The 72,089-nt window shown below is 41.8% G+C and overlaps 1 long non-coding RNA gene across 2 annotated transcripts; it reads right to left on the bottom strand.

Moving 5' to 3' along the window:
- Nucleotides 1-16,384: 16,384 nt before the first annotated feature.
- LOC104103497 (uncharacterized) lies at nt 16,385-20,889 on the bottom strand. Of its 2 annotated transcripts, none has more exons than XR_011410629.1 (2): nt 20,177-20,889; nt 16,385-18,352 (listed from the first exon to the last, which is right to left on the bottom strand). It is a non-coding gene; the product is annotated as an uncharacterized lncRNA (long non-coding RNA). The 2 variants fall into 2 exon arrangements; XR_011410630.1 differs by having other exon boundaries at nt 20,738-20,889.
- Nucleotides 20,890-72,089: the final 51,200 nt, after the last annotated feature.

The raw sequence follows: 72,089 nt of genomic DNA, 5'->3' as shown, positions 1-72,089 counted from the left end.
CAAGAATCTGAATTGTGCGCTCGGACTGCCCGTCAGTCTGAGAGTGAAAGGTTGTGCTCAACTCCACCCTAGTACCCAACTCCTGCAGTACGGCTCTTCAAAACCGTGATGTGAACTGTGTACCTCTGTCTGAAATGATGGATACTGGAATACCATGAAGGCGGAAAATCTCTCTGATATAAATCTCAGCTAACCTCTCCAAAAAGTATGTAGTCAGCACCGAAATAAAATGGGCTGACTTGGTCAGCCAATCCACGATCACCCAAATAGCATCGAACTTCCTCAAAGTCCGAGGAAGTCCAACCACAAAGTCCATGGTGATCCGCTCCCACTTCTACTCTGGGATCTCCAACCTCTGAAGTAATCCACCCAGTCTCTGATGCTCATATTTAACCTGCTGACAGTTGAGATACTTGGCCACAAACCCAACTATATTCTTTTCATTCATCTCCACCAATAGTGCTGCCTCAAGTCCTAGTACATTTTCGCGGCACCCGGATGAATGGAGTATCGCGAGCTATGGGCCTCCTCAAGAATCAACTCACGAAGCCCATCTACATTGGGCACACAGATCCGGCCATGCATCCTCATCACACCGTCATCACCAATAGTCACATCTCTGCATCACCTCGCCGAACCCTGTCCTGAAGAACTAGAAGATGAGGGTCATCATAATGGCGCTCCATGATACGGTCATAAATAGAAGACTGAACAACCACACAAGCTAATACCCGGCTAGGCTCTGAAATATCCAATCTCACGAACTGGTTGGCTAAGGCCTGAACATTCAAGGCTAAAGGTCTCTCAACTGCCAGAAGATATGCCAAACTCCCCAAACTCTATGTCCGGCGACTCAGGGCGTCGGCCACTACATTGGCCTTCCCCGGGTGGTATAATATAGTGATGCCATAGTCTTTAAGTAGCTCCAACCACCTCCGCTGACGCAAATTAAGATCCTTCTGCTAGGACAAGTACTGCAAACTCCGGTGATCAGTGTAAATCTCACAGGGAACACCATACAAATAATGATGCCAGATCTTCAGGGCGGGAACAATAGCTGCTAACTCGAGATCATGAACTGGATAGTTCTTCTCATGCACCTTCAACTATCTAGATGCGTAAGGAATCACCCTACCGTCCTACATCAATACCGCTCCAATGCCAATCCTCGAGGCATCACAATAGACAGTGTATGACCCTGAACCTGTAGGAAATACTAATACTGAGGCTGTAGTCAAAGCTGTTTTGAGCTTCTGAAAGCTCTGTTCACACTCCTCGGTCCATCTGAATGGAGCACCCTTCTGGGTCAGCCTGGTCATAGGTGCTACAATGGATGAAAATCCCTCCACAAAGCGACGGTAATACCCCGCCAAACCAAGGAAACTGCGGATCTCTGTAGCTGATGACGGTCTAGGCCAACTCTACACTGCCTCCACCTTCTTTGGATCTACCTTGATCACATCACAAGACACTCTGTGGCCCAAGAATGCCACTGAATCAAGCCAAAATTCACACTTAGGGAATTTTGCGTACAACCTCTTCTCCCTCAAAGTCTGAAGCACGATCCTCAGGTGCTGCTCATGATCTTCCCGAGACCGGGAATATACCAGGATGTCGTCAATAAACACAATGACGAAGGAATCAAGATAAGGCTAAAATACACTGTGCATCAAATGCATAAAGGCTGTTGGGGCATTGGTCAGCCCAAATGACATGACAAGAAACTCATAGTGACCATATCTGGTCTTGAAAGTAGTCTTCGGGATATCCGGCTCCCGAATCTTCAACTGATGATAGCCAGAACGCAAGTCAATCTTGAAAAACACCCTGGCACCCTGTAACTGATCAAATAAGTCATCAATGCGAGGCAAATGATACATGTTCTTCACTGTAACCTTGTTCAACTGCCGATAATCAATACACATACGCATAGAACCATCATTCTTCTTCACAAATAAGACCGGAGCACCCCCAAGGTGATACACTAGGCCTGATGAATCCCTTATCAAGCAACTCCTGCAACTGCTCCTTCAACTCCTTTAATTCAGGAGGAGTCATACGATATGGAGGAATAGAGATAGGCTGAGTGCCCGACAACAAATCAATGCCAAAATTAATATCTCTGTCGGGCAGCATGCCCGGAAGATCAGCTGGAAACACATCTGGGAAGTCCCTCACTACTGGAACTAACTCAACTATAGGGGTAACAATACTCACATCTCTCACATAGGCCAAATACGCATCACACCCCTTCTCAACCATTCGCTGAGCTTTAAGAAATGAAACGACCCTGCGAGGAGTATACTCTAAGGTACCTCTCCACTCTAATCTCGGCAAACCTGGCATAGCCAGTGTCACGGTCTTAGTGTGACAATCAAGAATAGCATAATAGAGCGACAACCAGTCCATGCCCAAGATAACATCAAAATCTACCATACTGAGAAATAACAAATTGACTTTGGTCTCAAAACCACTAAGAGCAATCAAACACGACCAATATACGCGGTCCACAATGAGAGAATCTCCCACGGGAGTAGATACAGAAACAGGGGAACTCAATGAATCCCGAGATATCCCCAAATGTGGGGCAAAATAAGAAGACACTTATGAATACGTAGAGCCTGGGTCAAATAATACTGATGCATCCCTATGATAGACGGGGACGATAACTGTGATAACTGAATCTGAAGCAACGGCCTCTGAACGGGCTGGAAGGGCATAGTACCTGGCCTGGCCTCCCCCTCTAGGGCGACCTCGACCTCCCCGACCTCCACCTCGAGCTGGCTGAGGAGGTGGGGTAGCAACTGGCTGAGGAGGTGGGGTAGCAGGTGGTTCTGAAAGAATGGCCAGAGGACCCGGTGGAGCACCCTCCTGGCTCTGGGGCAATCTCTAACCAGGTGACGAGTGTCACCACACTCAAAACAACCTCTCGGAGGACGCAGCGACTGAGACTGACTCGGACCTGGCCTGCTGGATTGGCCGGTAATAGCACCTCGAGTAGAAGGCATACTGGATACTGGCGGTGCATAATAGGGCTCATGAGGTCTAGGAGGAGCTGGGACACCGCTGGCTGCTGGAAGAGCTGAATGAACAGGGCGACTCACAAAACCCCTACCATAGCGTGCTGCTGGTTGCACGAGCTCTCGAGACCTCTTGGCCTCTCTCTTATCTCGGTCACGGGCGAACATGCCCTCCACTCTCCTAGCAATGCTCACCGCCTGCTGATAAGTGATGTCCATCTCCAACTCCCTGGCCATACTGGTCTGAATACTTGGGTGGAATCCCTCAATGAAGCGGCGAACCCTCTCTCTGACTATAGCAACCAGAGCCGGTGCATGGCGAGCTAATCCACTGAAACGGACTGCATACTCCGATACAGTCATAGAACCCTGACGCAACTGCTCGAACTCTGCGCGCCAAGCATCCCTGAGGCTCTGAGGAACATACTCACACAAGAATATCTCTGAAAAGTGAGTCCAAGTGAGTGAGGCTGCCTCGTCCGGACTACTCAGCTAATAGGCATGCCACCACTGATATGTTGCTCCCCTCAGCTGGAAAGCGGTGAAAGAAACCCCACTTGTCTCCACAATGCCCATAGTGCGGAGAATATGATGACACTCCTCAATAAAATCCAGAGCATCATCTGAAGCTAGTCCGCTGAAAGTAGGTGGGTGGTACTTCTTGTACCTCTCAAGTCTGAGTTGCTCTGCCTCAGAAGCAGCTACCCTGATCTCATGCTGAACCGGAGCCACTGGGGGCATAGGAATATACTCTAGGGCCTGATCAACTTGGACCCTCTTCTCAGGGGTGTGGGTTGCGGAAGTCTGTGCCCCTCTCCCGGCCTGAGATGTAGCGGGAGCTATTAGAAATAGTCCAGCCTGATCCAGAGGGCTGGAGTAGCAATAGGGATCTCTGGCGCTGGCCCTCCAGCTGGAGCTGTTGGGGGCTCCTCTGACGCAGCTCTCGCAGGTGCTCGGGCTGCACCGCGTGGTCGTCCTCTACCCCGACCCCGGCCTCTGGTGGCTCTGGCAGGGGGCTGGAGTGCCTGATCGTCGGTCCTCCCATTGCGGGTCCTCACCATCTGTGAGAAAGAATATAATAGAATCTTAGAATATTTGGTGTCAATAATTCGCACGACAAGGAAATCAAAGAAATATGATTGTTCCTAACAGTTACATAGCCTCCAGAAGATAAGTACTGACGTCTCCGCACCGATCCGCGAGACTCTAATAAATCGGCTTGTGACTCGCGACTCCTACGAACCTAGTTCTCTAATACCAACTTGTCACGACCCAAATTAACCCTCCGTAAGGTGTCGTATTGGCACCTAATCTTTACGACTAGGTAAGCCTAACATTTGCGAAAAATATAAAGGAAACACAACATTATTAAGATAAACAGTATATTTTAAATAGCCAAGGGTAGTACCACTCGGCATACACAAAATAATTTTCCAAGACCCGAAATATCACTAAGTCACAAGCTGCTATAATCTATGTAGCTCTATACAAAAATCTGAAGATAATAAGGAAACATCTCTAGACGAGGGAGTAGAAAGGGACTCCGAAGATCTGCGAACGCAAGCAGAGGTACCTTAAAGTCTCCTAGAATCAGCAACACGTACTAACCCCGAGGCTGATAGCTCGCACCTAGATCTGCACACGAAAACATGTGCAGGGAAGGGCATGAGTACACCACAATGGTACCCACTAAGTGCCAAGCCTAACCTCAGTCGAGTAGTGACGAGGTCAGGTCAATGCCCTACCAGAGTAAATATAATAAATTAAACAGTAAAAGATATAAGTAGAATTTACGGTAACACAGTTAAAGAAATTCTCGAAAATTTAATAGTTAAGGGAGCCCTTGGCTCAAAACAGGTAAACACAGTAGGAAATCTCTCGAGATACCATCCCGTAGTTTCAAATGAATATGCAGTACATGGGGATCTCCCGGAATACGTCTGTACTCCTAAAGTAAATATGCAGTGCTGAGGGATCTCCCGGAATACAACCGTAGTCCCAAAGTAAATATGTAGTACATGGGGATCTCCTGGAATACGTCTGTAGTCCCAAAAACAATATGCAGTACATGGGGATCTCCTGGAATACGTCCGTAGTCCCAAAGTAAATATGCAGTGCTGGGGGATCTCCCGGAATACATCCGTAGTCCCAACGTAAATATGCAGTACAAGGAGGATCTCCTGAAATACGTCTGTAGTCCCAAAGTAAATATGCAACGCAAGATGAAATGATAGGTATGACATCGAGTTATACATTTTATACTGGACACAGATAAGGCAAATAAGGACTTAACTGAACATGACGCACAGAATGTCAATTACGCAGTTAAAACACGTAAGCATGCTTTTCTAGTCTAAACTACACAATTAAACATATTAATACAATTAATAAGAGAAGCAATTTATGATTTAAAAAGGTTGAACATGATTTTTGCAATAATAGCCCGTGTACGTACACGGCGCCCACACACCAAATAATATCAAGATATCTTAAGGGGAAAGTCCCCAACACAAGGTTAGGCAAGTCACTTACCTCGAACCGCTCAAATCAATCTAATATCACGTTCTTGCCACGCGTATCCGACTCCAAATGGCCCGAATCTATTCAAAACAGCACAAAACCATCAATACGCGCTAATGGAATGAATCCCACAAGAAAAACTACAAAATTAGGCCAAAACCTGAAACTAGCTCAAACCCGGCCCCCAGGGCCCACGTCTCGAAACCCGACATATCAACGAAACTAGGAAGCTCATTCACTCATGAGTCTAACCATATCAAATTTACTAAAATCCGACACCAAATGGTCCTCCAATCCACAATTCAAACTCCTAAATCCCTAGTCTCCAACTTCAAATTTCCACCTTAAATACACATTAACTAGGTGAAAAAATACATGGCAAAGCAAGATTATTGACCAAAAATAAGCACAAGGAACTTACCTCAAGAAATGCCTCGAAAATACTCTAAAAAATCGCCCTAACCCGAATTTTGCAAAGCCAAAAATGATAAAAATCTCGAAGCCTTTCGGTTTTAATCACTGCATAGGTATTTGCGCACCTGCGGGTGCGTTTGTGCAGAAAACGTGCGCATCTGCACAACTCACTTACCCCCTCTGCCTTCGCACCTGCGACGAAAGGGCCGCATCTGCGCCCTCGCGCCTGCGGAGTCCCTTCCGCTTCTGCGCATGTGCGAACATCCTTGCGCATTTTCGGGCATCGCAGATGCAAAAACTTCCTCGCACCTGCGACCCCAGGCCAACTCTCGATTTATCACATCTGTGCTTCCATCTCCGCATGTGCGTCTCGCGCACCTGCGGTCTCTTTTCCGCAAGTGCGAAAACACCAGAACCAGCAAAGCTGAGAAATTCCTCTAAGTCCAAGTTTTCACCCGTTAAGCAACTGAAACACACTCGAGGGCCTCGGGACCTCGACCAAACATACCAACCAATCCTAAAACACCATACGAACTTAGTCGAGCTCTCAAATCTCATCAAACAATGCTAAAATCACGAATCACCCTCCAATTCAAACTTAAAGAACTTGAAACTTCATTATTCTACAACCGATGTCGAAACCTATCAAATCACGCCCGATTGACCTCAAATTGTGCGCACAAGTTATAATCAACGTTACGGACCTACTCCAATTTCCGGAATCAGAAAACGACCCCGATATCAAAAATTCCACTACCAGCCCAAAACTCCAAAAATTTGACTTTCGCCATTTCAAGCCTAAATGAGCTACGAACCTCCAAAACACAATCCGGACACACTCCTAAATCCAAAATCACCTAACGAAGCTAACGGAACCAACGAAATTCCATTCCGGAGTCGTCTTCACATAGTTCCGACTACGGTCCAAATTCTAGGGCTTAAGCTCTCATTTAGGGACTAAGTGTCCCAAAACACTCTGAAACTCAAAACCAATAATCCCGGCAAGTCACAATAATAGAAAATGATTTGGGCAAAGCAGTTAATAGGGGATCAGGGCTATTACTCTCAAAAGGACCGGCCGGGTCGTTACGCGGAGCCCGATACAGGTTCATTATGATTTTTAAGACATGTCTGTGAAATTTGGTGAGAAATGGAGTTGATTTGACGTGATTCGGACGTCCAGTTGAGAAATTAGAAGTTTTAAAGTGTTCTTGAGAATTTCATTTGAATTGGTGCTAAATTTAGAGTTCTAGGTGTTCTTTTGGCGATTCGATCGCGCAAGCAAGTTCGTATGATGTTTTTATACTTGTGTGCATGTTTGGTTTGGAGCTCCCAGGGCTCGGGTGAGTTTCGGCTAGGCCACGGGATATTTTGGACTTTGGAAATCTGGTTTTTTCTGCAGAGTCTGTGTTCTGGCATGTCCTTCTTCGCGTTCACGAAGGTACTCTCGCGAACGCGAAGAGTAAATTGGGCAGCTGAGGATTTCTTCTTCGCGAACGCGAAGGCTTGGTCGTGAACGCGAAGCGATGGGGGTGTTGCCCTTCGCGAATGCGACAAGCCCCTCACGAACCCGTAGTGTTAGGCACTCGGGAGGGGGAGTTAGCCTTTTCTCCATCGCGAACGCGAGCAATGTCTCGTGAACGGGAAGACCAAGGAAGGGTAGCCTACGCGAACGCGAGCACTGCCTCACGAACGCGAAGGCTTGGCAGCCCATACACTTCGCGAACGCGACAGTGTTCTCGCGAACGCGACAGTGTTCTCGCGAACGCGATGAACACTGTCGCCCCGCACTTAACAAAATCCAAAATGGGATTTTTGCCAAAAACTCATTTTTCTCTAAAACCAAACAGCGAGACGCGATTTGTCAAGAACCATTTCTTCCCCAAATTGTTGATAAGTGATTTTAAACAATTTTCTTTCAATTACCTATTACATTTCTTGAATTTTCAACTTAAAATCTAGAGTTTTCATTGTAGAATTAGGGGTTAGGGTAGAAACTGGGGATTTCGGGAATTTGGGGATTTAGACCTCAATTTGAGGTCGGATTCCAAAACCAATTATATATTCGGGCTCGAGGATGAATGCGTAAATGAATTTTGGTCCGAACCTCGGGTTTTGACCAAGCGCGCCCGAGGTCAATTTTTCGACTTTTTGGAGGATAATTTGGGGAATTTAATTTATGCAATATAATTGATTCCTTTAGTAATATTTGATATTATTGAGTCATTTTTTTAATAGATACGAGTGGTTTGGAGGTGAATTCCAAAGGAAAAGCTGTAATTGAGAATTAAGTGGCCTTTGGAGCGAGGTAAGTGTCGTGTCTAACCCTGACTTGAGGGAATTAGGAACTTTAGATTATTTGCTAAATAAAATTCATGTGAACGGCGTATATGTTAGGTGACGAGTACTTATGCGCCGCCAATTTACTCATTTTCCATGTTTCTCTGTTTTTCTTATATTGTCTTAGTCCTATGCCAAATTGCTACGTGTTATACTGGTGTTGTTCAGCCAATCGGGTTAGTTCAGTCGCTTATTGCGGCACAAGTCGGAGATGGGCCAGCTATGTCTTCTGATGCTTTATGGAGATTGGACAGGTTTACCAAGCTCTTTCCTGTTCACTTCAGTGGTGCTCCTTCAGAGGACCCCTAGGAGTATCTTGACAGCTGTCACGAGGTTCTACGGAACATGGGTATAGTGGAGACCAATGGGGTCGATTTTGCTGCATTTCAGATGACTGGTTCCGCCAAGAAATGATGGAGAGATTACTTGTTGACCAAACCAGCTGGGTCGCCTACTCTTACTTGGGTCCATTTCTCTCAGTTATTCATAGAGAAGTTTCTGCCTATCATATTGAGAGAGGAGTGTCGCTGTCAGTTTGAGCGTCTCCAGCAGGGCGGTATGACGGTTACTCAATATGAGACTCGTTTTGTGGATTTGGCCCGTCATGCTATTCTTTTTCTTCCCACCGAGAAAGAGAGGGTGAGGAGGTTTATCGATGGACTTGCTCAGCCTATCAGATTGCAGATGGCTAAGGAGACTGGGAGTGAGATTTCTTTTCAGGCGGCTGCTAATATCGCCAGACGAGTCGAGATGGTTCTTACTCAGGGAGGTCAGGGGTCTGACAAGAGGCCTCGTCATTCCGGTGAGTTCAGGTGTGCCTTATCTAGAGGCAGGAGTACTTTTGGTAAAGGCCATCCTCCCAGGCCGTTTCATTTAGCGCTCCAGGCATCCCATGGTGCCTCAGGTGGTCGTGGCCCTCAGATGCATTATTCCGACTAGCTAGCCTATAGTGCACCACCAGCTCCTATTAGTGCACCTCCACTCCAGAGTTATCAGGGTGGTTATTCAGGTCGACAGGGTCAGTTTCTGGGTCAGCAGTCACAGCAGCCGAGGTTGTGTTATACTTGTAGTGATCCGAGGCACATTGCCAGATTTTGCCCTCGGACAACGGGAAGCTCACATCATCAGAGTTCTCGTGCCATGGTTCCGGCACCAGTTGCTGCACCACTTGCTCAGCCAGCCAGAGGTAAGGGTCAGGCAGCTAGAGGTACGGACTAGACAGTTAGAGGTGGAGACCAGCCAGCTAGAGGTCGTCCCAGGGACGTAGTTCAGGGTGGTGGGCCCATCCCCGGTGTTATGCTTTCCCAACCAGGCCTGAGGCTGAGTCATCTAACGTTGTTATCACAAGTACTGTTTCAGTTTGCAGTAGAGATGCTTCAGTTCTATTTGATCTGGGATCTACTTACTCTTATGTGTCATCATATTTTGCTTCCTATTTGGTTGTGCCCCGTGATTCTTTGAGTGCTCTTGTGTATGTGTCCACACCAGTGGGAGATGCTATTGTTGTAGATCGTGTTTATTGTTTGTGTGTGGTCACCATTGAGAGTCTTGAGACTCGTGTAGATCTTCTATTTCTCGACATGGTTGATTTTGATGTCATACTGGGTAGGGATTGGCTGTCACCTTATCATGCTATATTAGATTGTCACGCCAAGACGGTGACCTTAGCCTTGCAGGGGTTGCCTCGATTAGAGTGGAGAGGGAATCTTGGCCATTCTGCCAGCAAGGTTATCTCTTATGTGAAGGCTCGGCATAAGGTCGAGAAGGGGTGTCTAGCTTATTTGGCTTATGTCCGCGATTCTAGTGCTGAGGTTCGTTCCATGGATTCAGTGCCGGTTGTTCGTGAGTTTCCAGAGGTGTTTCCTGTAGACCTGTAGGTGATTCCCCTCGATAGGGATATTGATTTCTGTATTGATTTGGCTCCGGGCACTCAGCCCATTTCCATTCTACCATATCGTATGGCCCCGCCAGAGTTGAAAGAATTGAAGGAGCTGTTGCAAGATTTGCTTGATAAGGGCTTCATTAGACCTAGTGTCTCGCCCTGGGGTGCACCTGTGTTGTTTGTGAAGAAGAAAGATGGATCGATGAGGATGTGTATAGATTATCGGCAATTGAACAAAGTCACCATCAAGAACAAGTATCCATTGCCGAGGATTGATGATTTATTTGATCAGCCTCAGGGTGTCGAGGTGTTTTCGAATATTGATTAGAGATCTGGCTACCACCAGTTGAGGATTAGGGCATCTGATGTTCCTAAGACAGCTTTTCGGACTCGGTATGGGCATTATGAGTTTCAAGTGATGTCATTTGGGCTGACAAATGCCCTAGCAACATTCATGGATTTGAAAAACCGGGTGTTCAAACCCTACCTAGATTCCTTTATGGTTGTGTTTATTGATGATATCTTGATCTACTCTCACAGTCGAGAGGAGCATGAGCATTATCTTCGGGTCGTTCTTCAGACTCTGAAAGACAGCCAGTTATATGCTAAGTTCTCAAAATGCGAGTTTTGGTTGAGTTTAGTTGCTTTCTTGGGTCACGTTGTATCAGCAGAGGGTATTCATGTAGACCCCAAGAAGATTGAGGCAGTCCAGAATTGGCCTAGACCACATCAACTACAGAGATCCGAAGTTTCCTGGGTTTGACGGGCTATTACCGTCGATTTGTGGAGGGGTTTTCATCCATAGCAGCCCCGTTGACCAGATTGACCCAGAAGGGTGCCCCGTTCAGGTGGTCAGACGAGTGTGAAGCGAGCTTTCAGAAGCTCAAGACAGCTTTGACTACGGCACCGGTATTGGTGTTACCCACAGGTTCAGAATCTTATACAGTATATTGTGACGCATCTTGTATTGGTTTGGGTACGGTATTGATGCAGGGTGGCAACGTTATTGCATATGCTTCGCGGGAACTGAAGGTTCACGAGAAGAATTACCTTGTTCATGATCTAGAGCTGGCAGCCATTGTTCACGCGCTGAAGATTTGGAGGCACTATCTTTACGGCGTGCCATGTGAGGTATTCACTGATCATCGGAGCTTGCAGTATTTGTTCAAGCAGAAGGAGCTCAATTTGAGGCAGAGGAGGTGGTTGGAGCTATTGAAAGACTATGATATCACCATATTGTATCATCCCGGGAAGGCTAACGTGGTGGCCGACGCTTTGAGTAGGAAGTCAGTCAGTATGGGTAGCCTTGCATATATTCCAGTTGGGGAGAGACCCCTTGCATTGGATGTTCAGGCCTTGGCCAACCAGTTCGTGAGGTTAGATGTTTCGGAGCCCAGCCGTGTTCTAACTTGTACAGTTGCTCGGTCTTCTTTATTTGAGCGCATATGAGATCGGCAGGATGACGATCCTCATTTACTTTTCCTTAGAGACATAGTGCGGCACGGTGGTGCCAAGCAAGTTACTGTTGGAGACGACGGAGTTGTGAGGATGCAGGGTCGTATCTGTGTGCCTAATGTGGATGGACTTCGTGAGTTGATCCTTGAGGAGTCCCACAGTTCCCGGTTTTCTATTCATCTGGGCGCCGCCAAGATGTACCAGGACTTGAGGCAGCATTATTGGTGGAGGCGAATGAAGAAGGACATAGTTGCCTATGTAGCTCGGTGCCTAAATTGCCAGTAGATAAAGTGTGAGCATCAGAGACCTGGTGGTTTACTTCAGAGGTTAGATGTTCCTAAGTGAAAGTGGGAGCGTATCACTATAGACTTTGTTGTTGGACTCCCACGGACTCAGAGAAAGTTCGATGCAGTTTGGGTCATTGTGGACAGGTTGATTAAGTCAACGCATTTCATTCCTGTAGCAGTTACCCATACCTTGGAGTGGTTGGCAGAGATTTATATTCGTGAGATCGTCCGTCTTCACGGTGTGCCCATGTCTATCATTTCTGATCAAGGTACGCAATTTACCTCACACTTTTGGAGGGCAGTTCAGTGTGAGTTGGGTACGCGAGTTGAGTTGAGCACAGCATTTCATCTTCAGACGGACGGGCAGTCCGAGCGTACTATTCAGATCTTGGAGGATATGCTTCACGCCTGTGTTATTGACTTTGGAGGTTCTTGGGATCAGTTTTTGCCGTTAGCGGAGTTTGCCTACAATAACAGCTACCAGTCGAGCATTCAGATGGCTCCCTATGAGGCATTATATGGTATACGGTGCAGGTCGCCAGTTGGGTGGTTTGAGCCGGGGGAGGCTCGGTTATTGGGTACAGATTTAGTTCAGGAGGCCTTGGACAAGGTCAAGATTATACAAGATCGACTTCGTGCAGCTCAGTCCAAGCAAAAGTGTTATGCTGACCGTAAAGTTCGTGATATTGCATTCATGGTTGGAGAAAGAATATTGCTTCGGGTATCGCCCATGAAGGGTGTTATGAGATTTGGGAAGAAGGGCAAGTTGAGCCCTAGGTATATCGGGTCATTTGAGATCCTCGAGAGAGTGGGGGAGGTAGCTTATCGACTTGCGTTGCCTCCAGGGTTATCCTCAGTTCATCCGGTATTCCATGTGTCTATGCTCCGAAAATATCATGGTGACCCGTCCCACGTGTTAGATTTCAGCTCTGTCCAGTTGGACAAGGATTTGACTTACGAGGAGAAGCCGGTAGCCATTCTAAACCGGCAGGTTTGTCAGTTGAGGTCAAAGAATTACCCTTCAGTTCGAGTGCAGTGGAGAGGTCAGCCTATTAGGGCAGCTACTTGGGAGTCCGAGTCCGATATGCGGAGTAAATATCCCTACTTTTTCACCAGCCCAGGTATTTTTCTATGTCCATACGAGGACGAACGGTTGTTTTAGAGATGGAGAATGTGATGACCCAAAAGGGTCATCTTATGTTTTAGAACTCGAATCTGCGCCCTTAAGCCTTACAAATCTCATTTTTACCCTCCTCGATTTGCGTGCACAATCTAGGCAGATTTTCGAAAAGCTTTTATGTTGAAAACTAATGAAAATAAGAATTTTTACCTTAAAAGTTGATTTTAGTTGACTTCGGTCAACATTTTTGGTAAACGGGACTGGATCCATGCTTTGACGGTCCCGTAGGTCCGTATCGCATTATGGGACCTGTGCGTATGCCCGAAATCAAATTTGGAGGTCCCTAGCTTGAGTTATGAATTTTTGATGAAAATTAAAAGTTTGGAAATTATTTATTTTTAAGAATTGATTGACATTTGGCATTGTTAGTATCGGGTCCATATTTTGGTTCCGGAGCTCGGTACAGGTTCATTATGATATTTAAGACATGTCTGTGATTTGACGTGATTCGAACGTCCAGTTGAGAAATTAGAAGTTTTTGTGAGAAATGGAGTTGATTTGACGTGATTCGAACGTCCAGTTGAGAAATTAGAAGTTTCAAAGTGTTCTTGAGAATTTCATTTGAATTGGTGCTAAATTTAGAGTTCTAGGTGTTATTTTGGCGATTTGATCGCGCGAGCAAGTTCGTATGATGTTTTTAGACTTGTGTGCATGTTTAGTTTGGAGCCCCGAGGGCTCGGGTGAGTTTCGAATAGGCCAGGGATATTTTGGACTTTGAAAATCTGGTTTTTTCTGCAGAGTCTGTGTTCTGGCATGTCCTTCTTCGCGTTCGCGAAGGTACTCTCGTGAACGTTAAGAGTAAATTGGGCAGCTGAGGATTTCTTCTTCGCGAACGCGAAGGCTTGGTCGCGAACGCGAATCAATGGGGGCGTTACCCTTCACGAACGCGACAAGCCCATCGCGAATGCGTAGTTTTAGGCACTGGGGAGAGGGAGTCAGCCTTTTCTCCATCGCGAACGCGAACGATGTCTCACGAATGCAAAAACTAGGGAAGGGTAGCCTACGCGAACGCGAGCACTGCCTCGCAAACGCGAAGGCTTGGCAGCCCATACACTTCGCGAATGCGACAGTCTTCTCGCGAACGGGATGAACACTGTCGCCCAGCACTTAACAGAATCCAAAACGGAATTTTTGCCAAAAACTCATTTTTCTCAAAAACCAAACTGTGAGAGGCGATTTTTCAAGAGCCATTTCTTCCCCAAATTGTTGGTAAGTAATTCTAAACTATTTTCTTTCAATTACCCATTACATTTCTAGAATTTTCAACCTAAAATCTAGAGTTTTCATGGTAGAATTAGGGGTTAGGGTAGAAACTAGGAATTTTGGTAATTTGGTGATTTAGACCTAAATTTGAGGTCGGATTCCAAAACCAATTATATATTCATGCTCGGGGATGAATGGGTAAATGGATTTTGGTCTGAACCTCAAATTTTGACCAAGTGGGCCCGGGGTCGATTTTTTGACTTTTTGGAGAAAAAATTGAGAAATTTAATTTATGCAATATAATTGATTCCTTTAGCAATATTTGATATTATTGAGTCATCTTTTTTAATAGATATGAGTGGTTTGGAGGTGAATTCCAAAGAAAAAGCTGTGATTGAGAATTAAGTGGCCTTCGGAGCGAGGTAAGTGTCGTGTCTAACCCTACCTTGAGGGAATTATGAATCTTAGATTATTTGCTAAGTGAAATTCATGTGGGCGGCATATATGTGAGGTGACGAGTACTTTTGAGCCGCAAATTTACTCGTTTTCCATGTTTCTCTATTTTTCTTATATTGTCTTAGTCCTATGCCAAATTGCTACGTGTTATACTGGTATTTTTCAAATTATCGTTCTTATCATGTTTACGAAATCTTCTGGTGATAATTGAGTTTTTATTTAAAAGTTGAGATTGATATTACGGAACCAAATGTTGAAGTAAGGTTTGTACTTTTTATTCTATCTCCCTGTTATTATTTATGCATTGCATTATGGTAAGGGAGAGTGTTAATGCACGAAGGGTGATGTCATGCCATATTGTGAGTGTTAATGCACGAAGGGTGATGTCGTGCTATGATATGAGAGTAAAAGCACGAAGGGTGATGCCATGCTGTTTCTATTAATTTTATGGTGAGATTGAGAGTAAAAGCACGAAGGATGATGTCGTGCATTTTTCTTTATTGTATTCACTATTCCTGTTGATTCATGGTATAGTGACTGCTCCGGTGATCATTTTGTTGTGGTTCTTTATCTATATTCCCCTCAGTATGTCTCCCCTCCCGATATTTCCTGTTTAGTTCTTCATTCCTGTTATTTGTGTATACACTGTTAAATTGTACAGGTTGATTGTAGGTGCCTTGCCTTAGCCTCGTCACTACTTCGTCGAGGTTAGGCTCGACACTTACCGGTATATGGGATCGGTTGTACTGATGCTGCACTCTGCACTTTCTGTGCAGATTTTGATACCGGCTCAGGTTGATCGAGATTTGCTATTGGTCCGATGTCCGGAGACTCAAGGTAGATCTGTCGGCGTTCACAAACCTTGAAGTCCATGTCTATCTTTTTATGTCCTACTGTTTTCTTTCATTCAGACAGTTGTATTTCTTTCAGACTATTACTTATAGTAAATTCTAGAACGCTCGTGAATTGTAACCCCAGATCCAGGTAGTAATAATTAATACAGTTTTATGATATTTCGCACTTATTATATTTCATTTTAGTTAATTATTGTTATTTACTGAATGGAAATAAGGAATTGGTTTAATGATTCTCTAACGTTGGTTTGCCTGGCAAGTGAAATGTTAGGCGTCATCACGGTCCCGTCGGTGGAAAATTTCGGGTCGTGACAGGAGACAAGGGAAAAGGCATCAACGCATCACCCACAGACACGTATTCTCAGACAATGTTAAGTAATCTTTTATTTAAACCACATGCATCAATAAAACAGACTAGTATAGATAAAAAATATTTTGGAAAACATAATTTAATATTTTTCACCTTTAAATGTCCCTTAGAATATTACCAGAATGTGTCATAGATAGACCACAAAGGTATTTAATAGATAATTTATGGATAGCTTATAATAAAAAAGACACTAATACTTTATAGCAGCTCTTAATGCTTTAGGACAATTTTTCACAGACAAAAACCAAGAAAAAAGATTTAACTATTATGTAATTATACATGACAAGAAAAATGGTATTTTTCAAACATGGTTAGAAGTATTAGATTTCATTAAAAATTTTAAAAAAACCCTTATTCAAATGTTTCAATGACTTTACTGAAGCATTAGACTAAGCAAGAGGAATATTAGAACCAAATTACTATATTTCCTCAGCACTTAGATAAAATCCAGAAAAAACACCCCAATATAATATCCAAAAAGAAACAGACAAAATATATTTTTTTTACCATTGTTCTTCAATGACTAAAGCTTTCAAAAGACTCAACCAAAAGAATGAATCCCTAGAACAAGAAAAATCAAGACTGATGGAACGGATAAAAGTATTAGAACAGAGACTCCAAGCAGTAAAGTTTGAGCTAGTGCAATCTCAAACTCAAGAAGTCCCTCAATTGAGTTCTCCATCTCAAAACAAAATGGATGAGAGGGGTGTGCTTTCCCTACTGAATGCAAAACAATTCATTGTATCGGATGAAGATACAGCTAGTCCGGTTCAAACGGTTGCTGGTAAAGACTTATCAAATCCGTTTATGGCTGTCACTTTGCCAAAAAATAAAAAAGAAGGATCATCAAGCCAATTAAGAAGAAGACTACCAAAAACATTGATACAAGGAGAAGTATTAAGAAAAAAGGGAATAGCTTCAAAAAGAAAAAAAAATGAAAAAATAGAAATTATTGTTAAACAAACATCAGATAAGTTTTTCAAGACAAAGATAAGCAAGACAAACATATTATTAAAAATCCTAGCCCAGAAAGAAACAGTCCAAGTCCTAGTCCAGAAATGTCCCAAAGATCAGGAGAAGATATAATTACGAAGACGAAAACTATTATCAAGATGCTCAAGATCCAAACGACGATTCAGAGATGAGCTTTGATTCAATAGCACTACACAATCTTGACACATAAAAACACAAGACAAAGGACAAGAAACAAATAATGAAGAATTGCTATCTGATACAAGAGGACAATAATACAACTAGCAAAAGGAGAAATGACATAAAGTAAGTAATACGGAGACATGTGAAAAAGAAGACTGGAAATAGCTGAAGAAGACTTGCAACAAAGCTGAAAAAGACTTGCAACAAACTTTGAAATAATCAGCGAGTGGAGAAAATAATTACAAAACGACAAATAAAAGAGAATCACTTCTGTTCAAGCCATGTGACGATGGGGCCCAAAGAAGTACCCGACAAGGTTGAAAAGAAAAAAGTTCTAAAAGAGTTTAGAGTCCATTTTTAAATCCACTCAAAGTTTCAGCTATAAAAAGGTGAGACTGAAGAAAGAAGATAAAATGAAAGAATCAATCAGAAGAAAAACAAAAACCTCTCTTCAACTATTCACCATCCACAACCTCTCTCAAACTCCTCTCTGTAAAATATTTTTGTATGTATGTTATATTAGTTCATATGTTAAATCTGTAAGATAAATAAATCTTATGTTTCGGTGTGCAAGTGTTTATTTTCAGGTCCAGTAAACTCATTCGGGTTCACCGAAAGAGAAATCTCTCTCCTATAAGTATGTAAGTTACTGTTTTATAAATCATGACTGTTTATTACCCTTATTAATCTACAGTTTTATATTATGTCTATATTTCATGTTAATATCTTGTAAATATTTATAAAATCGCTCTAAGTATATGGTTATCTTCCCAATTTCTTAATAGCTCTAATGGATTAACCTGTAAATTCCTAGGAGAAACTAGTTAAAAAGTCCATAAATCCAAATATTGCAACAAGGGCGTTAAACGGGCAAATGAATTTAACTATGGCCAGGGTGTGGTTAAAGAAAGGGATGTTAAGAAAAAGATTGATTCATATCTGATCTTTTAAACAATTGGGAAGAAGAGATGAATAGAGTGAATATTAAATCATAAAAAAAAGGGTAATATCAGTTCATAATTTTGAAAAAACATTAATAATATAATTTTATAGATTAAGAGAGAGAGTACCGAGTAGGATTTTAACAACATAATCTCAAACGCATTACAAATACATCTTACTTTTTCATTTGCTATGACGCAAACTATACACCCAGCTTTGTAGTCAACCTTTGCCTTTTTAACACAGCAGCATATTAGAAGTTTTATTACAGTACCTTCAAAAAGAACATAACAACCATACGGGAATGTGAGATTGTCTGAAAATTTTACTCATTCGATAGCTATATTGAAATGCATATATAAACCATGTTGTTGTAAACATACCAATGAGTACAAATTTAAAGACCATTGGAACTATAATATAAGGAAGTTAATACATATAGTGCTGTCTGCCTATGAGTACCAATTAGTCCCCAACATAAAATAACAGTGCATCCAGAGGTCCATACACCAGTCATCTACTGCAATGTTGCAACTAATAATATTTTTCCTTCTCTAAATTTTTATAAGAAAATTTTATATCATTCTCCAGGCAATTTGTCTAGAATAAACCTCTACTAACCATTTTATTTAACAATAAGATAAAAAATAAAAGTATTGACAGTTCAAGAACTCAATCCTTAGAAATGAATATAATGCAATGTTTAGGAAATTGGGTGCTACAAAAATTGCGTTTTAACTTCGTCATCCAGAAATGAGTGCAGGTCTTTAATGTGTTAAGAAAAGCAAGAGTCATATCATAACCTTAAGTCTATATGGTGAAGCCATTTTACTTTATTAAGTCTAGGCCACATGGCCAAATTTCCTTACAATGCCTGTAAATGACATCATATGCTTTATACTGTCAAACATCGAAAATACAGAAAAATTGGGATTGGTAGACACTCTTTTATCTCTTTTAATCCAAAAAACCAGTATCCTCACCAAAATCATATACCTAAAGCCCACAATTCAAAGTTCAAATGCTCCAGAAAAGAAAAAAAATGTCTTTGCTTCCATAAATAAATCACATGTCTATATGTAAAGACCAAAGGACCTAAGTCTCTTTGTATTAGTAAGTGTTTTAGTTGACATGTGTTATTAACCATGAAAATTTCTACACTGCCAAACCACCTCAAATTGTGACCTCTAGCAACAACAATATTAACAAAAATTACAATATAAGCTACCCAAATTACCTTTTGGAGTAAAAGCATGACTATTGTCTTCAAGGAAAAGTTTCTATTGCAAAAGTAAAACGTTAAAGGATTCTTCATCAATAAGAGTGCATTTGAAATTTTAGTGGCATTAACTTTAAGATCGACGATTCGTAAGAACTGTTCTTCTGTAAGATTACTCCATAGGAATAAGCTTTTTAAGCATAGTAAAGTTAACAAGATCAGAAAAGAAGTTCTAAAAAACTAATAAGGCATCTTTTTGTTAGAAGAAAAAGAAGTTAGAAGTTGTTTTAGATTTCATCAGTGCAACAAATATATAGACTTAAAATACCAATTTAAGGAAGTAAGTCTAGCCGTTCTAGAAATTGTTATAAGAAGCGAGTAATGGTACAAAAATTGATCAATCATAAGAAGATAAAATATGAAGTGGATACTTCCTTAGTTCGTTCTGCAGTGTGCCTCATCTTAAAAGGATACACTACGACAATTCAAAAATGATTCTTCAGCTTCATATCATAGAGAATTGGTTGAATCAAAATATTGTTAATTAGCTCCAGTTTCTAATAGATATAGGTGAGTTCATATCCTGATCGAACTTCTACATGATAGTAGCAAATTTGCAGCATATGCAGGACATAAATCAGGTAAACTTATCGTATTCATCGGTCATTTCCCCAATACTTCAAAAGTTTCTAAATAATCAAATGATAAATCTAGAACCAATTTCTGACCCAAAAGAAGCAAAGGAAACACAAAAGGCAAATTTTTTAGTAATTACATATAAAATACTAACCTTTCCTTCAGATTTAGTAGAGAACTTAAGATAACTACATTTTAGGAAAAAAATTCTAAATCGTCGTTGAGGTAAGAAAAGGCATTTACCTGTTTTTTCTTTAAAATTGGAATAACAAATAGGATGCTTATGATTTTCATACATGCGCGGACAGCAAAGATCTGAGCCGTACAAACTGCGTCCTGGAATAAATTAATTGACATAAACAGACCCAATACCATAACAATTTCATCTTCATCCTTTCCATTTTTTTGGCCGTATTGAAACCCTAATATGACGGAGAAGAAAATAGCACAAAATAACAGCTTATTCGGCAAAGAAGGGATGAGAGTTAACCTACCTCTCAGCCAACACAAAATCAATTGTAGCTTACTTACCAGTTGAAGGAGACAATAAATACAAAATCATCTAAATAATAGAAATCGGCATCTATTGAAGAGGGAAAAAGAATAAATTTTTACCCAAAAAATCGAATTTGGGCATCTATTTCCAAACCAAAGCTTTATAAAAATTGATACTATCATCAATATGCATGTAGAAATACAACAACAAACTATTCAAAAGAACATACAAATTTAACATATTTTCAGTAAGGTGCCATCATCAATAACCGGGTGTGTTAAACAAAGATAAGAAAGCAGAAAACTCACTGATTGAGAAGTAAGGAAATTAGCATAGACAACTTGGAACCGAGTGGAGAAATGTGAACGACAACGAATTCAAGGTCTCTGAGGAGTAACAGAAAGGAAGAAGATGATTAGTGATAATAGGAGGAGTTTCTGGATTGTACTATTAGAGTTAGCAGTAGAGAAATAATTATGAATTAATTAAAAGTGGAATATACGTGTTAGAAAGGAAGAAGATGAAAAAGTTCAATTACCAATTTATCCCTAAAGAAGTAATTACTACTGTACTAATTAACTGGGGTACGTCAAGGGTATAATAGACAAATAACCATATAAATGTCGTGTTCGACAAACACTGTTCTACCTAGGGGTGGGCATAAAATCCGAAAAACTGAATTTCGAACCGGACCGAATTAATTCGGTATTTCGATTTCAGTTTCGGTTTTTTCGGTATTTTGGTTCAATTCGGTACTAAATTTTCGGTATAACGGTACGGTCCTCGATATTAGGATCTTAAAAAATCGGTATACCGAATTTTTAAAGATCATATAGGACTTATACATTGCCCAGCTCAATTGCCCAACCCAATAAGACTATTAGGCCTTTTTCCCTTTTTCACTTTCTTACCCTCTTACCCTAGTTTCACTTGGAATTAGTAACTAGAAACCTAACGTCCTAACTTATACTGAAGAGATCGACTTTAAGAGAACTCAGAGAAGTAAGAACTGAGAAACCTAAGTACTGGAGTGCGATAGAGACGACGTCACTTTTCATTCTTCAATCTTCAACTCTTCAAGACTTCAACAGGTTCATAACTTTTTATTTTTCAATTTTCAATTTTTTTTATAATAATAGTTGTATTGTTCCAATCATATATTAGGAGCTGACATTTGAGAGGTTATTGAAATAATTTCTCTTTTCTCAAGGGCGGCGATTTAGTGAATTGCAGTAATAGGTTGAATGTTTAGGTGTCTTTTATTTAACTTTTTAAATTGTTGATCAGACTTTTTATTTTAGATTTTGTAATGCAATTTTTGTTGGTGTTGTTGTTGTTGTTGTTTCACGCTCAACAAGAACTCGTTCATGATCATATCTGTACTAGGTGCTTATGTACGTGTATATGCACTATGTAGAAAATCTATCCAAACAACATTTCATCTCAACTCGGATAAGCTAAGCATCTGGGTATATGTTGTTAGTCTAATAGTCTATTTATCAGATTAATATATTAGACTTAATATGAAAATTAAGCTACATACTGATGTAGGTATATTTACTCGTAATTGTGTCAAAATTCTTTTCAATATTATCATATAAAACACATAACATAATTAAACTCAATTTATTTAGCTTTAATGGTATCCTTCATTTTCTTTTCAAAGTGTACCTTCTTAGATTCTGTAATGCATTTCTAGTGAGTGAGTTCCTTAAACTCAATTGTGCATGTCGAGACAGTAGTGTGTAGTTGTCTTCTTGATGGGAATGAAAGTTCTTAATTTGTGTTTATATTTGTTTTAATTTTGTATAGATGGTAAATGAAAGTAGAGTAAGTGATGCCGGTTGAAGTGAAATTTTACCTATTACTGATGAGTGATAAACATTTTCATGTGAGATGCATGGCTCATATACTAAATCTAATTGTGCAAGATGGTTTGAAAGAAATTGATGCTTCTGTCACACGTGTTAGAAATATTGTGAGGTATGTGAGATCTTCGCTTGCAAGGACCTTAAAGTTTAAACAATGTTGTGCACATGTAAAGGTACAATGTACCAAAATATTGTGTTTGGATGTTCCTACTAGGTGGAATTTCACCTATTTGATGTTGGATACGGCATAAAACTTTGAAAAGGCCTTTGACAAGTTTCATCTTTCTGATGATGGATTTTCTAATTACCAATGTTCTTATCTTTGTGAAGGTGGTAGTAGTGCATGTCCTCTTGAATCTGATGATGTCATGACCCGAAATTTCTCACCGACGAGACCGTGATGGCGCCTAACATTTCACTTGCTAGGCAAGCCAACGTTAGAGAATCATTAACTGGTTCCTTATTTCTATTCAGTAATTAACAATAATTAATTAAGATAAAATATAATAAGTGGGGAATATTATAAAACTGTAATAATTACTACCACCCAGATCTGGAGTCACAATTCACGAGCATTCTAGAATTTTACTACAAGTAATAGTCTGAAAGAAATATAACTGTGTGAATGAAAGAAAACAGTAGGACATAAAAAGATAGACAGGGATTTCAAGGTCTGTGAACGCCGACAAATCTACCTTGAGTCTCCGGACAGAGGACCAATAACAAATCTCGATCAACCTGAGTCGGTATCAAAATATGCACAAGAAGTGCAGAGTGCAGCATCAGTACAACCGACCCCATGTACTGGTAAGTGTCGAGCCTAACCTCGACGAAATAGTGACGAGGCAAAGGCAAGGCACCTACAAATAAACATGTATAATTTAAAAGTGTATACGCAAATAACAGGAATGAGGAACTAAACAGGAAATGTCGGGAGGGAAAACATACTGAGGGAAATACAAGATAAAGAATTACAACAGAATGATCACCGGAGCAGTCAATATACCATAAATCAACACGAATAATGAATACAGTAAGGAAAAATACACGGTATCACCCTTCATGCTTTTACTCTCAATCTCACTATAAAATTAATAGAAATGGCACGGCATCACCCTTCGTGCTTTTACTCTCATATCATGGCACGACATCACCCTTCGTGCATTAACACTCACAATATGGCACGGCATCACCCTTCGTGCATTAAGACTCACAATATGGCACGGCATCACCCTTCGTGCATTAACACTCACAATATGGCATGGCATCACCCTTCGTGTATTAACACTCACAATACGGCACGACATCACCCTTCGTGCATTAACACTCTCCCTTACTATAATGCAATGCATAAATAACAACAGAGAGATAGAATAACAAGTACAAAACTTACTTCAACATTTGATTCCATAATATCAATCTCAACTTTGAAATAAAAACTCAGTTATCACCAGAAAAATCCGTAAACATAATAAGAACGACAATTTGGACAACACTAGTATAACACGTAGCAATTTGGCATAGGATTGAGACAATATTAGGGAAAAAAAACAGAGAAACATGGAAAAATAGGTAAATTGGCGGCGCATAGGTACTCGTCACCTCACATATATGCCGGTCACATGAATTTCACTTAGCAAATAATCTAATGTTCCTAATTTCCTCAAGTCAGGGTTAGACACAACACTTACCTCGCTCCGAATGCTACTTAATTCTCAATCACAGCTTTTCCTTTAGAATTCACCTCCAAACCACTTGTATCTATTCAAAAATGACTCAATAATATCAAATATTGCTAAAGAAATCAATTATATTGCATAAATTAAATTTCTCAAATTTTCCTCCAAAAAGTCAAAAATTCGACCCTGGGCCCGCTTGGTCAAAACCCGAGGTTCGGACCAAAATCCATTTACCCATTCACCCCCGTGCCCGAATATGTAATTAGTTTTGGAATCCGACCTCAAATTGAGGTCTAAATCCCAAAATTCCTGAAATTTCTATTTTCTACCCTAACCTCTAATTCTACCATGAAAACTCTAGATTTTAGGTTGAAAATTCAAGAAATTTAGAATCACTTACCAACAATTTGGGGAAGGAATGACTCTTGAAAAATCGCCCCTCACCGTTTGGTTTTTGAGAAAAATAAGTTTTTTTGGCAAAAATCCCGTTTTGGGTTCTGTTAAGTGCTGGGCGACAGTGTTCATCGCGTTCGCGAGAGCACTGTCGCGTTCGCAAAGTGTATGGCCTGCCAAGCCTTCGCATAAGCGAGGCAGTGCCCGCGTTCGCGTAGGCGACCCTTCCCTGGTCTTCGCATTCGCGAGACATTGCTCGCGTTCACGATGAAGAAAAGGCTGACTCCCCCTCTCCAGTGCTTAACGCTACGCGTTCACAAAGGGTAATGCCCCCATCATTTCGCGTTCGCGACCAAGCCTTCACGTTTGCGAAGAAGAAATCCTCAGTTGCCCAGTTTACTCTTCGCGTTCGCGAGAGTACCTTCGCGAATGTGAAGAAGGACATGCCAGAACACAGATTCTACAGAAAACCCAGATTTCCAAAGTCCAAAACATCCTGTGGCCTATCCGATACTCATCTGAGCCCTCGGGTCTCCAAACCAAACATGCACACAAGTCTAAAAATATCATACGAACTTGCTCACGCGATCAAAATGCCAAAATAACACCTAGAACTCTAAATTTAGCACCAAATCAAATGAAATTCTCAAGAACACTTTAAAACTTTTAATTTCTCAACTGGACGTCCGAATCACAGACATGTCTTAAATATCATAATGAACCTGTACCGGGCTCCGAAACTAAAATACGGACCCGATACTAACAATGCCAAATATCAATCAATTATTAAAAATAAATAATTTTCATAAAAAATTCATAACTTAAGCTAGGGACCTCCAAATTCAATTCCGGGCATACGTCCAGGTCCCATAATTCGATACAGACCTACCGGGACCGTCAACGTACGGATCCGGGCCCGTTTATCAAAAATGTTGACAGAAGTCAACTAAAATCAACTTTTACGGTAAAAATTCTTATTTTTATTAGTTTTCAACATAAAAGCTTTCCGGAAACCTACCCGGACTGCGCACGTAAATTGAGGAGGGTAAAAATGAGATTTTTAAGGCTTAAGAGCGCATATTCGAGTTCTAAAACATAAGATGACCTTTTGGGTCATCACATTCTCCACCTCTAAAACAACCGTTCGTCCTCGAATGGACATAGAAAAATACTTGGGCTGGTGAAAATGTGGGGATTTCTACTCCGCATATCAGACTCGGACTCCCAAGTAGCTGCCTCAATAGGCTGACCTCTCCACTGCACTCGAACTGAAGGGTAACTCTTTGACCTCAACTGATGAACCTGCCGGTCTAGAATGGCCACCGGCTCCTCCTCGTAAGTCAAATCCTTATCCAACTCGACAGAGCTGAAATCTGACACGTGGGATGGGTCACCATGATATTTTCGGAGCATAGACACATGGAATATTGGATGAACTGAGGATAACCCTGGAGGCAACACAAGTCGATAACCTACCTCCCCCACTCTCTCGAGGATCCCAAATGGCCCGATATACCTAGGGCTCAACTTGTCCTTCTTCCCAAATCTCATAACACCCTTTATGGGAGATACCCGAAGCAATATTCTTTCTCCAACCATGAATGCAATATCACGAACTTTATGGTCAGCATAACTCTTTTTCCTGGACTGAGCTGTACGGAGTCGATCCTGTATAATATTGACCTTGTCCAAGGCCTCCTAAACTAAATCTGTACCCAATAACCGGGCCTCCTCCGGCTCGAACCGCCCAACTGGCGACCTACACCGTCTACCATATAATGCCTCATAGGGAGCCATCTGAATGCTCGACTGTAGCTGTTATTGCAGGCAAACTCCGCTAACGGCAAAAACTGATCTCAAGAACCTCCAAAGTCAATAACACAAGCATGAAGCATATCCTCAAAGATCTGAATAGTATGCTCGGATTGCCCATCCGTCTGAGGATGAAATGTTGTGCTCAACTCAACCCACGTACCCAACTCACGCTGAACTGCCCTCCAAAAGTTTGAGGTAAACTACGTACGTCGATCAGAAATGATAGACATGGGCACACCGTGAAGACGGACGATCTCACGAATATAAATCTCTGCCAACCGCTCCGAGGAATAGGTAACTGCCACAGGAATGAAATACGCTGACTTAGTTAGCATGTCCACAATGACCCAAACTGCATCGAACTTCCTCTGAGCCTGTGGGAGTCCAACAACAAAGTCCATAGTGATACGCTCCCACTTCCACTCAGGAATATCTAACCTCTGAAGTAAACCACCAGGTCTCTGATGCTCACACTTTACCTGCTGGCAATTTAGGCACCGAGCTACATAGGCAACTATGTCCTTCTTCATTCGCCTCCACCAATAATGCAGCCTCAAGTCCTGAGATATCATGGCGGCGCCCGGATGAATAGAATACCGAGAAATATGGGACTCCTCAAGGATCAACTCACGAAGTCCATCCACATTAGGCACACAAATACGACCCTGCATCCTTAAAACTCCGTCATCTCCAACAGTAACCTGCTTGGCACCACCGTGTCGCACTATGTCTCTAAGGATAAGTAAATGAGGATCATCATCCTACCGATCTCTGATGCGCTCAAATAAAGAAAACCGAGCAACTATACAAGCTAGAACACGGCTGGGCTCAGAAACATCTAACCTCACGAACTGGTTGGCCAAGGCCTGAACATCCAATGCAAGCGGTCTCTCACCAACTGGAATTTATGCAAGGCTACCCATACTAGGTGACTTTCTACTCAAAGCATCGGCCACTACATTGTCCTTCCCGGGATGATACAATATGGTGATATCATAGTCTTTCAATAGCTTTAGCCACCTACTCTACCTCAAATTGAGTTCCTTCTACTTGAACAAATACTGCAAGCTCCGATGATCAGTGAATACCTCACATGGCGCGCCGTAAAGATAGTGCCTCCAAATCTTTAGCACGTGAACAATGGCTGCCAGCTCTAGATCATGAACAGGGTAATTCTTCTCGTGAACCTTTAGCTGCCGTGAAGTATATGCAATAACCTTGCCACCCTTCATCAATACCGCACCCAGACCAATGCGAGATGCATCATAATATACTGTATAAGATCCTGAACCTGTGGGTAACACCAATACCGGTGCCGTAGTCAAAGCTGTCTTGAGCTTCTGAAAGCTCGCTTCACACTCATCTGACCACCTGAATGGGGCACCCTTCTGGGTCAATCTAGTCAATGCGGCTTCTATGGATGAAAACCCCTCCACAAATCGACGGTAATAGCCCGCCAAACCCAGAAAACTACGGATCTCTGTAGATGATGTGGGTCTAGGCCAGTCCTGAACTGCCTCAATCTTCTTAGGATCCACCTGAATACCCTCTACTGATACAACGTGACCTAAGAAAGCAACTGAACTCAACCAAAACTCGCATTTTGAGAACTTAGTATATAACTAGCTGTCTTTCAGAGTCTAAAGAATGATCTGAATGTGCTTCTCATGCTCCTCTCGTCTATGGGAGTAGATCAAGATATCATCAATAAACACAACCACAAAGGAATCCAGGTAGGGTTTGAACACCCGGTTCATCAAATCCATGAATGCTGCTGGGGCATTTGTCAGCCCAAATGACATCACTAGAAACTCATAATGCCCATACCGAGTCCGAAAACTGTCTTAGGAACATCGGATGCCCTAATTCTCAACTGATGATAGCCAAATCTCAAATCAATCTTTGAAAACACCTTGGTACCCTGAAGCTGATCAAATAAATCATCAATCCTCGGCAATAGATATTTGTTCTTGATGGTGACTTTGTTCAACTACCGATAATCTATACACATCCTCATCGATCTATCTTTCTTATTCACAAACAACACAGGTGCACCCCAGGGCGAGACACTAGGTCTAATGAAGCCATTATCCAGCAAATCTTGCAACTGCTCCTTTAATTCTTTCAAATCTGGCGGGGCCATGCGATATGGCGGAATGGAAATAAGCTGATTGCCCGGAGCCAAATCAATGAAGAAATTAATATCCCTGTCTGGTGGCATCCCTGGTAGGTCTGCAGGAAATACCTCTGGAAACTCTCGAACAACCGGCACTGAATCTATTGAAGGAACCTCCGCACTAGAATCGCAGACATAAGCCAAATAAGCTAGACATCCCTTCTCGACCATATGTCGAGCCTTCACATAAGAGATAACCCTGTTGGTAGAATGGCCAAGATTCCCTCTCCACTCTAATCGAGGCAACCCCTGCAAGGATGAGGTCACCGTCTTGGCGTGACAATCTAATATAGCATGATAAGGTGACAGCCAATCCATACCCAGTATGACATCAAAATCAACCATGTCAAGAAGTAGAAGATTTACATGAGTCACAAGACTCACAATGGTGACCACACACGAACGATAAACACGATCTACAACAATAGCATCTCCCGCTGGTGTGGACATATACACAGGAGCACTCAAAGAATCACGGGGCACAACCAAATAGGAAGTAAAATAGGATGACACATAGGAGTAAGTAGATTCCGGATCAAATAGAACTGAAGCATCTCTACTGCAAACTGAAACAGTACCTATGATAACATCATTAGATGACTCTGCCTCAGGCTTGGCTGGGAAGGCATAACACCGGGGCTGGGCCCCACCACCCTGAACTACGTCCCTGGGATGGCCTCTAGCTTGCTGGTCTCCACCTCTAACGGCCTGACCTCCACCTATAACTATCTGGCCCCTACCTCTGGATGTCTGACCCCTGCCTCTGGCTGGATGAGTAGGTGGTGCAGCAACTGGTGCCAGAACCATTGCTCGAGAACTCTGATGCTGTGAGCTACCCGTTGCCTGAGAGCAAAATCTAGCAATGTGCCTCGGATCAGTATAATTATAACATAACCTCGGCTGCTATGACTGCTGACCCTGAAACTGACCCTGTCAACCTGAATAACCACCCTGATAACTCTGGAGTGGAGGTGCACTAATAGGAGCTGGTGGTGCACTGTAGGCTAGCTGGTCAGAATAATACATCTGAGGGCCACGACCACCTGAGGCACCGTGGGATGCCTGGAGCACTGAATGAAATGGCCTAGGAGGATGGCCTCTACGAAAAGTACTCCTGCCTCTAGATAAGGCACCGCTGAACTCACCGGAATGACGAGGCCTCTTGTCAGACCCCTGACCTCCCTGAGTAAGAACCATCTCGACTCATCTGGCGACATTAGCAGCCGCCTGAAAACAAATCTCACTCCCAGTCTCCTTAGCCATCTGCAATCTGATAGGCTCAGCAAGTCCATCAATAAACCTCCTTACCCTCTCTCTCTCTCGGTGGGAAGCAGAAGAATAGCATGACGGGCCAAATCCACAAAATGGGTCTCATACTGAGTAACCGTCATACTGCCCTGCTGGAGACGCTCAAACTGACGGCGATGCTCCTCTCTCAATGTAATAGGGAGAAACTTCTCTATAAAGAGCTCAGAGAACTGGTCCCAAGTAAGAGCAGGCGACCCAGCTGGTCTGGTCGACAAGTAATCTCTCCACCATTTCTTGGCGGAACCAGTCATCTGAAATGCAGAAAAATCGACCCCATTGGTCTCCACTATACCCATGTTCCGTAAAACCTCGTAACAGCTGTCAAGATACTCCTAGGGGTCCTCTGAAGGAGCACCACTGAAGTGAACATGAAAGAGCTTGGTAAACCTGTCCAAGCTCCATAAAGACTCAGAAGACATAGTTGGCCCATCTCCGACCTCTGCCGCAATAACCGGCTGAACTAACCCGATTGGCTGAGCTGCTGGAGCCTGATACTGGGGAGCTATCTGCTCCGGAGCGGGAGTGGTAAGAGTCTGGGCTCCTCCTCCAGCCTGAGAGACTGCTGGTGCCATGGGAAATGCGCTAGTCTGGGCCACACTCTCCATAAGGCCCACCAAACGGACCAAAGCGTCCTGAAGTACTGGGGTAGCAATGAACCCCTCCGGAACCTGAGCTGGTCCGCCAGGAACAGTCTGGGCTGAAACCTCCTCGTCAATCTCTATCTGAGGCTCCACTGCTGGGGCTGCTGCTCGTGCCCTAGGCTGATCCCCGCCCTTGCCACGGCCTTGACCTCTGCCCCGCGTAGGAGCTATCACTAGAGGCTCTAGCTGCTGCTCAGCTGAGGAAGCGGTACGTGTTCTCGCCATCTGCGAGAGAATAAGAGTAGAAGAATTCAATCAGTATTGAGAAAGCAAAATCGCACGACAAAGGAGAATAGAAGTGAAACTTGTTCCTAAACTTCAAAGCCTCTGGAAGATAAGCACAGACGTCTCCGTACCGATGCTCCAGACTTTACTAAGCTTGCTTGTGAATCGGGAGACCTATGTAACCTAATGCTCTGATACCAACTGTCACGACCCGAAATTTTCCACCGACAGAACCGTGATGGCGCCTAACATTTCACTTGCTAGGCAAGCCAACGTTAGAGAATCATTAACCAATTCCTTATTTTTATTCAGTAATTAACAATAATTAACTAAGATGAAATATAATAAGTGCGGAATATTATAAAACTGTATTAATTACTACCACCCGGATCTGGAGTCATAATTCACGAGCATTCGAGAATTTTACTACAAGTAATAGTCTGAAAGAAATATAACAGTCTGAATGAAAGAAAACAGTAGGACATAAAAAGATAGACGAGGACTTCAAGGTCTGTGAACGCCGACAGATCTACCTTGAGTCTCCGGACAGAACCTGAGCCGGTATCAAAATATGCACAGGAAGTGTAGAGTGCAACATCAGTACAACCGACCCCATGTACTGGTAAGTGTAGAGCCTAACCTCGACGAAGTAGTGACGAGACTAAGGCAAGGCACCTACAAATCACCCTGTACAATTTAAGGGTGTATACGCAAATAACAGGAATGGAGAACTAAACAGAAAATGTAGGGAGGGGAAACATAGTGAGGGAAATACAAGATAAAGAATTACAACAGAATGATCGCCGGAGCAGTCAAAATACCATGAATCAACAGGAATAGTGAATGTAGTAAGGAAAAATACATGGCATCACCCTTCGTGCTTTTGCTCTGAATCTCACTGTAAAATTAATAGAAACGGCACGGCATCACCCTTCGTGCTTTTACTCTCATATCATGGCACGACATCACCCTTCGTGCATTAATACTCACAATATGACACGGCATCACCCTTCGTGCATTAACACCCACAATATGGCACGGCATCACCCTTCGTGTATTAACATTTACAATATGGCACGGCATCACCCTTCGTGCATTAACACTCACAATATGGCACGGCATCACCCTTCGTGCATTAACACTCTCCCTTACCATAATGCAATGCATAAATAACAACAGGGAGATAGAATAACAAGTACAAACCTTACTTCAACATTTGATTCCATAATATCAATCTCAACTTTGAAATAAAAACTCAGTTATCACCAGAAAAATCTGTAAACATAATAAGAACGACAATTTGGACAACACTATTATAACACGTAGCAATTTGGCATAAAAATGAGACAATATCAGAAAAAAACAGAGAAACATGGAAAAACAGGTAAATTGGCGGCACATAGGGACTCGTCACCTCACATATACACCGCTCACATGAATTTCACTTAGCAAATAATCTAAGGTTCCTAATTCCCTCAAGTCAAGGTTAGACACAACAATTACCTCGCTCCGAATGCCACTGAATTCTCAATCATAACATTTCCTTTGGAATTCACCTCCAAACCACTCGTATCTATTCAAAAATGACTCAATAATATCAAATATTGGTAAAGGAATAAATTATATTGCATAAATTAAATTTCCAAAATTTTCCTCCAAAAAGTCGAAAAATCGACCCCGGGCCCGCTTGGTCAAAACCCGAGGTTCGGACAAAAATATTTTTACTCATTTACCCCCGAGCCCGAATGTGTAATTAGTTTTGGAATCCGACCTCAAATTGAGGTCTAAATCCCCAAATTCCCGAAATCCCTATTCTTTACCCTAACCTCTAATTCTACCATGAAAACTCTAGATTTTAGGTTGAAAATTCAAGAAATGTAATGGATAATTGAAAGTAAATGGTTTAGGATCACTTACCAACAATTTGGAAAAGGAATGACGCTTGAAACATCGCCCCTCACCGTTTGATTTTTGAGAAAAATGAGTTTTTTGGCAAAAACCCCGTTTTGGGTTCTGTTAAGTGCTGGGCGACAGTGTTCATCGCGTTCGCGAGAGCACTGCCGCATTCGCGAAGTGTAAGGCCTGCCAAGCCTTCGCGTTCGCGAGGTAGTGCTCATGTTAGCGTAGGCTACCCTTCCCTGGTCTTCGCGTTCGCGAGACATTACTCACATTCGCGATGAAGAAAAGGCTGACTCCCCCTCCCCAGTGCCTAACGCTACGTGTTCGCGATGGGCTTGTCGCGTTCGCGAAGGGTAACGCCCCCATCGCTTCGCGTTCGTGACCAAGCCTTCGCGTTCGCGAAGAAAAAATCCTCAACTGCCCAATTTACTCTTCGTGTTCACGAGAGTACCTTCGCAAACGCGAAGAAGGACATGCCAAAACACAGATTCTGCAGAAAAACCAGATTTCCAAAGTCCAAAACATCCCGTGGCCTATCTGAAACTCACCCGAGCCCTCGGGGCTCCAAACCAAACATGCACACAAGTCTAAAATCATCATACGAACTTGCTCGCACGATCAAATCGCCAAAATAACACCTATAACTCTAAATTTAGCTCCAAATCAAATAAAATTCTCAAGAACACTTTAAAACTTCTAATTTCTCAACTGGATGTCCGAATCACGTCAAATCAACTCCATTTCTCACCAAATTTCACAGGCATGTCTTAAATATCATAATGAACATGTACCGAAACCAAAATAAGGACCCGATACTAACAATGCCAAATATCAATCAATTCTTAAAAACAAATAATTTCTAAACTTTTAATTTTCATCAAAAATTCATAACTCAAGCTAGGGACCTCGAAATTCGATTCCGGGCATACGCTCAGGTCCCATAATTCGATACGGACCTACCGAGACCGTCAAAGCACGGATTCGGGCCCGTTTACCAAAAATATTGACCGTAGTCAACTAAAATAAACTTTTAAGATAATTTTTTTTATTTTTATTAGTTTTTAACATAAAAGCTTTTCGAAAATCTGTCCGGACTGTGCACGCTAATCGAGGAGGGGAAATGAGATTTTAAAGGCTTATGAGCGCAGATTCGAGTTCTAAAATATAAGATGACCTTTTGGGTCATCACAAATGATTGGGTGAATGTGAGGAATGTGATAGAGCTTCTTGCATGATTTCATGAGCTCACCAAAAAAGTTTCAGGTTCACATTATGTCACTTGTAATTTTGCTGCTACTGTTAGAGTCTACTGCTACCGTTGCACTGTTAAGACTAAGTTAATTCTGCTGCTACTATTGCACTGTTAGAGTCTCTAATTTTGTTTAATTCTGTTGCACTGTTAATCGTTATTGCATTTGCTTTGAAACTTGAATTGTGCACTGTTGCTTACTGCTTAGTGTTGAAAGACTAGTTGGAAAATATTTTTTGGTCTAAACCTAGGCTTTTCAAAGCCACATCATATGGGTTTAAACCAATATTCTATTACTGTCTGTCTAGACTTCAAAAAAAGCAAAGGGAAAAGTAATGGTTTTGTATATCTTATGCACTAGCTGTGCAATGGAAAAGAACATGGAATTTTTAACAATATTTACAGCATCATCTCACAAAACATACTACGTCCTAAGCATAGAGGGTTGCAGTAGGGTGACCACTGTAAGAATAATTCACTCTGATAAAGTTTAGCGATTATTGTCACTCCTTAGTGTTGCTTATTTAGCGAATATTAAACCGAAGCCGTACCGAACCAAAATAAGAAATACCGAACCGTACCGAAATACTTTGGTACGCTATTTAGTATACACAATTGATAAACCGAATACCGAATCAAAATTCTTAAATACCGAACCGAAATACCGAATGCCCACCCCTAGTCCTACCTCACTCACGTTTCTATATAATAGAAAAATGAAAAGCCAAGTACAATAAATAAAAATAAAAGGAGAATGCATAAATGAAAAATACCACGTGGAGAACAAATATACCCATGTGGTCCTCTTTGAGTGGGTGCTAGTCTCTAGAAATATCATTACATTAATTTACAAAAATATCCTTCGTAGTACTACCAAGCTTTTACTTTCCTTTTTTTTTTAACAAAAGCAAAGTCCCAGTTGCTTTCTGCTAGTGAAATTGTTTTAGCATCTGTCACCTTTTAAAAAAAAAAATAAAGTTGTCCAGTTGTACTGGGTTGTGTTGTCTTAACCAAAAAGGAATAGAGAGGACTAGGTCTTACCTCAGGTTACAACACGAGAATGTGATGCATCACCACTAAAAGGCGAGAAAGAATAATAAAACATTACAAAATCCTTCTGGCATGAACTAATATATACATTGACTGACATAAAGTTGGCCTTGTCATACTTAGTTCTAATACCAAGCTTTTATTTACTAAATTGTTAAAGCTACAACAACGAGGAGTACTCACATTAACCCTTCAATACATACCTAATATCTTGGCATCAGAGCTACAAATGATTCTTCTCCAATGGCTCCAGAAAATTCTTTGTGCGGCCCAAGATAACAAATGTGGTGAAAATGGATCCATTAGAAAGAGAAGTAGACCCAAGTATCCGCCAAAGAACCTGTCAAATAACGTTTGGGACCCTGGCTAAGATAAGGCTAATATGGATATAAAATGGGGAAGTTGCGGAGAAGATCCTCATGGAAATATTGAGTCTTTTCTTTAATTTGATTTAGCTCTTGTTGGAGCACTCTCGAACCTCCCTCCATTCTTATTTTCTTATTTTAGTTTCTTTTCCTTGTATCCGATATTGTTTGTCGTTGGAATCCATCTCTATCTTCTTCGGTAAATATGAATCCACTACATTGGTGCTTTCATTGTCCCTTCTCTACCAATTGGGTGACTTCCTTTCCAATTCCTCCATACCCATTCCAACAGTCATTTTTTCCAGCTACATCTCCAACCCAGAACCCCCATTTTCTACCTAGTTGCGACTCCACTATATTCGCCGAACTGGCAGATGGGGAGACTAATACGAAAGTTGCAGTTTCAGTACATGTCTACTTAAACATGACTGCAGACTTGGTGTTCGATGAAATGCCTCACTGCATCTCCAAGGTGTTTGCTGTTCCACAGACCAAACAAATGCCCGACACATTGGATTTCGAGCACTCTACTGATGCTGCCATTTGTATGTTGAATCTACGGAAATTGCGGATACAATCGTTTTTTCCTCTGAGCTGAACTCTTATTTGGATAACAAAACAGAGGAAACAGATTTCGTGACGGAAAATCTTGTTTCGCAGCCACTTGTGATTGTTACTGGCGATACGAAGTCCGAAATTGAGCGGCACAAAGCTGTGTCCATTTCTCCTATTTTCACGTACCTTGATAAATCTGGAGTTGCTTCCTCACTGGTCAATAAAATGGCTGACAGGTGTGGAGCGTATTGGTATAGTCTAATCTCTAAAAATTTGGCTGCTCAACATAGGTTATTTCATCTCCCATTTGATCCTAGTTCGGCAGCTACACTTGTTATCGACAAAGGTGCAACATGAGCTTGTGCTGAGCGTAATGCCAATTGCTTGAGCAATATTGAAGGAAAATTATGGATCGTTGAATCTGGACAGAAGCTTGACATGGAGTCTGGCTGCAAGATGTTCGATATAAAGCTGAAAAAAGGATATTTTTACAGTATTTCGTGGTCCCAATAGAGTAGTGACCACTACACACAAGGTATTTGATGATATGATGTGTTGGTATATATATATATATATATATATATATATATATATATATATATATATATATATATTGCATATTCTTTTGATCTGGGCCCTACAATAAGGTACCTTAAATCTGAGAATGGCATCTTGATTATGGATATAATCACATTGGTGCATACGATTAAATACTTACAAGTTTACAACTTACTTTAGATCCCGATCTTTAAGTTGCGCATGATATTGCCACTCGGTGGGGTGGGAGTTCTCTAAGGCCTATGGACTCCACATTTGGTGTAACTAACGACTTCATTATGGATGCCACAAAGCTTCTATTTAACCGTTCGCATATGAGAGAACTCTTTGAAGAGCCAATGAAAAACAACTTGATGAAAGAAGTTATTCGAGTCAATGGGTGGCTTGCATTTGACTTTGGCATGTATCAATGTCTTGCTTGACGATAATATTTTTGACACGGGGCAGGGAACAAATTGCTCAAGATTGCTTGATAGAAAGTCTCAGTTTTTAACATTGGAATGCCTATTAGCTTTCTGTCTTGAAACACTTCTATTATTGGATGATGACTTTGAACTTCATTAGACAAGTTCTCCAAATGCATTGGAAAACATGTTTAGCTTGCTTCCATATCTTGTGCCTCAATTAGACGTCCAAGGAGTCACGACCCAAAATTCACTATAGGTCGTGATGCCGCCTAACTTCGCCATCAGTCAAACCAATGATAATTTGCTAATTTAATTACTCATTTCTATTATTTTTGAAATCCTAATTTCTATTAATTAAATAGTATGAAATAGAATTTACAGGGTGATACAATGATAATTACGTGAACCACCATACTAACATCCAGTAGGAGCCCCCAAAACCCAGTGTCACAAGTACATGAGCATCAACTAGGAAATATGATAAAATACAACCTCTGTCTGGAATACAAATTAGACAGGAGAATGTAAATAACTTTGATGCAGACTCTGTATGTTGCGGATTAATAACATGGAATGCACCTCACCGTGAGTCCCTGCAATAGTCGCGCCTCTGCGCCCAAAAGATCACTAGACATATATGTACCTACACAAAATGTGCAGCAAATATAGCATGAGTATGTAAATCAATGCGTACCTAGTAAGTATTAAGTCTAACCTCGAAGAAGTAGTGACGACAGGTCGACATCGACACTTACTAAAGGTCCAATAAAGAAATATAATAAAAGCGTGAGCAGATATGAAGTGCACAACAATAATGGGGTAAATCTGCAAGGTTTTTAATCTTCCCATTATTTCTTTTAAAGCTTAAATTTCTCTATCTTGTATTCTACATTAATATCTCAGAAAAATGCCAAGTGTCAAAACCAAATAATTAAGAAATACCATAAAATGCCGGGCTTCAGTGGAAGGTTTATCTTGTGAATATTCGAACTACTAGCGGTAACGCACGATTCATCTGAGGTCGTTCGGCCCGATCTAGAATAACGTGTACACTACCGAGGGATGTACGGCACGATCCATAGATGCATCTATACTGCCGAGGCATTCAGCCCACTCCACAAGAAAGGAGGACATTTTATGAACCTCCGGAATGAGAATCTATCACAAGGCTAACACATAAGGATGTACAATTTCTATTAACGGTCGAGTAATTTGCACAAAAATTCAAGTATGTGAAATTTCGGTATTTTACTATTTCCTTAAACAATTTCCAATATGATTCAAGTACTTTAATTAATAAAGGATGCAAACATTACAAGTAATTCATGATTCGGGTCCTAAACTACCCGGACATAGCATAATTAGCAGCTACGCATGGACTCTCGTCATCTCATGTGTATGTAGCCCCCATAATTACCAGAAAATATTAATCTAAATCACCTACGGGGTAAATTCCCTCTTACAAGGTTAGACATGAGACTTACCTCGCTCTGAAGTTCCATAGCCGGCTCCAACGCCACTCTAGTACCGCAAACCGATGCTTGTCGACCCAAATCTATGCAAACAATGTGCAAATAAATCAATATGTGTTTTGATGCACATAACTAATCAATTTAAACAATTTTTAATTTCACTTGAAAAGTTGGCAGTGGGGCCCATGTCTCAGAACCCATGAAACTCACAAATCGGACAACCCATCCAATTACGAGTTCAAACATACTAATTTTACTCAAATCCGACTCCGAATCGGAATTCAAAACTCGAAAATTCGTTTTATAAAATTATAGAAATTTTCTTCGATTTCTCTTAAAGATTCGATAATCATACACCAAAAATGAAGATTAATTCATAAAATATAATTACAAGGGAGTCAAGAACACTTACCCCAAGTTGTGTGGTGAAATTCCTCTAAAATGTTACCCAACTCGAGCTCTCAAAGTCCTAAAATTGAAAATGGGATAAAAACCTCGAAATCCCTCTTTCCTGCCTAGCGATATCGCATCTGCGAGGTAGCAACAACATCTGCGGTCCCGCACCTGCGGAAAAACCCTCGCAGATGCGGACTTCACTTAAGTCTAAAACTTTGCTTCTGCGAGCGATGGGCCGCACCTGCGCGCCCGCTCCTGGGGATAAATTTCTTTTTCTACGAGCCTCAGGTCCCCAGGCCTTCCGCTTCTGCGGTCCTAACCTCGCACCTGCGCCCACAGGCCAAGCTTCTCCAAACCGCACCTGCGCTCTTCCGCTCGCACGTGCGAGTCCGCACCTGCGGCCAACCCCACCGCAGGTGCGATGACACGAGAAGCTTGAAAATTTCAGCAATTCATACAAGTCTAATTTCGACCCGTTAAGCATCCGAAACTCACTTGAAGCCCCCGGGACCCCAACCAAACATACCAACAAGTCCTAAAATATCATACGAACTTAGTCGAGACTTTAAATCACATCAAACAATGCTAAAAACACGAATCACCCTCTAATTCAAACTTAATGAACTTTGAAACTTCAAACTTCTACAATCGATGCCGAAACCTATCAAATTACGTCCGATTGACCTCAAATTTTGCACACAAGTCATAATTGACATCACGGACCTACTCCAACTTTCGGAATCGGAATCCGACCCCCATATCAAAAAGTCCACTTTCGGTCAAACTTCTCAAAAATCATCAAAATTTCCAACTTTTGCCAATTGACGCTAAAATGACCTACGGACCTCCAAATCAACGTCCGGACACGCACGTAAGACCAAAATCACCATACGGAACTATTCCCAGGCTCGAAATCCCAAATGTACATCTATAACATCAAAATCAACTTCAACCCAACTTAGGAAATTATTAAACCTTCAAAATGCCAACCTTCCATAATAAGCGCCAAAATACTCCCGGGCTACCCGACACTCGACCTGAATATACGTCCAAGTCCGAAATCATCATACGAACCTATTGGAACCTTCAAATCCTGATTCCGAGGTCATTTATAAAAATTCCAAACCTTAGTAAATTTTTCAACTTAAAGCTTCCGAATTTAGAATTTTTCTTTCCAAATCAATCTCAACTTCCCGAAATTGGATTCTGACCACACGCACAAGTCATAATACCTGGAGTGAATCTACTCAAGGCCTCAAACCGCCGAACTACGCGCTAGAGCTCAAAACGACCGGTCGGGTCGTTACATTCTATCCCACTTAAACATATATTCGTCCCCGAACGTGCTAAGAACTGCTCTAGAGTTGTCCAAACTTATTGTTTAACACCTAGTGCACCTTCCCGTGCTACCACAATCTAGTTGCACACATTAGCTCGAGCCAGACTAAACATCCTCCATATAACCTTAGCTAACTAGCTTTAGAACCAAATTCCAACTTTTGAATTTCTTTACAAGACCGGATTCTAATGTACGAACACAGTGCAAATCCCCACATGTTGAATCCACACCTAATCATGCACCCAAGCTGACATCACAAAATGCATGGCATAACTCGTTTTCCCAGGGCAACCTCTTCCAAGCACAACAACTGAAACTTCACTGACCCGACACCCAAAGCATAACTCATAACACCTATAAGCCCGGTTCCAATCCTCCAATGATGCCACGACGGATGAGATGTGTAGAAACTCATAAACACATGCCGAATCGACAAATCCTTGAGTCTCTCCTCCTGATAGGAACCATTACCTTATTCTGAACTGAATCACGATATTTGATAGCACTCATCCCAGGTCCAATAACCTCGACTCACCCAGTACAAGTTGCTCAGGCAATAAGCCATCTCAACCACTGACCAAAATCTCATATGACGCCATCAATGTGCCGACAAGCCACAACTCAAATATGATATATAAGGAAAAATGAACTCTGGAAAAGAACTACCCAGTCCACGTAGCTAATACAACAACCGAAAAAATGTTATGAACCTTTCTCAGAAAATGAGAAACAAAATGCACAAGAGTGGATATAGGGAACTGTACTCAACATCTCGTTGTTGTGGCGTGCAACCCAATCCACACATAATACCATTGCGACGTGCTACCCGATCCAAACAACATACCCGTGGCGGCGTGCCACCCGATCCTCACATAACAATCAAGAAGAAAATAAACACATCAAGCTGTAACGCTTATACTTACGAAATGCCCGAATATTGACCACATGCACGCCCAGTGCATAATACAAATCCTGGGAAGGTGAATAGCGCCACACGCTACGAAACTCAAGCACAACTAAGGTGCGATAAATGACTTGCATCTCAAGAGCTATCCTGCTCATGTAACACCGCAAGCTACACGGGACCTCAACACATGTGCCAATAATCAAGCCATCTCACAACCTACATGGCGCAATATAGGCTACACGGAATAGCTAACAACGGAAATAACATCCAATGCCTGATGACTCCTTCATAAGCAATGTTATGACGAATGAACACTTACGACCTTACGTAGAGCACACATTCACAATAAACCCACCAACGGACCTCAAACCGATTCTGATCCTACCATACTAGGCTAACAACCTTTCAAGGATCCACAATGGCCCTATTCATGACACACACGAGCAGTCGTCCCAATCCGGAACAAACTCCCATATTAACGATAGTAACCAAAAGTCTCCCTACTTGGTTTTAATCTTTAGCAATCAAGTGACTAACATATCACACTTATACAGATTTCCATGTGGGGTACGCTCCCACAACCTTTCTCTCAGGTAACAAAGTCTGCACATCCATACCACCAATCATTAAAATTTTGTAAAACAAATTAAGAATCCGTAATTCAATACACAAGGCCTCTTACATAGTACGTTGTCCTTAGGTGACACTAAAGAAAATGCCAGCTTACTCTGAACACCTGCTCATCCGAGCTCTGACATTCTAATCAACACGGAACCGTAACCTTGACCTTCAACTTCCAGTTCCCATGCCGCTCACTGCACCTATCATACTGCTACACGATAATACACGTATTCACTATAACCCTTGAACTACCAGTGGAATAAGTCACTCCATTGGCTAGAAACCATTCACTTAGCTCATTTCTGAAGAACCAATGCAAACGCAACTAAATTCCCAGACCGCGAAGATATACCAACCTCAAGTCGCAATCTAAACTGCCATGAATTTTTCCAGAATCTGTTTACACAGCAAGACCGTGTGAATTAAATACCTCCCGAATCAATCAAGTTATGGTGGTTGTCAAGCCCACGAGTACAACCACAAACCATATGTATAACTTCATGCTGAATGAACTGATCACTGCCACAATCATGTTAATTCAACCATTACTAACCGACCCAACTTCTTCAAATTCACTCTTTCCTTGGCTTAGAAATACTAGCAGCTCCATTCAAACATAACGAACTAAATTCGCACTCATACCGAGTGACCCTCATCACGAGACCATATCATCTCAATACCCATAACTCATCTCATACCTTCCTCATGCGCAAAATGGCATTTTCAACTAGTATACCTATTCTGCAAGACCTCCCGCAAATCCGAAGCTATTTCTTTCTATCCTCCAATACCGCATCGCATACCCGATGATAACATAAAACACTCCAAGTATCGTTCACAATCCCCTGCAGAAACTCGATCTTTAACCATACAATGGACCCATATCCTTATGTACTGGACTTAAATTCTTGAACTCATTGGACCATTGTTAAGAGTCACCCACTCTGACCCGGTCTCGAATATAACCAAACTTCATTGCTATGCCAGCACATGAATACCCTCTTTAAGAAGAAACCGGCTGAATTCTTTTCCTTGTTCATTACACCCATAAGAAGCATAAACTCTGAGACTTCCCAAAACCTGCACCCGAATCAATAAGACGAAGTTTGGCACACATTCATCAAGTTCCGTGCTCGAATTACTCCTGATATTTTCTTTTCTTGGTCATGAATAGTTCACCAATGCACAGATAGCCAAAACCCGCACAAGCAGACAACCACGCAATCAAATCGTAGACGGTGGGGCTCCCCCACTTAGCTTTAAGCTACCATCACATAATGTAGAGCCTGCAATGATTCCTTCTTCTCAATTACCGTGATCGCACACCCTTAACCCGCCAAATTTCTTAAAGTGTTTTGTTAAATCTCTTCATGATCATTCTGAATCACCAGCCACGATCTCATATCAGACCTTTTCCCATGACGTTGTATAAGTCCGTTCCTTCCTCATTAACATCAACTAAGAGTTCAACAATATCATCCAAACTCAAGTCATATCGCATCTGAATCGATAGTCAAATCTTCACACCCCTCTTCATTTCAAGAAACTCCTTTCGACCATATTAAATCTTACTCTGTATAGTAACCATCATTCCCAATAAGATACGTAGACCAAACCACCTTCCATCGCGATTTCCAAACCGTTCAACACTTTCTCAAGGTATGTGGCTATCCTACCACAGAATCCATATACTACTCTACCTCTCCCACTTCGGTCAAACTATCTCCTTTAAGTAACTTCTAGAATTTCGCTTCTCATACTTGACCTGCTAGTAAATTAACCACCGCAAGACACCTCCCACATATCCTTCCTCATTCTTCGTTACCCAATGTTATATCAAATAAAAATCCATCACTGTAAACCTAGAGCTAATGAATTTCTACCAGCTTTAAGCCTCCTGGAAGATCATCTTCCTCGAGCTGTCACATTAGAAATACCAATTCAACCCTGAACCGCCGCGCATCGTAGCTCATGCACCATTTCACAACACGCCACCCTGAAGGCAAAAATCAAAAAGACCCTAGCACCGGCAAACCGAAAATGCGTTCAAACAAGGACGACGATGCTGCATCACAATGAAAATTCCACCATCTCGTTACTCCATCATCCCAAACCTGAACATTCATAGTCTGATCGCTTTTTCTTTGCTGGAATTAAATACTGAACCTTTAAATCATGCACTGAGATATCCTCCTTTCGAGTCATTCACTAGCTTGACACGTAGACAGAAACCCTACCATTACACCAACATCGTGCATAGCCTCAAAACCGTAGGAATTACCGATACTGAGCTAAAATGACAAAATCTCTTTTCGTAAGAAGACGATAATAACTTATTTGAATGCGCAAGGAGAAACATCCTGCTCCACGTCTGTAGTACCACTGAAACTCCTCGATGCCCAATTGACACGAGCGCTCAACATAGTATAAGAATGAGTAGAAAGTAAATAAAGGCACAAGCCTTAACTGAATCAAACCGCACGATAAAGGAATCAAGAAGGGAAATGCTCCTAACAGCCCTATAGCCTCTCGAAGATAAGTACAAACATCTCTGTACCGATCCGCAAGACTCTACTAGACTTGCTCATGACTCGTGAGACCTAAGTGAACCTAGTGCTTTGATACCATGTTGTCACGACACAAATCCACTATAGGTCGTGATGACGCCTAACGTCGCTGTCAGGCAAGCCAATGATAATTTGCTAATTTAATTACGTATTTCTATTACTTTTGAAATCATAATTTTCATTAATTAAATAGTATGAAATAGAATTTATAGGGTGACACAATGATAATTATGTGAACTACCACACTAACATCCAGTAGGAACCCCCAAAATCCGGTGTCACAAGTGCATGGGCATCAACTAGGAAATATGATAAAATACAACCTCTGTCCGGAATACAAATTAGAAAGGAGAATGTAAATAACTTTGATGGAGACTCTGTATGTTGCGGATTAATAACATGGAATGCACCTCACCGTGAGTCCCTGCAATAGTTGCGCCTTTGCGCCAGAAAGACCACTAGACATATATGTACATGCACAAAATATGCAGCAACTATAGCATGAGTATGTAAATCAATGCGTACCTAGTAAGTATTAAGTCTAACCTCGAAGAAGTAGTGACGACAGGTCGACATCGACACTTACTAAAGGTCCAATAAAGAAATATAATAAAAGCGTGAGCAGATATGAAGTGCACAACAATAATGGGGTAAATCTGCAAGGTTTTAAATCTTCCCATTATTTCTTTTAAAGCTTAAATTTCTCTATCTTGTATTCTACATTAATATCTCAGAAAAATGCCAAGTGTCAAAACCAAATAATTAAGAAATACCATAAAATGCCGGGCTTCAGTGGAAGGTTTATCTTGTGAATATTCGAACTACTAGCGGTAACACACGATTCATCTGAGGTCGTTCGGCCCGATCTAGAATAACGTGTACACTGCCGAGGGATGTACTGCACGATCCATAGATGCATCTATACTGCCGAGGCATTCAGCCCACTCCACAAGAAAGAAGGACATTTTATGAACCTCCGGAATGAGAAGCTATCACAAGGATAACACATAAGGATGTATAATTTCTATTAACGGTCGAGTAATTTGCACAAAAATTCAAGTATGCGAAATTTCGGTCTTTTACTATTTCCTCTAATAATTTCCAATATGATTCAAGCATAATTAGTAGCTACGCACGGACTCTCGTCACCTCGTGCGTGCATAGCTCCCATAATTAGCAGTAATTATTAATTTAAATTATATATGGGGTAAATTCCCTCTTACAAGGTTAGACAAGAGACTTACCTCGCTCCGAAGTTCCATAACCGGCTCTAACACCACTCTTGCACCTCAAACCGATGCTTGCCGATCCAAAGCTATGCAAACAATGTGCAAATAAATCAATATGTGTTTTAATATCCATAACTAATCAATTTAAACAATTTCCAATTCCGCTCGAAAAGTTGGTAGTGGGGCCCACGTCTCAAAACATGATGAAACTCACAAGATTCGACAACCCATCCAATTACGAGTTCAACAATACTAATTTCTCTCAAATCCCACTTCGAATCGGAATTCAAAACTCAAAAATTTGTTTTATGAAATTATAGAAATTTCCTTCGATTCCACTTGAAGATTCGATAATCATACACCAAATGAAATATAATTACAAGGGAGTCAAGAACACTTACCCCAAGTTGTGTGGTGAAATTCCTCTCAAAAGTCGCCCAATCCGAGCTCTAAAAGTCCCAAAATTGAAAATAGGATAAAACCCTCGAAATCCCTCTTTTCTGCCCAGCGATATCACTTCTGCGAGGGAGCAACCGCATCTGCGGTCCCACACCTGCGAAAAAACCCTCGTTGGTGCGGACTTCACTTTAGTCCAAAACTTTATTTTTGCGAGCGATGGGCTGCACCTGCGCGCCCGTAACGACCCGGTTGTCATTTTAAGTGTATTAGCCCCGATCCCCTATTTACTGCTTTCCTCGTATCTTTTTCTGCTTATGTGACTTGCCGGGAGGTTTTGTTGTGGTTTTGGAGTGATTGGGGACACTTAGTCCCTAAAATGGAAGCTTCAGTCTTAGGATTTTGACCGTAGTTGGAACTATGTGATGACGACTCCGGAATGGAGTTTCGTCGGTTACTTTAGCTTTATTGGGTGATTTTGGACTTGAAGCGTGTCTGGAATGTGAATTGGAGGTCTGTAGCTGATTTATGCTTGAAATGGCGAAAGTCAAATTTTTGGAAAGTTTGACCGGAAGTGGACTTTTTTATATCGGGGTCGGATTCCGATTCCGGAAGTTGGAGTAGGTCTTAATATCAATTATGACTTGTGTGCAAAAGTTTAGGTCAATCGGAAGTGGTTTAATAGGTTTCGGCGTCGGTTGTAGAAGTTTGAAGTTTCAAAGTTCATTAAGTTTGAATTGGAGGGAGACTACGAGGCGGTACCTCGGGATATCTCCTCGCATATTTACTTTTGGGACTACGAGACGGTATCTTGGGAGATCTCCTGTTGAATATTTACTTTTCGGACTATGAGACGGCATCTCGAGAGCGCCCTTGTTATTATCTCATTGTGCTGCGTTGTTATTGCTCTGTGAATTCTTTTTGTTAAATTCTCTATTTTACTTCATTTTATTATATCGTCTGTTTTATTATTATATCCCATTAAGGCCCGGACCTGACCTCGTCACTACTCTACCGAGGTTAGGCTTGGCACTTACTGGGTACCGTGGTGGTGTACTCATGCTACTCTTCTACACATGTTTTGTGTGCAGATCAAGGTGCTTCTTATCAGCCCTGCTATTAGCTGAGAGTGCTTGCTGCTGTACAGAGACTTCAAGTTACATCTTCCGCATCCGCAGACCTCGGAGCCCCCCTCTATTCTCTCATATGTCATTTACCTTCCGTATTTCTTTTATTAGACTCTGGTGTATAGAGATTCTAGTTTCGTTCTGTAGCTTATGATTTATGATGTTTCGGGTTTTAGGAATACTGTGCATCACTAGAGTGTTGGTTTGTGTACATGCCGAGTTGCACTGTTACCAGTTATTTAGTTATTTGTTGCAGTTAGTTGTTAGGTTATACTTTTATTTTTTGTTATTTCCGTATTTTGTTAGGCTTACCTAGTCGTACAGACTAGGTGCCATCACGACGTCTTATAGAGGGGAAAATTGGGTCATGACAAGTTGGTATCAGAGCTCTAGGTTCATAGGTGTCATGAGTCACAAGCAATTTTAATAGAGTCTCGCGGATCGGTACAGAGACGTCTATACTTATCTTCGCGAGGCTATGGAATTGTTAGAAAAATGTTCACTTCTTTGATTCCTTATTGTGTGCATTTGTTGACTTCGAAATTCTAAACTCTTGTCTTTCTATTCTCTCACAGATGGTGAGAACACGCACAACTAGATCCGATGATTAGACACCCACACCCCCTGTTGGAGCCGCAAGAGACCGGGGCTGGGGTAGAGGCCGAGCCAGAGGCTGAGGAAGACCACGTGGTGTAGCTAGAGCACATGTACGAGCTGCTGCAGCAGAGCTACCAGTAGCTCCAGTTGGGGAGTAGGCACCTGAGACGCCTGCTACTACCCCTGCACTTCAAGAGACTTATGCCCAGTTTCTGAGCATGTTTGGCACTCTATCTCAGGCAGGGATGATTCCACTTGCTCCTGCCATATCTCAGGCCGGGTGAGGAGCACAGACTCCCGCCGCCCGTACCCCAGAGCCACAAGCCCAAGTTGATCATGACCCAGAGGTTATACCAGTGCAGCCAGTTGTCTTAGTTTGGCCCGAGGTTAGGACAATAGTTTATGAGGCGGAGCAACTCAGACTTGAGAGGTACCAGAAGTACCACCCTCCTACCTTCAGTGGATTGGCGGCAGAGGATGCCCAGGGTTTTTTGGATGATTATCACTGTATTCTTCGTACTATGGGTGTAGCGGAGTCGAATGTTTTTTTTACTACATTCCAGCTTAGAGGAGCAGCCTATAAGTGGTGGCGTGCTTATGAGTTGGGTAGTCCGGCTGAGGCAGCTTCACTTACATGAACTCAGTTCTCGGACATGTTCTTGAGGAAGTATGTTCCCTAGAGTCTCAGAGACATGTGGCATGCGAAGTTTGAATAGTTATGCCAGGGTGCTATGACTGTGTCAGAGTATACAGTTCACTTCAGTGATTTGGCCGGACATGCACTAGCCTTAGTTGCCACAGTTCGAGAGAGGGTTTGTCGGTTTATTGAGGGAATCCACCCCAGTATCAGGCTTAGCATGTCCCGGGAGTTAAAGATGGATATTTTTTACCAGCAGGTTATGAGTATTGCTAGGAGATTGGAGGGTATGCTTGCTCGGGAGAGAGAGAAGAGAGATGCTAAAAGGTCTCGAGAGTCTGGCACTTATAGTGGTACTCGTGCCCGAGCTGCAGTTCGCCATGGTAGGGGTTATGTGAGTTACCCCGTTCATTCAGCTCTTCCAGCCGCCAGTGGTATTTCGGACCCTTCTAGGCCCTAGGAGCCTTATTATGCACCGCCAGTATCTAGTGCGCCTCCTGCACGAGGTGCTTTTAGCGGTCAGTCCAATAGACCTATCCCGAGCCAGTCACAATAGTCACGCCCTCCGAGAGCTTGTTTTGAGTGTGGAGACACTCACCATATGGTGAGGGATTTCCCCAGACTTAGGAGGGGTGCACCTCCACAGACTTCTCATCCACCGTGTGCTCCACCGGGTCCTCAGGCTATGATTACAGTACCATTTACCGCCCCACCTGCTCAGCCAGCTTGAGGTCGAGGTTGCCCTAGAGGGGGAGGCCAGGCCAGAAATTATGTTTTTCCTGCTCGTACAGAGGCAGTTGCTTCCGACTCTGTCATTACAGGTATTATTCTGGTCTGTCATAGAGATGCGTCGGTCTTATTTGATCCAGGCTCTACTTATTCCTACGTGTCCTCTTATTTTGCCCCGTATTTAGGCGTATCTCGTGATTATTTGATTTCTCCTCTTTATGTTTCTACACCTATAGGAGATTCTATTATTGTTGGCCGTGCGTATCGGTCGTGTTTGGTGGTTCTTAGTGGTTTTGAGACCAAAGCCGATTTATTATTGCTTAGTATGGTAGATTTTGATATTATCTTGGGCATAGACTGGTTGTCGCCCCATTATGCTATTCTTGATTGTCACGCCAAGACCGTGACGCTTGTTATGCGAGGATTACCGCGATTAGAGTGGAGAGGTACCTTAGAGTATACTCCCAACAGAGTTATTTCATTTCTTAAAGCTCAATGAATGGTTGAGAAGGGGTGTGACGCGTATCTAGCTTATGTGAGAGATGTCCGTATTGATACCCCTACATGTTAGGTCAGTCCCAGTAGTGAGAGATTTTCCAGATGTATTTCCAGCTGATCTTCTGAGTATGCCGCCCGACAGAGATATTGACTTTAGGATTGATTTGTTGTCGGTCACTCAGCCTATCTCTATTCCTCCATATCGTATGGCTCCTTCTGAGTTGAAGGAGCAGTTGCAGGAGTTGCTTGATAAGGGCTTCATTCAGCCAGTGTGTCACCTTGGGGTGCTCATGTCTTATTTGTGAAGAAGAAGGGTGGTTCTACGCAGATGTGTATTGATTACCGCCAGTTGAACAAAGTCACAGTGAAGAATAGGTATCCATTGCCTCGTATTGATGACCTATTTGATCAGTTACAGGGTTCCAGAGTGTTTTCCAAGATTGACTTACGTTCAGGCAATCATCAGTTGAAGATTCGGGAGCCAGATATCCTAAAGACTACTTTCAGGACTCGGTATGGTCACTACGAGTTTCTTGTGATGTCATTTGGGCTGACCAACGCCCCAACAACATTTATGCACTTGATGCACAGTGTGTTCCGACCCTATCTTCACTTAACGACATTCTGGTGTACTCCCGGACTCGGGAGGATCATGAGCAGCACCTGAGGACTGCGCTTCAGACCTTGAGAGAAAATAAGTTATATGCAAAATTTTCAAAGTGTGAGTTTTGGCTAGAGTTAGTGGCATTCTTGGGTCATGTAGTATCGAGTGATGGGATCCAGGTGGATCCGAAGAAGGTTGAAGTAGTACAGAGTTGGCCCATACCGTCCTCAGCTACGGAGATTTGGAGCTTTCTTGGTTTGGTAGGGTATTACCGTCGATTTGTAGAGGGTTTCTCATCTATTGCAACACCTATGACCAGGCTGACCCAGAAGGGTGCTCCGTTCAGGTGGACATAGGAGTGTGATGAGAGCTTTCAGAAGCTCAAGGAGGCTTTGACTACAGCCCCAATATTGGTATTTCCTACGGGTTCGAGGTCTTATACTGTATATTGTGATGCGTCACGGATTGGTCTCGGCACGGTGTTAATGCAGGATGGTAGGGTGATTGCCTACACGTCTAGACAACTGAAGGTGCATGAAAAGAACTATCATGTCCACGACCTTGAGTTAGAAGCTATTGTTCATGCCTTGAAGATTTCGCGGCACTATTTGTACGATGTCCCTTGTGAGATCTACATCGATCACCAGAGCTTGCAACATCTATTAAAATAGAAGGATCTTAACTTACGTCAGCGGAGGTGGTTGGAGCTGCTTAAAGATTATGCTTTCACCATTTTGTACCATCCCAGAAAGGACAATGTGGTGGTCGACGCCTTGAATCGTCGGGCGAAGAGTTTAGGAAGCTTAGCATATCTACCATCAACAGAGAGGCCGTTGGCATTGGATGTTCATGCCTTAGCTGGCCAGTTTGTTAGATTGGATATTTCTAAGCCGAGTCGAGTGTTGGCTTGTGTAGTCTCTCGGTCTTCTCTTTATGATCTTATCAGGGAGCGTCATTATGATGACCCCCATCTGCTTGCCCTTAAGGACACGGTTCAATACGGTTATGCTAAGGAGGTCACTAGTAGAGATGATGGTGCATTGAGGATGCAGGGCAGGCTATGTGTGCCCAATGTAGATGGGTTGCGTGAGTTGATTCTCCAGGAGGCTCACAGTTCATGGCACTTCATTCATCCGAGTGTCATGAAGATATATCAGGACTTGAGGTAGCATTACTGGTGGAGGAGAATGAAGAAGGACATAGTGGAATATGTAGCTCGGTGTTTGAATTGCCAGCAGGTAAAGTATGAGCATCAGCGGCCAGGAGGATTGCTTCAGAAGTTAGAGATTCCGGAGTGGAAATGGGAGCGAATCACTATGAATTTTGTTGTTGGGCTTCCACGGATTCAGCGGAAGTTTGATGTAGTTTCGGTGATTGTGGATAGGCTGACCATGTCAGCTCATTTCATTCCTGTGATGACAACCTATTCTTTTGAGCAGTTGGCTCGAGTTTATATCCGCGAGATCGTCGGCTTCATGGCGTACCGGTATCTATCATCTCTAACCGGGGTAAGCTATTTACATCACAGTTCTTTAAGGCCGTACAACACGAGTTGGGTACTCGAGTGAAGCTGAGCATGGCATTTCACCCTCAAACAGACGGGCAGTTCGAACGCACTATTCAGATATTGGAGGATATGCTCTGTGCTTGTGTGATAGATTTTGGGGGTGCTTGGGACTAGTTCTTGTCACTTGCGAAGTTTGCTTACAATAATAGTTATCAGTCGAGCATTCAGATGGCACCGTATGAGGCCTTATATGGGAGGCAGTGTCGGTCTCCAGTAGGTTGGTTCGAGCCGGGCGAGGCTAGATTATTGGGTACAGACTTGGTTCAGGATGCTCTGGAGAAGGTTAAGGTGATTCAGGATCGACTTCGCACAGCCTAGTCCAGACAAAAGAGTTATGCAGATCGGAGGGTTCGCGATATGGCATTCATGGTTGAGGAACGGGTCTTGCTCCGGGTTTCGCCCATGAAGGGTATTATGAGGTTCGGGAAGAGGGGAAGGTTGAGCTATAGGTATATCGGGCCTTTCGAGATTCTTGAGAGGGTTGGAGAGGTGGCTTACAAACTTGCACTACCACCTACTCTCTCTGTAGTTTATCCAGTATTCCATGTTTCTATGCTCCGGAAATATCACGGCGATCCGTCTCATGTGTTAGACTTCAGTTTGGTTCAGTTGGACAAGGGTCTATCTTATGTTGAGGAACCAGTGGCTATTTTAGATAGGCAGGTTCAAAAGCTGAGGTCAAAGAACATTGCTTCTGTGAAGGTTCAGTAGAGGGGTCATCCGACCGAGGAGGCGACTTGGGAGACCGAACATGATATGCGCAGCTGTTATCCACACTTATTCACAAGCTCATGTACTTTTTCTAACTCCGTTCGAGGACGAACGTTTGTTTTAGAAGTGGAAAATGTAATGACCCAAAATGTCATCTTTAAAGTTAATAATTAATTCTATGTAACCAGGAGCAATACCCGCTCACCAACTATGAATGCAACATCACGAACCTTACGATCCGCATAACTCTTCTACCTAGATTGGGATGTACGAAGTCGATCCTGAATCAACTTAACCTTTTCCAAGGCATCCTGAACAAAGTCTGTACCCAATAGTCTAGCCTCCCCGGGTTCGAACCAACCCACTGGAGACTGGCACCGCCTACCATACAAGGCCTCAAACGGAGCCATCTAAATGCTTGACTGGTAACTGTTATTGTAAGCAAACTCCGCAAGTGGTAAGAACTGATCCCAAGCACCCCCAAAATCTATCACACACGCACAAAGCATATCCTCCAGTATCTGAATAGTGCGTTCGGACTGCCCGTCTGTCTGAGGGTGAAATGTTGTACTCAACTCTACCCGAGTACCCAACTCACGTTGTACTGCCCTCTAGAACCGTGATGTAAACTGTGTACCCCAGTCAGAGATGATAGATACCAGTACGCCATGGAGTTTGACAATCTCGTGAATATAGACTTGAGCCAGCTGCTCCGAAGAGTAAGTAGTAACCACAGGAATGAAATGAGCTGACTTGATCAATCTATCCACAATCACCCAAGCTGCATCGAACTTTCCCTAAGTCCATGGGAGCCCAATAACGAAATCCATAGTGATCCTCTCCCATTTCAATTCTTGAATCTCTAACTTCTGAAGCAATTCACCCGATCGCTGATGCAAATAGTGACAATTTAGACATCGAGCTACATACTCCACTATGCCTTTCTTAATCTGCCTCCACCAATAGTGATGTCTCAAGTCCTGATACATCTTTGTAACACCTGGATGAATGCAGTACCGCGAACTGTGAGCCTCCTGGAGAATCAACTCATGCAAGCCATCTACATTGGGCACACATAGTCTGCCCTGCATCTGTAATACACCGTCATCTCCAATCGTGACTTCCTTGGCATCATCGTGCTGAACTGTATCCTTAAGGACAAGCAAATGGGGGTCATCATACTGAAGCTCCCTGATACGATCATAAAGAGAAGACTGAGAAACCACACAAGCTAAAACTCGACTCGGCTCGAAAACATCCTGTAATGACCCAACCGGTCATTTTAACTTTTAGAACCCCGTTCCCTAAAATAAAACTTTTTGTATGTGTTTTTAATGATTATTGACTTGCGGGGATGGTTGGTTCGGGATTTGGAAGCATTTGGGTTGAAATCGGAACACTTGGTTCCTTAAGTTAGCCTTAAACGGGCAAGTTTGACTTTGATCAACATTTTGAGAAAACGACCCCGGAATCGGGATTTGACGGTTCAAAATAGCTCTGTATGGTGATTTTGAACTTTGGAGCATGCTTAGAATTTTATTTGGAAGTCCGTAGTTAAATTAGGCTTGAAATGGCTAAAATAAGAATTTAAGTTTGAAAATTTGACCGGGGAGTTGAATTTTTTGATATCGGGGTCGGAATCCAGTTCCAAAAATTTTCATAGCTCTGTTATGTCATTTATGACTTGTGTGGAAAATTTAAGGTCAATCAGACTTGAATTGATAGGTTTCGGTACATAATGTAGAAGTTGGAAATCTTAAGTTTCATTAAGCTTGAATTGGGGGATGATTCGTGGTTTTAGCGTTGTTTGGTGTGATTTGAGGGTTCGACTAAGTTCGTATGATGTTTTGGGACTTGTTGGTATAATTGGTTGAGGTCCCAAGGGGATCGGGTGAGTTTCGGACTACTAACGGATCACCTTTGGCCTTTGGAACACTGCTGATAACTGTTGGTATTTTCTTCTGATTTCCTTATACGTGATCGCGTAATATGGTCTGCGATCGCGTAGAGTAATTTGGACAGAGGTGGATTTTTTCTACGCGATCACGTGAATGGGATTGCGATCGCGTAGGCTTAATTTGGGCAGCTGGAAATTCGTTCTATGCGATCGTGTGGGCACGCTTGCGATTGCGTAGGTTAGGCTAGCTTGTGCATCGCGATCGCGTGTAGTTGTTTGCGATCGCGTAGGGGAAATTGGGGAGGAGTTGGGCCACGCGCTTAATGCTTCGCGATCGCGTAGGCTTGCGGAGACTGTGCTTCGCGATCGCGTGGGATTTTCGACGATCGCGTAGGGTTAATATTTGGGAAGTAAAATTTGTGCTACGTGATCGCATGAGGAAGTTCGCGATTGCGTAGACGAAATCACTGGGCAGAGAGTTTAAGTTCTGAAAATGGGATTTTCCATTTTTAACGATTTGGAGCTCGGATTTAGGCGAGTTTTGGGAGATTTTCAGAGAAAACAACGGGGTAAGTGTTCTTAACTCAATATTGGTTATATTACCCGAATCCATCATTGTTTTTATCATTTAATTGGTGAATTGAGTTGGAAAAGTTTGAAAACCCTCTTGGATAGATTTGAGGATTTGAGGGCCGTATTGTTAGCGGAATTAAGTGATTTTGGTATGGGTAGACTCGTGGTTGAGTGGGCGTTCATATTTCGTAACTTTCGCCGGTTTCCGAGACATGGGTCCCACAGACGAATTTTTAATTAATTTCGGAATTTTTATTTAAAATGTAGTATTTTCTTATAGAACTGATTCCTATAATTTTTAGTGATTGTATCAAATTATTTTGGCTAGATTCCAGCCAAACAGAGTTGGATAATCGTGGAAAGGGCCTTCTAGTGGATTAAATTAGAGCAAGACGAGGTAAGTCTCTTGTCTAATCTTGTGAGGGGAAAATTACCCCATAGGGATTAAATTGAATAATTGTTGCTAATTGTGGGGGCTACGTACGCACGAGGTGCCGAGAGTCCGTGCGTAACTACTATTAATACTAAAGTCCGGGTAGTTTAGGACTTAAAGCATGAATTACTTGTGTAAATTGTATTCTTTGTTTAATTAATATTAATTGATATATATTAATATATAGTGAATTGTTAGATAAAGATATTAAACGATGGAAATCTCATATGCTTGATTTTCTGTTTAAATTAATTAATTGTTAAAAGAAATTATTCTTCCTCCCGAATTTATCTTATAATAAATATGCTCTTCCTCCTGAGGTACATAAGAAAATGTCCTCCTTTCTTGTGGAGCGGGCCGAATACCTCGGCAGGATAGATGCATCTATGGATCGTGCCGCACGTCCCTCGGCAGTATACACGACACTCTGGATCGAGCCGTACGTCCTCGACAGAAATCGTGCTTAATAATAATAATTACACGATACTTTAATAGTTATTTCAGCTTGCGAAACTAATTAATAAATTGGAGAATCCTTCAAATTTAATGAATTATTATTCCTGCTTGTTAAGGAATTAATTGTTATTCCTGTAAATGAGATTAATTGATAAATTGGAAATTATTTGAATTGAAGGAATTTAATTAATATATTGAGAATTGTTGCATTTGAAGGAATTTAATTATTTCCGCTGGTTAAATAAATTATTGTAAATTCTGTGAATCATGTTGATTTAGATATTCTAGTTGTATTTGAGTTATTATTATTGACCCATAGTGAGTGTCAAAGTCGGCCATCTCGTCTCTACCACTTCGAGATTAGGCTTGATACTTACTGGGTACACGTTGTTTATGTACTCATACTACACTTGCTACACTTTTTTGTGCAGGACCTGAGGCAAGTACTAGTGGGGGACCTATCGTCTTACACCCACATTATCTAGGAGCATAGTGGTGAGCTGCCTTTCTAAGCCGTTCTGCAGCTACTAGTGTCTCTCCTTATATTTGTGTTTCATTCTGTCTATTTTTATTTCAGACAATATTTGAGGTTTTTGTATAATCTACTAGATGCTCATACACTTGTGACACCAGGTCTTGGCACACACATTAGTAGAATTTGGTATTTTATTATTTTTCTTGGTTTTAAATTTTATCAATATATGCTTAATTTATTAGTTGGCTTGCCTAGCTGTAGTGTTGTGCGCCATCACGACCTATAGGTGAAATTGGGTCGTGACACATCCAATCTGACAAATTGGTTGGCCAAGGCCAGAATATCCAAGGCTAAAGGCCTCTCTGCTACCGGTAAATATGCTAAGCTACCCAAACTTTCCGCCTTACGACTCAAGGCATCGGCCACTACATTGGCCTTCCCAAGATGATAGAGAATGGTGATATCATAATCCTTAAGCAACTCCAACCACCTCCGCTGCCGCAAATTAAGATCCTTCTGTTAAACAGATGCTGTAGACTTCGGTGATCGGTGTAGACCTCGCAATGGACACCGTACAAATAATGCCGCCAAATCTTCAAGGCATGAACAATAGCTGCTAACTCAAGATCGTGTGCAGGATAATTCTTCTCATGCACCTTTAACTGTCTGGACGCATAGGCAATCACCCTACCGTCTTACATTAACACTGCACCGAGACCAATACGCGATGCATCACAATACACAGTATAAGACCGTGAACCTATAGGTAATACCAATACTGGGCTATAGTCAAATTTGTCTTGAGCTTTTGGAAGCTCTCCTCATATTCCTCGGTCCACCTGAACGCAGAACCCTTCTGGGTCAATTTGGTCATAGATGCAGCAATAGAAGAGAAACCCTTTACAAATCGGTGATAATACCCTGCCAAACCAAGAAAACTCCGGATCTCCGTAACTGAGGACGGTCTGGACCAACTTTGCACTACTTTAATCTTCTTCGGATCTACCTTGATCCCCTCGCATGAAACTATATGACCCAAAACTCCCACCGAATCAAGCCAAAATTCACACTTAGAAAATTTTGCATATAACGTTTTTTCTCTCAAAGTCTGAAGCACAGTCCTCAGGTGTTGTTCATGATCTTCTCGACTACGGAAATACACCAGAATGTCGTTAATAAATACAATGACGAAAGAATCAAGATAGGGCTAGAATACACTATTCATTAAGTGTATAAATGTTGCTGGGGCATTGGTCAGCCTAAAAGACATCACAAGGAACTTGTAATGACCGTACCGAGTCCTGAAAGAAGTCTTCGGGATATCCGGCTCCCGAATCTTCAGCTGATGATAGCCTGAACGTAAGTCAATCTTAGAGAACACTTTGGCACCCTGAAGCGGATCAAATAAATCATCAGTACGTGTCAATGGATACATGTTCTTCACTGTAGCCTTGTTCAGCTGGCGGTAATCAATACACATCCGCATAGAACCATCCTTCTTCTTCACAAATAAGACAGGAGCACCCTAAGGAGATACACTAGGCTAAATGAAACCCTTATCAAGCAACTCATGTAACTGTTCTTTTAATTCTTTCAACTCTACTGAGGCCATACGATATGGTAGAATAGAAATGGGCTGAGTACCCGGTAATAAATCAATGCCAAAGTCAATATCCCTGTCGGGTGGCATACCCGGAAAATCTGCTGGAAATACATCAGGAAAATCCATTGCCACAGGAACTGACTCCATAGTAGGAGTATCAATACTAATATCTCTCACATAGGCCAAATACGCATCACATCCCTTCTCAACCATTCGTTGAGCTTTAAGAAATGAAAAAACCCTGCTAGGAATATAATCCAAGGTACCTCTCCACTCTAGCCGCGGTAGACCTGGCATAGACAACGTCAGCGTCTTGGCGTAACAATCAAGAATAGCGTGATAGGGTGACAACCAGTCCATGCACAAAATAATATCGAAATCCACCGTACTGAGCAATAATAAATTAGCCCTAGTCTCAAAACCAATGATAATAATTAAACATGACCTATACACGCGGTCCACAATAATAGATTCACCCACGGGTGTAGATACATAAACAGAAGAACTCAAGGAATCATGTGATATGCCCAAATACGGGGAAAAATAAGATGACACATAAGAATAAGTGGAGCCTGGATCAAATAAGACTGATGCATCTCTATGACACACCGGAATAATACAAGTGATAACAGAATCAGATGCAACGGCTTCTGTCCTAGCAGGAAGGGCATAATATTTGGCCTGGCCTCCCCCTCTAGGGTGACCTCTACCTCCCCGACCTCCACCTCTAGCTGGCTGTGCAGGTGGAGTGGCAACTGGTGCAGTAATCATGGCCTGAGAAGCCTGATGGCCCTGTAGAATAGGTGGGGCCTGAGAAATCTGTGGAGCTGCACCCCTCCTAAATCTGGGGCAATATCTCATAATATGACGAGTGTCACCATACTAAAAATAAGCCCTTAGAGAACATGGCTGTTGGGATTGGCTCGGGCATGATCAACTAGACTGCCCGCTGAAAGCACCCCGTACAGGAGGTATAGAAGACACTGTCGGTGCATAATATGGAACCTGAGGTCTGGGAGTAGCCGGAATACCACTGGAAGCTGAAAGTGCTGAATGAATAGGATGACTCACATAACCTATACCATGACGGGCTGCAACTGGAGCACGAGAATTATTATATGTGCTAGAATCTCGGGGTATCTTAGCTTCCCTCTCTTCCCTCTCCTGAGTCCGCATACCTTCCAATCTCCTAGCAATTGACACCACCTGTTGGTATGTGATACCCATCTCTAGCTCTCGGGCCATACTGTATTTGATACTAGGGTGGAGACCCTCAATAAATCTGCGAACCCGCTCTGGAACAATAGCAACTAAGGCTGGTGCATGCCAAGCCAAATCACTAAATCAGACCGCATATTCTAACACGGTCATAGAACCCTGGCGCAGCTGCTCAAACTCTGCATGATATGCATCTCTAAGACTCTGAGGAACATACTCCCTTAAGAACATATCTGAAAATTGAGTCCAATTAAGTGAAGCTTCCTCAGCCGGACTATCCAACTCATATGCCCGCCACCACTGGTAGGCTGCTCCTCTAAATTGGAATGCTGTGAAAGAAACCCCACTGGAATCCACAATACCCATAGTACGAAGGATACGGTGACATTCCTCCAAAAAACCCTGAGCATCCTCTGAAGCTAAACCGCTGAAAGTGGGAGGGTGATACTTCTTATACCTCTCGAGCCTAAGCTCCTCCTCCTCTGAAACTGCTGTCCTAATCTCAGGCCGAACTAGGACAACTGGCTGCACCGGTATAACCTCTGGGGCATGGTCAACTTGGGCCCATGGCTCTGGAGTACGTGTGGCGGGAGTCTGTTCGCCTCCCTCAGCCTGAGATGTGGCAGGAGCAAGTGGAATTAACCCTGCCTGAGCTAAAGTGCCAAACATGCTCAAAAACTGGGCAAGAGTCTCCTGAAGTGTAGGAGTAGTAACATGCATCTCAGGTGCCTGATCTCCAACTAGAGCTACTGGTGGCTCTGGTGCAGCAGCTCGTGCAGGTGCTCTGGTTTCACCACGTGGTCTTTCTCGGCCTCTACCCCGACCCCGGCTTCTTGCGGCTCCAACGGGAGGCGCAGGTGTCTGATCATCGGATCCAGTTATGCGTGTCCTCACCATCTATGAGAGAATATAAAGACAATTGTTTAGAACTTTGAAATCAACAAAGGCGCATGATAAGGAATCAAAGAAGTGAATATTTTCTAACAGTTACATAGCCTCTCGAAGATAAGTACAGACGTCTCCGTTCCGGTCCGCAAGACTCTACTAAACCTGCTTGTGAATCATAACACCTATAAACCTAGTGCTCTGATACCAACTTGTCACGACTCCAAATTCCCTCCGTAGGATGTCGTGATGACACCTAGTCTCTAAGACTAGGTATGCCTGTCATTCTGTCAATGCGGAATAAAAAAAGAAATCTAAAACTTTACATAATTTACAACACCCAAAACCTGGTAGAAATAAGTCACAAGCTTCTAATTATTTATCCTCAATGTCTCTATATAACAGAGTCTAAGAAAATAAGGAAATCAACACAACAATAATAGAAGGGGGCTCCGGAGTCTGCGGACGCTGGTAGATATACCTCGAAGTCTCCGTGCATAGGTACTTACTGATGTCTGGGCTGGTAAGAAGTACCTGGATATGCACAAAATGATGTGTAAAGCGTAGTATGAGTACACCACAGCGGTACCCAGTAAGTGCCAAGTCTAACCTCGGTAGAGTAGTGACGAGGTCAGGTCAGGCCCTACTGGAAAATAATAATCAATGGCATGGTAAAATGTTTCACAATATAATAAAATAAAATGACAATGGAAATGAATCAAGTAGCATGTCACCATTTAATTACACAAAATATTGGCAAATAATATCTCGTGGAATTTAAACAGAATTCCTTTCAACTTTAAGAAAATCACAACAAATTATCAAAGGTAACCGTGGCCATAAATCAATATCAACAAGGGCACTCACGAAGCACCGCCTCGTAGTCCCAAATCATAATATAAATTGACAATATCGCATTTTCCTTATCTCACCACGGGAGCCTTCACACTTTATTTTAAAGAAATTATTTTTTTCCGAAATAGCATCCTGTGTTTTAGCCATCCTTATCACACCGCATGACTTCTAGTAGTTCCCCCTACTAGTCACGCGTATCAAGCCACCCTTATCTCACCGCATGTGTTTCAATACCCATACCTTATTCCACCGCATGCGTATCAATATCACAATTTGCACCTCAAGTGCTCAAATAATTTAACTTGCGAAAATAATTCAACAATAATACTTTTCCACAATAAAGAGCTCACGGCTCATGCCAAAATAAATCATCAATAATATTTTTCCACAATAATGAGTTTACGGCTCCATCACAACGAGTACGAAAATCTTACAAAAATATTCAAGAAAATAATATTTCAAAATCTTTAATATGTTGCTTCAATATTAAATTTAAAAAACTATGTCAAATACTTCATATTAATAATATTTAATTTTGAGAAAATCAACCTTCAAATAATGCACAGAATAAAAGAAACCAAGTTTCAACTAAACAGGTAAAACATTTAGCAGAAAAAGGTCAAACAAATTTAAGGTATATATTTTAGATCAATGATGAAGAATTGTGATGACCCAAAATGTCATCTTTAAATTTAATGATTAATTATGTGATCTAAGCACTATTTACCATTACTCTACTTGCGTGTGCAGTCCGTAAAAAATTTTCGGAAAGTTTTGAGGTGAAGAATGAATTTAAATATGAATTAGAGCTTTAAAACTCAACTGAGTTGACTTTGGTCAATATTTTGAGCAAACAGACTCGGATCAGTATTTTGACAATTTTGGTAGGTATGTATCTTGATTTGGGACTTAGGCGTATGCCCGGAATCAAATTTTTGAGGTCCCTAGCCCGAGATATGGAATTTTGATGAAAAATTAAAAGTTTAAGTTTAAATAGTGTCCGGATGTCAAATTATGTGCAAACGACCTCGGAATAGAATTTTGATGATTCCAACAGCTCCATATAGTGATTTTGGAATTAGGAGCATGATCGTAATTTTATTTGGAAGTCCATAGCGGAATTAGGCTTGAAATGCCGAAAGTTGATTTTTTTGGAAGTTTGACCGAGGGGTTGACTTTTTGATATCGGGGTCGAAATCCGATTCTGAAAGTTTTTATAGCTCAATTATGTCATTTATGACTTGTGTGAAAAATTTGAAGTCATTCCGAATTGATTTGATATGTTTCGACACAAGATATAGAATTTGAAAGTTCAAAGTTCATTGATTTTGATTTGAGATGCGATTCGTCGTTTTGATATGGTTTGATGTAGTTTAAAGCCTTGACTAAGTTTGTATGGTATTTTTGGACATGTTGGAATAATTGGTTAAGGTCCCGAGGGTCTCGGTTGGATTTCGGAAGGTAAACGGAATGAATTTCGGACAAAGAGTGCTGGAAATTTCTGTTGCAGAAATTTCGTGCGTGGAGCCAACTGTGGAAGCTTATATCTCGCAATTCATAAAGAATCAGAACATTTCCAAAACATGAAAGTTGTAGTAGTTGGATTATAGTTTTCATAAAGTTAAACTATTCATTATTTGGACATCTGTACAGAAAGTTATAACGGATTGAATGAAGGCTGGTAGAGCAGTTTCGCCAGAAATTTCTGATGCGTGGGGCCGACTTTGGAAGCTTATATCTCGCAATTCATAAGGAATCAGAACATTTTCTAAACATGAAAGATGTAGTTGTTAGATTATAGTTTCCAGAAAGTCAAACCATTTATCATTTGGACATTTGTACATGAAGTTATGATCAATTGAAGGAAGGCTGGTAGAGAAGTTTTTGGTGGACTTTTAGTGACGAAAAATGGACTTTTAGTGACGGATTGACAGAAACTTAAGGACCAAAAATGGTCATTTCATTCATTTCATTTTGGATTTTTGGAGCACGGTTCTTGGGCGATTTTTGGGCGATTTTCACAGGAAAACATTTGGGTAAGTGTTCCTTATCCTATATTGATTATATTTCAAGATTCCATACTCATTTACATCACGAATCCGTGAATTTATGGAAGAAAAATCAAGATTTTTGAAAAATCTTCCAAAAACGAAAATTTAAGATTTGGAGGTCGAGTTGTTATCGGATTTTGGTAAAAATATTATGGGTGGACTCGTAATTGAATGGGTTGTCGGATTTTTTAAGTTTCGCCGGATTTCGAATTTTGAGCTAATTTCGGTTTTTAATGAAAATGTAATATTTTCTTATGAAATTGATTACTATAATTTTTGTTGACTGTATCGAATTAATTATGACTAGATACGAGTCGATTGGAGTCGGAAAATCGAGGAAAAAGCATAATACTTGATTAAATTGGAGCAAGTCGAGGTAAGTGACTTGTCTAACCTTGTGTGGGGGAAATTTCCCCTAGGATTGGTATTGATGTGATTATTGAAATGTGTTGAAAGTCGTGTGTACGAGGTGACGAGTGTGTACACGAGCTAAATTGCGAAAGATTATATTTTTAAATTGTGTAGATCACTGTTGCGCATTTATTAAATTATTTTATCTTGTTATATTCTTCATCATTGATCTGAGATATATACTTCAACTTTGTTTCATCTTTTCTTACTAATTGTTTTACATGTTTAGTTAAAACTTGGTTTCTTTTATTCTGTGCATTATTTGAAGGTTGATTTTCTTTAAATTTAATATTATTAATATGAAGTATTTGACATTTTTAAACTTGATATTGAAGCAACGTAGTAAGTATTTTGAAATATTATTTTCCTAAATTATTTACTCAAGAATGTTATTGTTGAATTATTTTGACATGAGTCGTGAGCTCTTTATTGTGGAAAATTATTATTGATAAATTATTTTGACATGACCCGTGAGCTCTTTATTGTGGCAAACTATTATTGATGATTTATTTTGGCATGAGCCGTGAGCTCTTTATTGTGGAAAAATATTGTTGTTGAATTATTTTGGCAAGTTAAATTATTTGAGCACTTGAGGTGTAAATTATGATATATTATGATATTGATACACATGCGGTGGTATAATGTCTGGGTGTTGAAATGCATGCGGTGAGATAAGGGTGGCCTGATACGCGTGGCTAGTAGGGGTGACTACTAGAAGTCATGCGGTGTGATAAGGGTGGCTAAAACGCGGGATGCTATTTAGGGAAAAAAATATTTTTTTTTAATAAATTGTGAAGGCTCCCGCGGTGATATAAGGAAATGAGATATTGCGAAATTATTTATAACTTGGGACTACGAGGCGGTACCTCGGTAGTGCCCTTGTTGATATTGATTTATGGCCATAGTTGCTTTCGATTAATTGTTGTGATTTTCATAAAGTTGAAGGAAATTCTGTTTTGATTCCACGAGATATTATTTGCAATTATTTGGTGTCATTAAATGTGACATACTATTTGATTCATTTTCAATGTCATTTTATTTTACTACATTGATAAACATTTTACCATGCCATTATTATATTCCAGTAGGGCCTTACCTGACCTCGTCACTACTCTACCGAGGTTAGGCTTGGCACTTACTAGGTACCGCTGTGGTGTACTCATATTACGTTTCTCCACATCTTTTTGTGCAGATCTAGGTACATTTTACCAGCCTAGACGTCAGTGAGTTACCTGCGCACAGAGACTTCGAGGTATATCTGCCCGCGTCCGCAGACTCCGGAGTCCCCTTCTATCATTTTATGTTGCTTCCTTATATTTTATTTAGACCTTGACATATAGAGACATTGAGAATAAATTCTTAGAAGCTTGTGACTTATTTCTACCGAGTTTTTGGAGTTGTAATCATTTGAATTGTAGATTACTTATTTTCAGATATTTATGATTATTCCGCATTGATAGGCTTACCTAGTCTTAGAGATTATGTGTCATCACGATACCGTACAGAGGGAAATTTGGGGTCGTAACAAGTTGGTATCAGGGCACTAGGTTCATAGGTGTTATGAGTCACAAGCAAGTTTAGTAGAGTCTTGTGGATCGGTACAGAGACATCTGTACTTATCTTCGAGAGGCTATGGAACTGTTACGAATTATTCACTTCTTTGATTCCTTACCGTGCGCCTTTGTTGATTTCAAAGTTCTTAACAATTGTCTTTCTATTCTCTCATAGATGGTGAGGACACGCACAACTGGATCTGATGATCAGACACTCGCGCCCCCTGTTGGAGCCGCAAGAGGCCAGGGTCGGGGCAGAGGCCGAGCCAGAGGCCGAGGAAGACCACGTGGTGTAGCCAGAGCATCTGCACGAACTGTTGCTCCAGAGCCACCAATAGCTCTAGTTGGAGAGCAGGCACCTGAGACGCCTGTTACTACTCCTGCACTTCAGGAGACTCTTGCCCAGGTTTTGAGCATGTTTGGCACTTTAGCTCAGGCAGGATTAATTCCACTTGCTCCTGCCACATCTCAGGCTGGGGGAGGATCGCAGACTCCAGCCGCCCATACTCCAGAGCCACGTGTCCAAGTTGACCATGCCCCAGAGGTTATACCAGTACAACTAGTTGTCCCAGTTTGGCTTGAGATTAGGACAACAGTTTCAGAGGGAGAGCAGCTCAGGCTCGAGAGGTATAAGAAGTACCACCCTCCCACTTTCAGTGGTCTAGCTTCAGAGGATGCTCAGGGTTTCCTGGAGGAATGTCACCGTATCCTTCGTACTATGGGTATTGTGGATTCCAGTGGAGTTTCTTTCACGGCATTCCAGTTTAGAGGAGCAGCCTACCAGTAGTGGCAGGCATATGAGTTGGGTAGTCTGACTGAGGCAGCTTCACTTACTTGGACTCAATTTTCAGATATGTTCTTGAGGGAGTATGTTCCTCAAAGTCTTAGGGATTTTTGGCGCGCAGAGTTTGAGCAGCTGCGCCAGGATTCTATGACCGTGTCAAAATATGCGGTCTGATTCAGTGATTTGGCTAGGCATGCACCAGCCTTAGTTGCTACTATTCGAGAGCGGGTTCGTAGGTTTATTGAGGGTCTTCACCCTAGTATCAGATACAGTATGGCCCGAGAGCTAGAGATGGACATCACATACCAACATGTGGTGTCAATTGCTAGAAGATTGGAAGGTATGCGGACTCGGGAGAGGGAAGAGAGGGAAGCTAAGAGACCCGAGATTCTGGCACATATAATAATTCTCGTGCCCCAGTTGCAGCCCGACATGGTAGAGGTTATGTGGGCCGTCCTATTCATTCAGCACTTCCATCTTCCAGTGGTATTCCTACTACTCCCAGACCTCATGTTCCATATTATTCACCACCAGTGTCTTCTGTACCTCCTGTATGGGGTGCTTTCAGCGGACAGTCTAGTCGATCAGGCCCGAGCCAGTCCCAGCAGCCACGTCCTCCGAGAGCTTGTTTTGAGTGTGGTGGCACTCGCCATATTATGAGAGATTGCCCCAGATTTCTCAGGCCCCACCTATTCCATAAGGTCCTCCGGCTTCTCAGGCCATGATTTCTGCACCAGTTGCCACTCCACCCACACAGCCAGCTAGAGGTGGAGGTCGGACAGGTAGAGGTCACCCTAGAGGGGGAGTCCAGGCCAGATATTATGCCCTTCCTGTAAGGACAGCTGTTGTTGCATCTGATTCTGTTATCGCAGGTATTATTCCGGTCTGTCATAGAGATGCATAAGTCTTATTTGATCCAGGCTCCACTTATTCTTATGTGTCATCTTATTTTGCCTCGTATTTGGGCGTACCACGTGATTCCTTGAGTTATTCTATTTATGTATCTACACCCGTGGGTGAATCTATTATTATGGATCGTGTGTATCGATCATGTTTAATTATTATCAGTGGTTTTGAGACCAGAGCTGATTTATTATTGCTCAGTATGGTGGATTTTGATATTATTTTGGACATGGACTGGTTGTCTCCCTATCACACTATTCTTGATTGTTACGCCAAGACGGTGAAGTTGGCTATGCCAGGTCTACCACGGCTAGAGTGGAGAGGTACCTCAGATCATGTTCCTAGCAGGGGTGTTTCATTTCTTAAAGCTCAACGGATGGTTGAGAAGGGGTGTGATGCGTATCTGGCCTATGTGAGAGATGTTAGTATTGATACTCCTAATGTGGAGTCAGTTCCTGTAGTAATGGATTTTCCTAATGTATTTCCAGCGGATCTTCCGGGTATGCCGCCCGACAGGGATGTTGACTTTGGCATTGATTTGTTACCAGGCACTCAGCCCATTTCTATTCTACCATATCGTATGGCCCCAACAGAGTTGAAAGAATTAATAGAACAGTTACAGGAGTTGCTTGATAAGGGTTTCATTCGGTCCACTGTATCGCCTTGGGGTGCTCCTGTCTTATTTGTAAAAAAAAGGATGGTTCTATGCGGATATGTATTGATTATAGCCAGTTAAACAAGGTTACAGTGAAGAACAGGTATCCATTGCCACGTATTGATGACTTATTTGATCAGCTTCAGGGTGCCATGGTATTCTCAAAAATTGACTTGCGTTCAGGCTATCATCAGTTGAAGATTCGGGAGCCAGATATTCCGAAGACTACTTTCAGGACTCGGTACGGTCATTACGAGTTCCTTGTGATGTCTTTTGGGGTGACCAACGCCCCAGCAACATTTATGCACTTAATAAATAGTGTATTTCAACCCTATCTTGATTCCTTCGTCATTGTATTTATTGACGACATTCTGGTGTACTCCTGAAGTCAGGAAGATCATGAACAACACCTAAGGACTGTGATTCAGATTTTGAGAGAAAAGAAGTTATATGCAAAAATTTTAAAGTGTGAATTCTGGCTTGATTCAGTGGGAATTTTGGGTCATATAGTTTCATGCGAGGGGATCAAGGTAGATCCAAAGAAGATTGAATTAGTGCAGAGTTGTTCCAGACCGTCCTCAGTTACGGAAATCCGAAGTTTCCTTGGTTTGGCTGGGTATTATCGCCGATTTGTAAAGGGTTTCTCTTCTTTTGTTGCATCTATGACCAAATTGACCCAGAAGGGTGCTCCATTCAGGTGGACCGAGGAATGTGAGGAAAGCTTCCAAAAGCTCAAGACAACTTTGACTGCAGCCCCAGTATTGGTATTACCTACAGGTACATGATCTTATACTGTGTATTGTGACGCGTCGCATATTTGACTCGGCGCAGTGTTGATGCAAGATGGTAGGGTGATTGCTTACGCGTCCAGACAGTTAAAGGTGCATGAAAAGAATTATCTTGTACATGACCTAGAGTTAGCAGCTATTGTTCATGCCTTAAAAATTTAGCGGCATTATTTATACGGTGTCCATTGTGAAATCTACACCGATCACCGGAGTCTACAGCATCTGCTTAAACAGAAGGATCTTAATTTGCGGCAGCGGAGATGGTTGGAGTTGCTTAAGGATTATGATATCACCATTCTCTATCATCCGAGGAAGCCCAATATGGTGGCCGATGTCTTGAGTCATAAGGCGAAGAGTTTGGGCAGCTTAGCATATTTACCGGTAGCAGAGAGGCCTTTAGCCATGGATGTTCAGGCCTTGGCCAACCGGTTTGTTAGATTGGATGTTTCCGAGCCGAGTTAGATTTTGGCTTGCGTGGTTTCCCAGTCTTCACTTTATGATTGTATCAGGGAACGTCAGTACGATGACCTCCATCTGCTTGTCCTTAAGGATACAGTGCAGCACGGTGATGCCAAGGAAGTCACTATTGGAGAAGACGATGTACTACGGATGCATGGCAAGCTATGTGTACCTAATGTGGACAGCTTGCGTGAGTTGATTCTCTAGGAGGCTCACAGTTCGCGGTACTCGATTCATCCAGGTGATGTGAAGATGTATCAGAACTTGAGACAACACTATTGGTGAAGGCAGATGAAGAAGGACATAGTGGGGTATATATCTCGGTGTTTAAATTGTCAGCAGGTAAAATATGAGCATGAATGATCGGGTGGATTACTTCAGAAGTTAGAGATTCAAGAATGGAAATGGGAGCGGATCACTATGGATTTTGTTGTTGGGCTCCCACGGACTCAACAAAAGTTGGACGCAGTTTGGGTGATTGTGGATAGGCTGACCAAATCAGCTCATTTCATTCCTCTGATTACTACTTACTCCTCAGAGCAGCTGGCTCAAGTATATATTCGCGAGATTGTCAGACTTCACGATGTACCAGTATCTATCATCTCTGACCGGGGTACACAGTTTACCTCATGGTTTTGGAGGGCAGTTCAACATGAGTTGGGTACTCGGGTAGAGTTGAGTACAACATTTCACCCTCAGACGGACGGGCAGTCCGAATGCACTATTCAGATACTGGAGGATATGCTTCGTGCGTGTGTGATAGATTTTGGGGGTGCTTGGGATCAGTTCTTACCACTTGCGGAGTTTGCTTACAACAACAGTTACCAGTCAAGCATCCAGATGGCTCCGTATGAGGCCTTGTATGGTAGGCGGTGCCGGTCTCCAGTGGGTTGGTTCGAACCAGGCGAGGCTAGACTTTTGGGTACAGACTTGGTTCAGGATGCCTTGGAAAAGATTAAGTTGATTCAGGATCGACTTCGTACAGCCCAATCTAGACAGAAGAGTTATACGGATCGGAAGGTTCGTGATGTTGCATTCATGGTTAGTGAGCCGGTATTGCTACGGGTTTCTCCTATGAAGGGTGTGATGAGGTTCGGGAAAAAGGGCAAGTTAAGCCCTAGGTATTTGGGCCTTTTGAGATTCTTGAGAGAGTTGGAGAAGTGGCTTACAGACTTGCACTACCACCTAGTTTTTCTGTGGTTCATCCGGTATTCCATGTTTCTATGCTTCGGAAATATCACGGCGATCCGTCTCATGTGTTAGACTTCAGTTCGGTTCAGTTGGACAAGGATCTATCTTATGTTGAGGAACTAATGGCTATTTTAAATAGGCAGGTTCGAAAGCTGAGGTCAAAGAACATTGCTTCCGTAAAGGTTCAGTGGATGGGTCATCCAGTCGAGGAGGCGACTTCGGAGGTCGAGAATGATTTATGCAGCTGTTATCCACACTTATTCACCAGCTCAGGTACTTTTTCTAACTCCGTTCGAGGACCAACGTTTGTTTTAGAGGTGGAGAATGTGATGACTCAAAATGTCATCTTTAAATTTAATGATTAATTATGTGATCTAAGCATTATTTACCATTACTCGACTTGCGTGTGCAGTCCGTAAAACATTTTCGGAAAGTTTTCAGGTGAACAATGAATTTAAATGTGAATTAGAGCTTTAAAACTCAACTGAGTTGACTTTGGTAAACATTTTGAGCAAATAGACTCAGATCAGTGTTTTGACAATTTTTTTAGGTCTGTATCGTGATTTGGGAATTAGGCGTATGCCCGAAATCAAATTTTCGAGGTCCCTAGCCCGAGATATGGAATGTTGATGAAAAATTAAAAGTTTAAATAGTGACCGGATGTCAAATTATGTGAAAACTACCCCGGAATAGAATTTTGATGATTCTAACAGCTCCGTATGGTGATTTTGGACTTAGGAGCGTGATCGGAATTTTATTTGGAAGTCCGTAGTGGAATTAGGCTTGAAATGCCGAAAGTTGAATTTTTTGGAAGTTTGACCGAGGGGTTGACTTTTTGATATCGGGGTCGAAATCCAATTCTAAAAATTTTCATAGCTCAATTATGTCATTTATGACTTGTGTGCAAAATTTGAAGTCATTCCGAATTGATTTGATGTGTTTCGACACAAGATATAGAATTTGAAAGTTCATAGTTCATTGATTTTGATTTGAGGTGCGATTCGTCGTTTTGATATGGTTTGATGTAGTTTGAAGCCTCGACTAAGTTTGTATGGTATTTTGGGACATGTTGGAATAATTGGTTAAGGTCCCGAGGCTCTCGGGTGGATTTCGGAAGGTAAGCGGAATGGATTTCGGACAAAGAGTGCTGGAAATTTTTGTTGCAGAAGTTTCGTGCGTGGAGCCAACTTTGGAAACTTATATCTCGCAATTCATAAAGAATCAAAACATTTACAAAACATGAAAGTTGTAGTATTTTGATTATAGTTTCCAAAAAGTTAAACTATTCATTATTTGGGCATTTGTGCAGAAAGTTATGACGGATTGAATGAAGGCTGGTAGAGCAGTTTCGCCAGAAATTTCTGATGCGTGGAGCCGACTTTGGAAGCTTATATCTCGCAATTCATAAGGAATTAGAACATTTTCAAAACATGAAAGTTGTAGTCGTTCGATTATAGGTTCCATAAAGTTAAACCATTTATCATTTGGACATTTGTACATGAAGTTATGATCAATTGAAGGAAGACTGGTAGAACAGTTTTTGGTGTGGTGGACTTTTAGTGACGAAAAATGGACTTTTAGTGACGGATTGACAGAAACTTAAGGACCAAAAATGGTCATTTCATTCATTTCGTTTTGGATTTTTGGAGCACGGTTCTTGGTCGATTTTTGGGCGATTTTCACGGGAAAACATTGGGGTAAGTGTTCCTTATCCTATATTGGTTATATTTCATGATTCCATACTCATTTACATCATTAATCCGTGAATTTATGGAAGAAAAATCAAGAATTTTGAAAAATCTTCCAAAAACAAAACTTTAAGATTTGGAGGTCGAGTTGTAATCGGATTTTGGTAAAATTGGTATGGGTGGACTCGTAATTGAATGGGTTGTCGAATTTTTTAAGTTTTGCCAGATTCCGAGATGTGGGCCCCACGGGCAAATTTTGAGCTAATTTCGGATTTTAATGAAAATATAATATTTTCTTATGAAATTGATTACTATAATTTTTGTTGACTCTATCGAATTAATTATGACTAGATACGAGTCGAAAAATCGAGGAAAAAGCATAATACTTGATTAAATTGGAGCAAGTCGAGGTAAGTGACTTGTCTAACCTTGTGTGGGGGAAATTTCTCCTAGGATTGGTATTGATGTGATTATTGAAATGTGTTGAAAGTCATGTGCAAGAGGTGACGAGTGTGTACACGAGCTAAATTACGAAAGATTATATTTTTAAATTGTGTAGATCACTGTTGCGCAATTATTAAATTATTTTATCTTGTTATATTCTTCATCATTGATCTGAGATATATACTTCAACTTTGTTTGATCTTTTCTTACTAATTATTTTACCTATTTAGTTAAAACTTGGTTTCTTTTATTTTGTGCATTATTTGAAGGTTGATTTTCTTTATATTTAATATTATTAATATGAAGTATTTGACATTTTTAAACTTGATATTGAAGCAACGTAGTAAAGATTTTGAAATATTATTTTTCTAAATTATTTACTCCAAAATATTATTGTTGAATTATTTTGACATGAGCCGTGAGCTCTTTATTGTGGAAAAATATTATTGATGAATTATTTTGACATGAGCCGTGAGCTCTTTATTGTGACAAACTATTATTGATGATTTATTTTGGCATGAGCCGTGAGCTCTTTATTGTGAAAAAATATTGTTGTTGAATTATTTTGGCAAGTTAAATTATTTGAGCACTTGAGGTGCAAATTATGATATATTATGATATTGATACGCATGCGGTGGTATAAGGTCTGGGTGTTGAAATGCATGCGGTGAGATAAGGGTGGCCTGATACGCGTGGCTAGTAGGGGTGACTACTAGAAGTCATGCGGTGTGATAAGGGTGGCTAAAATGC

Source organism: Nicotiana tomentosiformis, chromosome 8 (genome assembly GCF_000390325.3).
Source record: "Nicotiana tomentosiformis chromosome 8, ASM39032v3, whole genome shotgun sequence".
Classification (NCBI taxonomy): Eukaryota; Viridiplantae; Streptophyta; class Magnoliopsida; order Solanales; family Solanaceae; genus Nicotiana; species Nicotiana tomentosiformis.
Note: the sequence above shows the minus strand (reverse complement) of the source record. Positions and strands in the feature narration are given on the sequence as shown.